At 37.8% G+C, this 72089-nt stretch overlaps 6 protein-coding genes across 9 annotated transcripts; 2 read left to right on the top strand and 4 right to left on the bottom strand.

Moving 5' to 3' along the window:
- Window positions 1–14330: 14330 nt before the first annotated feature.
- Window positions 14331–18910, bottom strand: vrtn (vertebrae development associated). Its single transcript, XM_084432413.1, has 2 exons — window positions 18629–18910; window positions 14331–17395 (listed from the first exon to the last, which is right to left on the bottom strand). Exon 2 carries the CDS (start codon window positions 17391–17393, stop codon window positions 15342–15344), a length of 2052 nt encoding a protein of 683 aa, XP_084288539.1. The 5' UTR covers window positions 17394–17395; window positions 18629–18910; the 3' UTR covers window positions 14331–15341.
- Window positions 18911–22954: 4044 nt separating this feature from the next.
- On the top strand, window positions 22955–26107 carry LOC311305574 (uncharacterized protein). Its single transcript, XM_084433369.1, has one exon. The coding sequence runs from the start codon at window positions 23318–23320 to the stop codon at window positions 24131–24133; it is 816 nt and encodes a 271-aa protein (XP_084289495.1). The 5' UTR covers window positions 22955–23317; the 3' UTR covers window positions 24134–26107.
- Window positions 26108–37221: 11114 nt separating this feature from the next.
- On the bottom strand, window positions 37222–42152 carry zbtb1 (zinc finger and BTB domain containing 1). The gene is made up of 2 exons (XM_084432731.1): window positions 41908–42152; window positions 37222–40615 (listed from the first exon to the last, which is right to left on the bottom strand). Exon 2 carries the CDS (start codon window positions 40609–40611, stop codon window positions 38578–38580), a length of 2034 nt encoding a protein of 677 aa, XP_084288857.1. The 5' UTR covers window positions 40612–40615; window positions 41908–42152; the 3' UTR covers window positions 37222–38577.
- Window positions 42153–42994: 842 nt separating this feature from the next.
- On the top strand, window positions 42995–46078 carry zbtb25 (zinc finger and BTB domain containing 25). Its single transcript, XM_084432266.1, has 3 exons — window positions 42995–43070; window positions 44364–44542; window positions 44820–46078. The coding sequence occupies exons 2-3, from the start codon at window positions 44370–44372 to the stop codon at window positions 45946–45948; spliced, it is 1302 nt and encodes a 433-aa protein (XP_084288392.1). The 5' UTR covers window positions 42995–43070; window positions 44364–44369; the 3' UTR covers window positions 45949–46078.
- A 2669-nt stretch (window positions 46079–48747) lies between these two features.
- Window positions 48748–51738, bottom strand: LOC311304908 (uncharacterized protein). 2 transcript variants are annotated; one of them, XM_084432265.1, is made up of 2 exons: window positions 51531–51738; window positions 48748–50931 (listed from the first exon to the last, which is right to left on the bottom strand). In XM_084432265.1, exon 2 carries the CDS (start codon window positions 50815–50817, stop codon window positions 49429–49431), a length of 1389 nt encoding a protein of 462 aa, XP_084288391.1. In that variant the 5' UTR covers window positions 50818–50931; window positions 51531–51738; the 3' UTR covers window positions 48748–49428. The 2 variants fall into 2 exon arrangements, with proteins under 2 accessions (XP_084288391.1, XP_084288390.1); XM_084432264.1 differs by having other exon boundaries at window positions 51515–51643.
- A 1047-nt stretch (window positions 51739–52785) lies between these two features.
- Window positions 52786–69838, bottom strand: mthfd1a (methylenetetrahydrofolate dehydrogenase (NADP+ dependent) 1a, methenyltetrahydrofolate cyclohydrolase, formyltetrahydrofolate synthetase). Of its 3 annotated transcripts, none has more exons than XM_084432261.1 (27): window positions 69651–69838; window positions 69439–69551; window positions 67607–67691; window positions 66671–66730; window positions 66538–66591; window positions 66103–66239; window positions 65183–65283; window positions 63905–64041; window positions 63169–63280; window positions 62943–63070; window positions 61056–61153; window positions 60774–60947; window positions 60424–60560; window positions 59818–59864; window positions 59624–59731; window positions 59460–59534; window positions 59274–59366; window positions 58960–59094; window positions 58814–58882; window positions 58554–58665; window positions 57737–57876; window positions 57542–57583; window positions 57243–57343; window positions 56861–57038; window positions 56229–56336; window positions 55333–55485; window positions 52786–54175 (listed from the first exon to the last, which is right to left on the bottom strand). In XM_084432261.1, exons 2-27 carry the CDS (start codon window positions 69537–69539, stop codon window positions 54104–54106), a joined length of 2757 nt encoding a protein of 918 aa, XP_084288387.1. In that variant the 5' UTR covers window positions 69540–69551; window positions 69651–69838; the 3' UTR covers window positions 52786–54103. The 3 variants fall into 3 exon arrangements, with proteins under 3 accessions (XP_084288387.1, XP_084288386.1, XP_084288388.1); XM_084432260.1 differs by having other exon boundaries at window positions 69439–69548; window positions 69651–69779; XM_084432262.1 differs by lacking the exons at window positions 52786–54175; window positions 55333–55485; window positions 56229–56336; window positions 56861–57038 and adding an exon at window positions 57041–57159 and having other exon boundaries at window positions 69439–69548; window positions 69651–69779.
- Between the last annotated feature and the right edge of the window lie 2251 nt (window positions 69839–72089).

The following is a 72089-nucleotide window of genomic DNA, read 5'->3' as shown; positions in this document are numbered from 1 at the left end:
CTTGTGGCCTGCGTATTCACAACCAGTACAAATAGCGATGCAGATTAACACTAGGTGATTTCTTAGGCAGATATTGACTTGGGACTATATTATGGGGAAGCACAGGCGAAGCACGGCTACTTAGGCGAAGCACTGCTACTTGGGCGCAGAGATATCACGCAACACATGAAATCCCACGACTTCCGTCAACATACCGCTGTGAATAGTAGCTGCCTGGCTATTTTCCCAACGGTACATGAATGGCGATGAACATGGCTGATTTTGTGTGAGCCAGAACCATACCTATATACAAGAGTTTACAGAAAATGAGTGGAAATAGAACGACAGGAGGAGGTTGCGATCGCTCAAGAGCCCGAGGACGTGAGAATGAGAGCCAACACGAACTGGTGGTGTGAATGTGGGGGAATATGCCGACTGAAATAGAGTGTCTGTGCTGTGGCGAGTGGGACAAGTTTCTGCCATCGATAACCAGGCTCAACGTGTCAGATCAAGATGAGCGTGCCCGCAGTTGTGTCACAGCTACCGCGGATTTCACGGCGTTGATTCATCCGGCAGTACTCGAATTTTTTTTCCGGTGTGATAAAGTGAACTGGAAAAAACGCCCCACGCCGAATAGACCAAATGGACAGCTGTCCACAGAGTAAGTGATTATTTTAAACATGGCACATGTATAGTAAACTGCTTGTAGCCTTATCCTCTCTAGTAGTTATACTAAAACTCCTGAGTCAAAAGAACCAGGCTAACTCGGTGAGAGAAATATAGCTAACTTAGCCCTCAGTCATTTCATTTTACAGGTAACGATAACAGCGGTTTTTATTTTAGTTTGGTTGTTCATGCTAAACAGGTTGAATTCAACATGAGGTTATACTAGAGGAGGCTAACGTTATTTGAACCGTAGTCTATATACAGCTTCTCAGCATCTATCTTATAACCGAATAAAGACACAGATTAACATAAGGAAGAGTAATAAAAGACAACTTACATGTGCACTTTGTTCTGCCTGTGCTTTGAAAATAGATGGGATGGGGACAGCCGTATGTTTCAGACGTAACTTAGTACCATCTTTCTGGGCCCATATTCAATTTTTTCAAAGTAACAATAGTCCTCCGGTGCAAAATGCTCTTTGCAAACACGATACTGTTTGATTTTGTAGAGAGGCGTTGAAGTACAGATCTCCAGAGCAGCTAGCCATTTATTTCTCAGTTCCACATTCGATGGAATTCTGTGAAACATTACATTCGTGTATGTCCTTTGCTTGTTCTCACAACCTTTTGCTACGCAGATAATTACCATGTTTGGTGTAACTGTAGCTGTAACTTCTCAAAAAAAAAAAAAACAATCCAAAAGCGAAGACACTCGGTGCAGGTCACGCGTGTTGTTCTTCTGTGTTTTGACTCGTTGCACACCGGTATGTTGACAGAAGTCGTGGGATTTCATGTGTTGCGTGATATCTCTGCGCCCAAATAGCAGTGCTTCGCCTAAGTAGCTGTGCTTCGCCTGTGCTTCCCCATAATATAGTCCCAAGTCAATATCTGCCTAAGAAATCACCTAGTGTTAATCTGCATCGCTATTTGTACTCGTTGTGAATACGCAGGCCACAAGAAGTAATTACGTGTTTTTTTTATTTATTTTTTATCACTTTTACGCAGGACATGCTAGCTGGCAACAAAGGATTCCATTCATTGTGCTAAGCTAAGCTAGCGCCGACCCTGTCAAACTTAAACAAAGCATGCACTGAGACAAAAATGCATTTACCCACCTATCTAAATGTATGAAAGAATGTGAATAAGCCCTATTTAAAAAAACGGTGGAGTGTTCCTTTAATGTATAAAGTGCTATATAAAGTAATGTGACGTGACTTGCTTTCTTAGGCATGTACAAAAGCCTTTGCTGGTTCCAGAAAGCATAATGCGTTTTTATACATACTTAAGGAAAGTCATTTCAACTGCTACAGTAATTTCTGACTTCTGTGCTGAACTCTTAATCACAATGCACACAATGCAAAAGAAAAAAAAAAAACCCAAGGCTGGAGCAACAGGTATACAAATTAAGTAGTCACTTTTTTTAAAGTTTCGAAAGTACTTACTAACTTTCCTCCCAGAGATGACTGGAAGCACACAAACAGTCTTCACGTATCAGTGTGTAGCAGTAAATCTTCAGCTCACTGCCTGGGGGAAACAGCACCTTACCTCAGTGACAGATGTGTTGAATAACTTTGGTAAAATGAAGCGTAAACAGCCAATGGGCTGGTGCCACATTAGAGACGAATTATCAAGGTGCCAAGCTGCAGGGAAGTTAGTCCCCGATGAGAAACTGTTGATCCAGTCATAAGGGGTCAGTCTACATGCTTGAAAATAAAATCTATAATCTTTAGTTATTGCCACACAACCAGGGCTATGCGAATTGGCTTCTGTTTATCACATGGACAGACACCCTGGAACAACAAAGAGTGAAGTGCTTTGCTCAAAGGCACAAGGTCATGATTCTATGGGGTTAGAATTGTTGCACTATTCCAAATAAATAGATTAAGATCCACAAATAAATTTAAAGAGTTTCACAAAAATGTATCAAATTCACTAATAAATAAAATGAGATTTGGAAATAAAATATATATTTACAAATGTGTTTTGTCACAAACACAACTCATGGCATTTATTTGTGAACCGCTTTCTGTGCATTTGTAAATCGCTGCACACATTTGTGAATATCTTTTCTTGTGCATTTGTAAATCGCTGCACACATTTGTGAATCTCTTTTCTTGTGCATTTGTAAATCGCTGCACACATTTGTGAATCTCTTTTCTTGTGCATTTGTAAATCGCTGCACACATTTGTGAATATCTTTTCTTGTGCATTTGTAAATCCCCTCACGCATCTGTGGATTTTGAAACCCTTCTAGCGTTGACGTACAGACAAATCCACAAATAAGTGGACTCCACCCACCGTTTACTCAAGCCAATCAGATAACGGCCACACTGAGCTGACCAATCGTAGCACATTCTCGCTACAACCAATCACGGTAAGGCTTTACACTTGGGGCGGGAACTGAATCTGATTCATTTTGCACTCTTGACAGGGGCTATAATCTATGGCCGTTCAATCAAATTCGATTTGATTGAGCTGTTCAAATCTTTTTTTTTTTTTCTATGACTGCCCGATGGCCAAGAGTTGACAGAACTGCATCGTCATGAAAGTTTATTATTTGCACGTGTTTTTAAGCCTTGCCAATTTAAACATTTATGCACAAGAAGATGCGAAAGAGAACCCAATTCCGTACTCACTGTGTTTTGTGTGCACACACATTTAAAGCATGTGCCCAAAAAATCAGCGAACAGCATGCAAAATACCGAATTGAGTTCTTATCTCTTACGTCTTGTGCTTGAAAACTAAAGATTTTAAATGTTACTGTTAAATGCAATCAAAGACCCCATGACCAGTTTTTTCCTGATGTACTGGATAAGGATTAAGGATAAAGGATAAGGATTATTACAACAACAACAAAAAAAATCTAAATTTTCAACACAATAAAATATTTAGAGCTTGGCATTATAAGATTATATTATGTACATTATTTAATTCAGGTATAGAAATCTTATCACAAAATTAGGCTACCTCATCTATTCAGTTTTTTTCTGGAAAGTGGGAACCCTGTAGCCTGGTAATACCAAACTCTGCTACTTCGCTTTGCTTCGTAGACAGAGTCTGGCATGGCATAACTGAAAAGCGTTTTCTTTCTCGCGGGGAGGCGCTTGTCTGAAGTTTAAAATCATTGGTTCCCGTAAGCCAATCACATAACGTTTGGTTATGGCGTGTGTTATGCGCATGCTCAGCCGCATCTAACTTCCACTGTAAACACATGTAGTATGATGCCAAAACAAAACCATCAAGCGAAATACCGGAGTGAACATGGCTGTGAACGACTTTTACAGATTATGTGAAGTAAATCTACGCATCCACGGTACAATCAGTGTCTACGTCACGGCTCTCAGCCCGCCCTCTGTTCGTTGATTGGCCGGCTGTTTTCAGGCCGGAGGAAAACGTAAAGCTATTACGCTGTCTCAGACTGAGTACAGAAGCGAAATGAAATTGAGCGGAAGTAAGAAGTCTGACGTAGTCAGGCTAGGAACCCTGGTGAATTAAAATGAGAAATATCTTGATTTTTCTTGATATTAGACTTATTTTAATGCTTGTTTTGTCTTATTTTAATAATTTTAAGTCATCACTGGAAGTGTGCTGAGACCCACTAATGGGCCTTTAGCCCAATGGAAAAATGGCACTGATATTGTGCATACCCATTTTATTTTATTTTTTACCATGGAATAACATGAGGACTAATTTTAGAAAAACATATTCTTAGCACAAGCAAACAGCTTCAATCAAGTACCAGATACTGAAGTACACATTTGACTCTGCGGTACTCTGCCGTCCCACTCACTCTCTATAAGAATAAAAGTGTGTTGAAGAGGGCATTTGTATACATGATCCATTAAATTATACATGGTGCCCCCCATCGAGCCAGGCAAAGTTAAGGTTTGTATATCACTGCCTGAGGGTCTCTAGGATACTGATGGAGGTGAGGAAAGGGGTTATTTTGGCACCTGGGGAACTGTGAGATAGACTGGACTCATTTGCAGCTACCCTTCAACGAACACTGTCGACTGCATTCCAAGTGGAGCTGTGCATCGGATGTGTCAATGTGAGCTCCCATATGGCGACAGGCCTCTCTCTGTCCTGCCTCACACATTCAGAAACTCTCCCAATCCACGCTAAAGGAGCAAGTGTCAAACAGTGAAGCATGACCAACTGTGAAATTGTAACAGCTCATATTGATCTGAGAGTTGAGACTGACCCAAAGTTGTGCAGGGCTCAGTGCTGACACCTAGTCTTTCATTCCGCTTTAATGGTGCCTTTGGGTTTCTTGTTGAACCTGCACTTTTAAGTTAAAATGTTCAGTGCTAACAAATACACCTGTACTATGCTTGTCGATATTTATTTCGACTTGAGTGTTCCCAAAGTGTAACCATCTCACTGTAAGAGGTTACCAACAAAAATATATCTTTTTGTCTCCTCTCCGTACCTTCGGCAGTGATAACAGATAGGGACAAAAATATGCATCATTAAATTGATAATTTAATAGAAAACAAAATGAAGTAGAACAGTAAAACTAAACTTTTAGAAGTAGTAAAATGTAGAACATACAATATTCTATTTCAAATAAATGATGTTCTTTTAGACTTTCTATTCATCAAAGAAAACTAATAATATTTTATGATATTACAGTTTTTTTACTGTATTGATCGAATAAATGCAGCCCTGGGAAGCATAAAATAGCCAAATAGCAATAATTGAATTTCATTCAAAAACATAAATGAAGTATGAAAATGTACTGAACCTTTGAACAATATAAAATATAATATATAAAGAACATTTTCTTCAAAAGTCAAAAATGATGACTAAACCATAAAAACTGAAGATTGCATTTGTATTGTTACACAGATGGGGCTTGGCTTACAGCAACAATCTATCAGACTGCCCATAGTAATAATGTACCTTGTCATTAGCATAAAAAAACCACCTATAGGACACACTATAATGAAAATATTCCACAGTATAGGCATTACAGATTCAGCAAAAGGCTTTGATGCTTTAAGAAGCTAAAGGCTCATTTAGATATCGCCGTGACCATTTTGCTGCACTCAGTATTTTTAAAGATACAGTTCTATATCCTCCCACATCCCCTGCTCCCTCAGGCTAGCAGCACATAGATAGAAGAGGTTGTAGAAGTTGATTAAAAAGCCATAACCCAGGGAGAGTAGTGTGACTGCACTGTGACCCCTAGAGCTCAAACATGGCAAATTGAAAGCTGATAAACTCTAGCAGAGCCCCTCCACAATAACCAGCAATGGAAAAAGAGGGTCAGCGGTTATGATGGTGCCTGAAGAGGAATTAACTCCAAGTCTGGGTGGGTGTATATCGAGGCATACGCATGAGATGCCACAGTTCACCTTCCTCACCAATGAAAATGGATTCTGCTAAACCCAGATCCCAGTGGACCATTGACTGCCAGTATTACAATCAGAGGGATGAGACCTGAAATATGAAAAATGGCAAAATACTATTTCCTGAAATGACTTACTAAGATAATGGGTGATAATTAACTTAAATTCAATTGAAATAGCCTCAGTTGAATCAGTCAGTACAAAAATGATGGATATAAATAGTATAAAGCGAAGGAATTAAAAGCTTTAGAGAATTGCTTAGGTACCCTTCAACTGTTAAGCAAAGTGAAAGTTCAAATAGAAAGTTACAAGATTTGAAGGAGACCATGTAATTCCCCAGACACAAAGTACAAGCTCGACGAGTGCCAACTAGTTTGGCAACAAACTGATTTAACATGCGGCTATACACTATGAAAGATGAAAGGTGGAAAGGGAAGTGACAAGGAAATAATTCACCAAAGACATGTATACCTTATGCACACTGTATAAACAGTCTGGTTCTGTCCTAGTTCACTACACTGCATACTACCCTGCATGCTAAAGGCACAATAATGAGAGTATCAAATGCATAATGTGAGGCTAACAAACAACTGAGACTTAATGTACTCCTTCGATAACTGATATGCATTAGTCTGGCGTTTGCTGGGTCACAATGTCCGTAAAGCTGCTTTTGAGATCATTAACGTCTGAACAGCTTAAGAAATAAGTTAACTGATGAGAGTGAATAATAGAGGCGAAAGGTGACTAATGGACTTCAGTCACAGCTAATTCACCTGCTGTGGCCTTAATAATTATTACCATAGCTACCAGCTAAAAAACCTAATTTAACAGTCGTTTGAAATCACCATTTGTGATTCCAAGTCATGTCCGGTGCGGAAATGCAGTAGCATGTCACACCTAAGCCCATGAAACATACTGCATGTTATATCATGAAGTATTTAAAGCTACAAGACTAACCAAATGTCACTTTAAAGGTGACATATTATGCCCCTTTTCACAAGATGTAATATAAATCTTAGGTGTCCCCAGAATGTGTCTGTGAAATTTCAGCTCAAAATACCTCCTAGATCATTTATTATAGCTTGTCAAAGTTGCCCCTTTTGGGGGGTGAGTAAAAACACGCTGTTTTTGTGTGTGTCCCTTTAAATGCAAATGAGTTGCGGCCATTCAGAAGACGGCCGATCCTTTACACGAGCTTCGGATATAGTATATATATACTTTAACAACTGTGTCATGTGTCAATAGTTTAATAAAAATGGATGTTAATCAGGAAGAGAAGCTTCTTGAATGTGTCATAATGCAATTTTAAAGGTTCCTAATGTTGTTTTGAAGGTCTCCTACAACAGGTTTACATGCATCAAAGGTAAAAAAAACACTTTAATTTTCTCATAATATACATTACACATCCGCACATATTTCAATGATTCTCTAACGATTTGTCCGAAGATTCAGTCTCAGATAGGCCAGACGGTCTACCGTTGTGATTGGTCTACCGCTTACAGTGCGTGTCGGAATCGAAATGCCCATTACCATAACTTCATTTCAGCTCCGGAGGCTTCCTAAAGATCAGCGATTGTAAAGGCAGTAACAACTTTGCAGACCGTTTACATTCAGACAACACTGCATGAAAGGTAATATTCGAAAAAGCAGAATAGGGACACTCTAAGAGAGTTTGTCATTTGAACACCTTTTTGTTTTATTATTTTATTAACTCCCTCCCTCCAGCCCCTCTTTAGATGGGAAAACATAAAAGATAGACATTCAGCATAGAAGAACAGGCTATCGATCTTTTTCAGTGGCGAAAAATTATGGTAATATATAATTCATTTAAAATGGGATTATCCCGGTTTATGTAACATTTGGTTCTCAGGTCGGCGAAGATATGCCAACATAGAGAATTTATCCAATTGAATGAATTTTTGCTCCAAAAATGTATCATAAATTCCAGTGTTGTGGCAAACAGTCAGTTAATTATAAATCAAAACCAGCAGATGCTGACAGGAGTAGTGTCGAAAAGCTCCCACTAGTGCGAGTCTGCCTCAGTTACCTTCAGTTGAAAATGTTGCTCAAACCACAGAACAACTCACTTAAAATTCACCCTGTACACTACAGACCCAAGAAAATGACTACTGCCATACTGACCAGCGGGGAAAGATCTTCTCTTGTTGAGACTAAAACTTGCAGTACAATTTATTAACACTATCTAAATTATGTTCATCTAAATTGATCTCTATTATAAAAAGGGCCAAGGCCAATTCCAAATACAACAACGAAGGTGAATGCTACATTTCTTTTGCATTTGACTCCATAGATGGGGGGGGGGGTGAATACAATTTCTAATGAAGAGAAGTTTTATAGTTAAAAAAAAAAAAAAATTACATTTAAGTTACTATTTTATTCACATTTAAAATGAGAAAATGTAAAATCTCCAATATAGGTTAGTTAGTATAAAATCTAACAATATACCATTAATATAATACAGAAAAAAAAAAAAAAACACACAAACACAGTAAAATAATGGCATAGCCTAAATAACAAAATGTTAGTACTGATTGGTTTGTAATGTTCAACCTGTTTTTACTTATGCTACCAAGACTAAAAACCTCACATGTAAGCCAGTCAGATCATAGATCATGAACCCTGCTCCTGAAGACCCACTAAGTTCACTTCCAACCTGCTTCAACACATCTGCCAGCAAGTTTCGAGTCATCTTTCTGAACACCTTGATTAGCTGGTTTGGGCCTGTTTGATTTTGGTGCTAAACCCAGGAGCAGATTGAAGACCTCTGAGTTAGATCATTTTATCTACTGACAAGCTAAAACATTTCACAAGCAGGCATGAAATTAATGAACATGGCATGATCACAAATACGTAAGATATAGCACTGGCTCAAGTCAATACAACAAGAGACAGTTCCATCAGCTGGCCCAAAACACTCTCACTAATGGTCTCCTGGCTATCCTCATTCACGCCCACTAAAATGTATTTAAAATAACTATCCATTTACAGTGCAGTTTTTCTTTATACCCTGTTATGGTTCTCTTGCTATTGCTTAAACAAAACCACAAAATTATCCTTTGTCCTTCTCTTTTACCTCTTCTACAGCAGACAAAGGGCGACATGGCTTGTGACTGAGGATGTTTGCCTCTTAATCACAGAGGAGAGAGGCCATTAGGGAGGCGCAGCGGTGAGCAGGGTTCCACAATGGAAGTCATTTGGTCATTATCAGGAATGAGGTTAAATGAGAGAGTTGGGTTTACTAATGAGGTGGTCTTATTACAGGAGAGACACGAGGCATTAGCATCCCATGGATGGAACTAGGTTTGCCAATCTCCCTCTTTCTTTCTCATTCTCAATCTAAAATGTATCCTGCCAAGACAGCCCATGCAGCCCCAAAGCAATCTCAGAGGTGTGCTGTCATATTTGCTGTCTGATGGAAAAATCTGTTTAACGCCACAAAACATTACATTTATGATATTTACAACCTTGCACAGAAGGCAAACAATTATTGCATGCATGGTAACAGAATGGTAAATTCAGCTCCAGTGCTGTCTGTTTAGGTTATTTCACCGTAAGTGCCTCTGAGTGGCATAAATGAAAGATGACAGCAAATTGACTATCAAACGAGTTAATTATACACTTTAGTGATGAAAAATGAAGTGCAGGGATCAAACAAATTTGTGCAAAAAGTTTGGCAATGCTTCTGAAAATCTCAGGGCATCTGTCAGGATTCTCACATATAGCCTATGCACGTCACGTGATGTGAGCAGTACAACAAATTACTCAGTGAGCAGGAGAAGAGCGCCATGTCTTATCTAGCAAAAGTGTGTACAATTAGTCAGAGCTGACTGATCACCTCACACAAATTAAACAATTGTTAACACATAGTTAACAAAATCCACGGTCATTCTGTTTGAATGCAGTGACATAATATGCTCAAATCATTCTTCAAGTCTTATATGATGATGCATGAAAAGGATTATCAATGGTTCATGACCCCGTCCACCCCCTTTCTCGTCTTTTACCACAGTTTTAATGGCCTTACTACCTTGCAATTCCTGTCAGTGCAGTTTTGACTCTACATTTATCTGAGGTCCCACCTGTAACTGATTTTTCAAAGGTAGGCTACAGTCATTATGGTTTTGTTTATGATTAGTTGAAGCCAGTGGTTTTGGACGAAATATATATATTTTTTTACTTTTATGTTTGTATATAGCCTCGAAAGCACTTTACTAATCCAATCATATACCACCTTATACAACCATACCACGACTGTATAATTTGTCAATTTAAAATGAAATACACACTGTGAACGTAGAACGTAAAAAATATAGGCTAAATGATTATGCTTACAAATTATAAATGGCAAGTGTTTACTTTGACGCCATTATAAAGAGTTATTTGAATATGTTTAGGTCAGACAAAACATTGCATCTTTCACGAAAAACAGACAATTAGGCTATGCTAGGTAGGCTAAACCGGAAAATATCGTTAAAATTGACATTTTATTAACATTTTGATCAATTTAAGTATCAAACGTCACTAAATTTCAAATAAAAATAAAATAGGTAGCCTACCTTACTTTCTTTTAAGTGAAGGCGTCTTTTTCTGAACTTCAGCCTTCAGCATCATCCGATCCGCGCTTATTTTTGCCCTGACGTACCTTGCAGGTAGCGGAATAAGCTGATGTCAAACTAAAAGTCCCACCAAATGCTAAAAAACAAACTAAAAATATGAACAAAACAAATTATGTACACTAAATCACATAATCAAAAAATAAAAGAGTAATTGGTTTCATGAGGTGTAGTTCGTATCGGAACGCTTATAGCGACCAAACAAACTTGTAATGCAATCTGGGAAAACCCGTCGATTGGTACGTTTTCAGTAGCCTAAGGTCCAAAAATAGACCTTTTTTTTTATTTATTTTTTTTAAATTGGGTTTTCATTAAATTATTATTCTATAACATCTTGTCTATCATCTCTGAATATATCTTGGCTAAATTCACTAGTTTAGTGCAGCGATTTATAGTGGCAAGCTTAAAACACTGTGTATTTCTCTTTAAGAACACGCACGGCGGAGGTGCAAAATATATAGGCTATATATAATAATTCGCCCATAGCTCTCTTTCTCTTAACACAAAGACAGTTCACCTATCAAAATAAACCACATGCCATCTAGAATAAAGGTAGCCGATATCAATGCACATTTCCCGCCAGTCCTGACTCCTGTGTAAACCGCATGCAAGTTTTTTTTTTAGTTTTTTTTTATCCAACGTTATCGTGAGATGCACAAGAGAGTCTGAAGGAGCTGCTCCTTAAAATATCTTCTTTTTTTTTATCTTGAATTTCAAAATGGTTTTCACAGGTTCGTAAGCTTTCGAATGATACCTACCTAATTATACAATATGTGACATGACAAAAGCAGGCAATAAAAAAAGACCACTAGCACGTGACTATTATGTTAATTAAACCTAAAAATTCCGTTCCTGAAAATCATAGCGATCCATAACTTTTGTTACCGACGAACGATAAAATAAATAAAAACAGATTTGGAAAGGGCTTGAAACCAGATTTAACATGGTTCCAAAACATGTAATAGGTAAAATTTCACCATGTGATGGGTTTTCCCAGATCGTATCACAATTAATAATTTAATGTAATAATTTAAGAATCTATATAAAAAAATAAAAAAATAAAAAACATTTAGCCATGTAAACCACTACACTGAATACTAACTCTGAATACAATTATAAAGACAAACATCTATTGATTTCGTATCTAAAAACTGTAGGCCTATGTGGCATTAAAAATGTGCATTTTGATTTAGAAGTAATAATATTCATTTATAACAAGTAATATGGGGAATTCCAGTAAGAGGTTGCAGAAAGGAGAACTCTGTAGCTCTAAAAAAAGAATAATAATGCTGCCCCTAAAAAAGCCCTCCACTGCCATCTAGTGCATCTGTACATACAGGCCTTCTCTTCTTCTGGATTTTATGCATGACGTGCAAAAACTGAAAAGAGGTTCACTGATACAATCATACAAGTAAAAATGAAACCAGAAAAAAGGAAGAAAAGGTTTTGCTCTAACTCTTATGAATTTTCTATCATTTTCAATCGTTTTGGGGATGCTTATGAAGATCTGTTGTTCTTTTGATATATCCATTAAAAAGGTGCAAATTCAAAACTGATTCACAGAGACGTGTTTATTTCTGCAGATTTCTGGCATCCATAAAGAAAAACTCTCCTTAATTCTGATGCTCATCCCTGAATGCTTGGCCTGTCAATTATTTCCATGCTACTGTGAGGTAAACACTTTTACAGTGTCGATATGAAAAAAATCTGGCAGAGGAGTGCTCCAGAAACACAAGACAAGACAGATATCACATATGTTGATGAATCACACACCACACCAGCAAGCTCTCTCACTCTCATTTGCCATTTTTTAAACCAATTACACATAAAGAAAAATGTCAAGCTGATAATTTAAACATGCAGGACTGCAGGTGCAACTTTTACTGGGCCAATTTAACCCTTTCATGCATGAATTATGATAACCTCAGTCAGGATTTTTTTCCTATGTGTTTTTATTGCTCTTAGGGCATGAAAAACAAGAATTGATTTTTATTTTATTTTTTTACAAATTTTTCAAAGAGATCTTCAGATGTCCACTTGAGTGGACAGCATGCGGTTAGTTTAAACTGAAGATATACTGTATTAAATATAAGACAATAATCAAACAGATAAAGTATGTGAATTTAACAAACTAATCAATGCAATTATATCAAATCATGTGAAAACTATAAAATATATACAAAAAATATAAATGCAAAATATTGCAAAGGCTTCATACAACTTCATACAAGTTGCACTTCACGTATCTTTGATATCAGAACATGAGGACGTGATTCCATCAGAATTTTCTACAGCCTGTCAAGGTACAACTGTGGAAACCACTCAGATGCTCCCTCCAGTGCACCAGAGTATGGATATTTACCCTTATTAGCTGATCATTCTGATTATGTTCAAGATGGACATGCACATTTCTATCATAGCCCTCCCCTGAGAAAACCTTGTGATACGTTTTTTCAATCTCATCTGAAATGACATTACAAGTAACATGCATAACCCATTCAGATTACTTTTTTTATGTTACAAGTAAAGTAATGTGTTACAAGTAACATGCATTACCTAATCAGATTACTTTTTGATCTAACAAATAATTAACTACAAGTAATGTGCATTACCTAATCGGATTACTTTTTGATGTAACGAGTAAAGAAACGCATTACAAGTAACATGCATTACGTAATCAGATTACTTTTTGATGTTATGAGTAAAGAAACGCATTACAATAACGCACATTACATAATCAGATTACTTTTTGATGTTATGAGGAAGGAAAAGCATTACAAGCAACATGCATTATGTAATCAGATTACTTTTTGATGTTATGAGTAAAGAAACGCATTAAAAGTAACATGCATTACATAATCAGATTACTTTTTGATGTTATGAGTAAAAAAACGCATTACAATAACGTGCATTATGAAATCAGATTACTTTTTGATCTAACAAGTAATGCATTACAAGTGTCATACATTATGTAATCATATGACTTTTTTCGATGTCAATGAAAATTACATTCTAATAATACAAATACATTTATTTACAGTAGAAAAAGTCAATGCATATTAAGTTTTTAAGTTTTAAGTTTCAAAAACAATATTCATATTATAATTCTGAATTGTAGCTGAAATATAGCAGTTGATGCATGACGTCCACTACAGTGGACATGTGATTAATCAGAGTTTTCTCTCAATCTAAAATCAAAACTTGGAAAATTTTACTGTGATATGACTCATTAGATATTGCTTGATGCTGCAATATTTTTTTTACCTACAAGAGTCTCCTAGGATAGAAGGAATCGGTGGATATTCTGGAGCAACTTGGAATGTCTGACTGACCCTTGGCCATCTTGGTTTGGAGGGGGAAAAAATCGAAACACAAAGGCTTGCCACTTGGTTGCAATTTATAGGATGATGCACCAGGGTCCAATGAAGAGGCTGATGTGCAACTTTGCCATAAAAACCCATGCAAATTCAAGAAAATGCTTTTTTAATAGCTGTCCACTGTAGTGACCACTAACAACAGTTTCTTCTCAAAGGCTGTTGGACTAAATTATCTGCCTAATCTGAAGTCAACATATTTATTTTCAGAATCAGCCCCAGAGCATCTTTGTTCTCAACTCTAACAGAGATCTTTATTAACAAATTAACTCAACATTAGGCGGTAAAGTTTATAATACTTCATGAACATTCACCTACAGAGAGAACAGTGGGCATAAACCATATTTTATTGCACAGAGCAACTGGTCTCATACATGAGATGCTCAACATGATTAAATGAACAAAATTAGCATTGTGCCCATCCTATTCAGCAAAATGATCCAAGGAGCACATTGTGAACTTGTGTAATTCTTTAGACAAGTTAACCCGAAAGTTATAGAACACCATAAACGTGAAGCTGAAAATAAAATAAAATAATCAGCTAGGTAGTTGAAGAACACAACTTCAGCAAACACTTCAATAGTATCAAGTCAGATTGTCAAATATTTACACCTTTAGCAGCAAGAGAAAAGAAAAAGACACGTGTGAACTGAATCATGGTCAAAAACAACGTGCAAAACCGCAACAATTCTATAACATTCAATTGTGAGAAATCCATTTTAAATTGGCCACAAAGGTTTCCCGAGCAGAGATCACATTCAATTGTCAGTATAAAAATATATATGTATAAAAGAAGAAATAAAGAACACTCCAATGTAAGAATTAAAATAATATACATTTTTGTTTAAGAAAATCCTCAACTGGAACTTTTTCAACTGGAAAATTATAGAATAAAACAAGTATAAAACAAAATAATAAAAATGAAAAAGACCCAAAAACAATTAAAAAGAAATAGACAAGAAAATAAAATGAACCTAATCAGACTTTAGAACTAATTTAAATTGTAAATATTTGGGGGTGGGGGTCAGAAGAGAGCCTGATAGTGTCTTTGAACTGCCTTTTGCCTGGGGGCCATCAGCACTTACTGTAGGTGGACACAAAGACTGTCTGATTTCACACACACGCAAATGTCCTTGAGCTAGAACCAAGTGGTCAAATAAAGGAAAAGGGCAAATAATTAAGATGCATGAACTGCAATTATGCGGGTGACAAAAACAAAAAAACAAACAGTCAGTCTCAAAGAAACATTGCATTGTGAACTAAAAAAAAAAAAATAGCAGTGTCAGTTTTGGATGTAATTACGGGACTTTACAGTGGTGAAGAAAACAACAGCATTCAGCCATGAATTAATGGCACCCCGTGATGCAGAGCCCTTTTCCACATGTAGTAGGTGGAACGAGGAGTAAGAGGAAAGTAGGACCGGAACTCTTTGAATGTGGGAAAGGACTTCTCTTCAAAGCGTTGTTGCAAAAACAGCTTTGCTTGGGCCTTGAAATTAGCCAGTGCCACGACATCCATTACAAACATATGTTCATTATTGGACTGGTCAGGCAAAGTGTATTCAGGCAGTGTGAATTCAGAGGGACGAACTGTCTGTCCGTTCAGGCAATCGATGGTCCCATCAAAAGTAAACATTCCTGGGGGTTTTATCTTTTCGAAGACCTCTGGTGAGACAGCCAAGCTCTGCCTCTGGGATTCCTCCGTCTCAGACATCATGACGGGCTTCTTGGTTTTCCCTTTCAAAGGATCTCTCCAGAGCCAGTAGAAAGAGGAGGAAACTGAAGGGAACTTGAGTTTGAATTTAATGAAGGACATCTTTGACCTCCGGATGTGCATTTTGGCTTCTTCCCTTAACATTTTCCTCTGGTGGTATGCCAGCCTCAGGTTCCTTTGTTTGCGTCTGGAGATCTTCACTCTTGGTGACAGTTTGTGTCTGTCAAACTTAGCAATGGACACTTGACTTCTGGGACTCTGGGTTTTATCAGCATCTGAGCTTTCCTCGCTGCTACCTGAGAGCTCTTTGAAAGGTGTGAACAGCATGGCTTCCCTCCTCCAGTTGTAGTATGTGGATCTGGAGATGCCTGGAAACCTTCTTTTGAAAATTCTGTAGGGGAAGGAGGCGTTCGCAATGATACAGTTCTGCAAGCTCTTCTTCGCCTCCTGCATCAAGGCCACATTTTGGGCCCGTTCTCCTTCCAGTTTCTCGCACTTGAACGCCAACATGCTAGCAAAGCTCCCTTGGTTGGGCTTCTTCTTGACTTCTGGTGAGGACCAGTAGTCCTGTTCAGTGCTGTCTCCAGGACTCAGCTCCCCTGTGGAGCCGCCCGAGATGCTGCAAGTAGACACAAGCTCTTGCTTCCACGCGTAATACGTGGATCTTGGAATTTCTGGGAAAAGCCCTTTAAAGTGGCTGAGGGGAATCAGCTTCCCTTGCTTGTAGGATGTCAGGAAAAAGTGTTTGGCCTCATACCTGGCCACCGATTTCTTGTGGTACTCGATGCTTTGCCTCTTCCAGCGGTAAAAGGTGCTCTTGGTGATATTGAACTTGTCTTTGAGGTTGGAGTACGACAGCTGGGCATCCTGATTCAGAAGCTCCAGGGTCTTTACCGAGGGCATTCGCTGCTCGCTGTTGGGACTCCCGATTTTGAGGTCGCTAGCATGAATCAAAGCTACAAAGTTGAGAGGTTTGAAAACAGAGCCTGCCTCCAGGTCGCCCGACCACATGATGTGAAGGGTCAAGGGCTCAGAGTCTTTCAACCATGTCCTTGGGCGAATGAGTCGATTAAAATAGGGCCGAATCTTTAAATTGAACATGGGATAAACCGAATAAATGTTGCACTGCAGGACAGACGCCAGCGCATACACGTGCCACATGTTTGCAAACGAGCCAGGGAAGCAGGAGGCCTTGACATCTGCGTCGAAGATGGCCTCCAGCACCTGAATCGGCAGATTGAGCATGTCCTGAGACTCCTCGGTGCAGAGGGAAAACCTTACAGCCTGCAGCATCACCTTAGAGTCGATCATACCACACAGGTAGTATCTCTTCCAGAGAAGCATCTCCACCACTGTCCTGACCTGCAGCTCCAGACTCAGGCACGTAGAGCCAACTAGAAGCATGCTAGCTGCCTCAAACAGCATGTTTCCTTCTCCTTTGCAGACCAGAGGGAGCAAACCCGCCGGGGCGTCTGCCGGATACAGTCTGTGAGCTAGTGCGTCGATGCCAAGCCATGAGGAGATCTCAGAGCACAGTGCTGAAGGAAGACAGAAAGAGGCCAGGGCCTGTTCCACCTCCACAGCAACTTTAGTGAGGGCATCAAGACCCATGCACTCTGTCGCCTCCTGCAGCTCCCCCAAGACTGAGAGCACCACCTCCATCCTCTGAATCATGCCTACACAGAAAACACATGAAGAAATAACAACAAGATTAACCTTAGCAGATCTATATTTTGAGGGGTTGCAAAATGTGCATATATTTTTTCATAGACAGATGTAAAATATCTATGAAGAGAGATCTCTACTTCAGCACTGTGATGAGAAAAACATCTAAAACATTTGTATGAAATGATATTCGTTTTTTGCATATTACAAATAGTAGTGATAATAACAGGAGGACCTATAAATCATAATATACGATTCAATTTGATCAAATTACTAGTCATTGCATTGTCATTTTAAAATATGACAATGCTGAGTAATATGTAAATGCGATGACTCGTTAACCCATTTCTGTGACCAAAGTGTACTTTTCGGTTTGAACTGTCTAAAATAATTACTAATAATTATCATTTCACACAGCATTGACAACTAATACTGTATTGATTTCATGTGCACATTTTACATCATTGTTTAGTTCCAGTTTGCCCCTCTTAAAATTGCTGAAGCTCTAGAAAAAGTAGAAGCCTATTGCATATAACACTTACATGTATCTGTCCCAATAATGAGTACTCATGTCAATAGTCACAGAACCCCGTTTTGATTAAGAAACTGATTGAATGGCATATTTATGTCTTATGTTAATTGAACAAGGTAAATATGCATTTATTCTCGGTTTCTCAATCCATTTTTCCACAGCTGTGTGGAAATTTAAATATTTAATTGTTAGTTTATTTGCAACTTTCCATTAAGTTTTTACTGTAGATTCCCACCCATACTTTCCCTGACTTATATGAAACCCTTGTTTTAAACAGAAATGTATATATGGAGGCCATCAAAAGAGTAGGCTAAAATAGATAGGTGAATATGTATTAAATGGAAACAAGAAACGGCAAGCCATTACACAGAGATCAGTAACAGATACACTTAACTAATAATACAGTGAAGCCTAAACGCAACAGAGACGAGCGTACGTTGACAAGGCGAAAAAACACAATTCAGACAAAAACTTAGCACTTTCGTTACTTTTTAGCATGCACGGTTATGCATTAACATTTTGTCAATTTCCTTTGAAAACGACAATTAAGTTGGCCTAACTCAATTAAGTAAATGAGAAAATAAGATAAAATAGGCCTACACTTGAGGAAAAAAAAGTGGATTAACTGAATAATTCCGAAAAATAACAAGCAATTTCATTCAGAGTAAACTATTCAAACGGACAAAATTATCGCGCAAATAGGCTACCTTACCTAGCTCTTTACTGTTTCCTCTCTTGAGGTTTAAATCCGTTCGTAAAGCAGTCAGGAATTGCAAAACTGCGACCGTCTCACAACTCCAAGTTTAATCCATTGTGTGAGGTGGACAACGTGCTCATCATAGGTGACAACGAGCGCAATCTGAACCCACGCAGTGGAAATTTCACATGATAAGGGAGGGACCTCCCTCCAGGAAATTGTCAATCACTGAGTTGCGTTGTACACACACACACACAAAAACACACACATATAATATAATGAGGCCTTCTCTCTGACACAATGGTTTTTATACTAATGTTTATTATAGGCTACCCTAAACTTCACAAAACGGTTAATAGTAGCAGATTTAAAGTGAAACACTCATCTGACTCATTTAGTGGCCTTACTTCGCTATGTCTGTGAGGATGTTTTCCAAATAATTTTGAACTTACTGATATAGACAAGTTTTGTGTATGGCTATCAGTACCACCAAAGACATGCAAAACATGTAAAAGTGCTGCATTTTAAATTAGATAATTTATTGTTACATTTTTTTAATTAATTTTTTAAGTATGGATAATTTATGGTAAAGCTGCATTGTTTGCAAATGTTGTCACGTTTTAACTGTATTCATTGTTACTTTAATCTGTTAAGTAATGTTACTTTAGAAAAGGCCTATACTAAAAAGGAACAGTCTCTCTACACAAAGTTTGAATGAAAAGTTTGTTGCAAAGTTCAGCCTTATATGTTTGCATTTTTATATTAGCAATAACACTTCAAAAATGAAAAGATTTTAAATGAACAGCAAAGTTTCAATAGGGTATATTGCTTCCTTAGTAATTAAAGTTAAGCTTCACTGCACTTTTGGAGTTAGCCAATTATCATTGAGGAATGCTGGAAATTTCCATTTCCATAGCTCAAAGTGAACTCCCTCAGACAATGGCTTTGAAGTGTTTTCTTTCCATGCCAAAAGCCTGGGGTCCAGTTTCAATCAGATAGATTTTTCTGTATACCCAGGGATGTGTTTAGTTTAGTGTTCCCTTTTAATGGATTAGAAAGACCTTGTTTTCCATTTGAACCCCCTGAACACATTCTCAGGATTCCATAAATTCAGCAGGTATGCAATTTTCTAAAACCATTTCCCTTTTAGTCATAGTGCTGCTCATGCTCCAGTTATCTCACTAAAAGACAAGTCAGACCAGCAGGACACACAAGGTCAAGCTCACAAATTTGTTGATTGGAGTTGTGCTAGAGCAGACAGTATGTGCAAATGGCAGAGAGAGAGAGATCTGGGAAGGTGTATATCTGCCTCATGTTTCTTCAGGGTATCACTTTTAACACTTCTGCCTGTCCACCTTTTGCACCCTTTCACAGAACCTTTTGTTTCTACTCCTTCAGCCACACCCCCCCCCCCTCCACATCAGCCTGACCTCATCTACCCCTACATCTCTCCCCCTGAATTTATCCTCTCCAGTCCAGTTTTTTGAGGGGAGAGAGCTTGGTGCCAATCTTAAACAATGCGGAAGATCCCTCTAGCGTGTATTTATTTATTCTTATGCCAATTATTGGTTCAGTTGTCTTAAACGGCCAGTCCGAAAGTTGCAAGTCAAACAAACTTGAACTCTAAGTCAAGCATCATGCTGTTATGGTATATATGGGTGAATCGTGCCTGTGAGGAGTTGTAATGTAAAAACTCACTGAAATGCTGAAATGTTGATGAGCCGTTGTGTGCTACAACACCTCAAGTGTTCTCTTTCCATCCTGTGCTTAAAATGCAAATGGAGCAACATTGGGTCGGCTCCGGTAGTCTGCCACATGCTGAGGTTGTATGTATGTGCTGGGGTATGGGCCGTGCTTGTGTATGTTGGGGGGTTGAGGGGGGTCGTCAAAGATCTGTGGGACACAGACAAGGAGAGTCTTGCAACCCTTTGTTCTTGAGCTTGGCCGTGTGGACTCAGGCACAGTCAAGAGCAGGCCCTTGACACCTATTGGGGCATCTCAACATGGGTTCTGCTTTCGTGAAAGCACATGCAGTCAGTCAGAGTTTGCTTCTAAACAGCGTTTCACCTCATTAACTGACAAATACAAACTAAAGGTGCGTAGAGATAAGGAAACACATTTTTAGATGCCATTGTTCCTCTTTTTTTTGACAATTCTGGTTAAGAACCAGTTCGCTCTGGCAATATTAAAATGTATTTATTGATTTATTGATTTGCATTTCAATGTGATTTTTTTTTTTTCAAGGAAATAAACTATTAAGATTTTTTTTTCTTTTATGAAAATGTATCTGCACTTTCGTTACTTAACTATACAGTTATTCCAAACCTGTATGAGTTTCTTTCTTCTGTTGAACACAAAAGAAGATATTTTGAAGAATAATGGTAACCAAACAGATGATGGACCCCATTGGAAGAAAAAATACTATGGGAATAAATGATGACATAATTTTCATTTTTGGGTGAATCACTTTAAGTGACTTAATATCAATTAAGTTATTTGATAAAATAAGAGAAAACACACTAAAGAAAATAAATGTACCCTTGAGCTAATAATGAATATAGTGCAAAGTATTCAAACAAACAAACAAGCTTAATTAAAATATCAATTGCCGTTACTGTTTTATTTGTTGTCATCAGATTTACTCTTACTATGTATAGGATGTTGGTCTAGTGTCTTTAACCCACACACAATGTCTTCACAGAGGTCATTATTTCCTGTAATGGTGGTTTGTTTTCACGCATATGAAGTACAAACAAAATAAAAACGTGTTTTAAGCCATAGAAATGAAGAACACCTTTTTGTGGAATTAAACCGTTTGTGAATGTTTTTAAGATTTTTTTGATTGTGGTATCACAACTTCACCCTTGACCAAGACAGAAAGGCACACTTGCTAAATAAGGAATGCAACTCACCGAGGTGAGTTCATGCTCGAGGAATTGTAACTGCTTTAGTCCTTATTTAGCAACTTGCTAGCAACTTACATTTAAAAAATAACAATAAAAAAGTTCCCATAGGAAAACTAGGAAGCAACCCAAATTTTTGCTCTTTTGGGTTAGCCTGCAATTTGACATCATGCCTGAATGGCTCTAATGGGAAGTATGACACACTGCTGTTGTGAAAAGTTTAATGGTTGTGGTTACAAGGGTGTAGCTTCTAGCAAACTGAAAAATGGCTTATGTGACATATTTCTCCGTCTTCAGATTTTATCCCACACATAGTGGCTTGCAACTAAGCATTTACATTTACTCAGCCGAGTCCATGTTACGGAGGTTAAAGTCCTGAATACTTGTATAACACTAACTCAAAAAAATAGTCTGTTATTGTCCTGCATTGCTAAAAGTCAAGCCGTCTAGTGGCAACACTTGTCCTCAGTGTTTTCTCTGTCTGGTTACTGGAGAAAAAAAGGAAATCTGCTGTGTGAAAAACATGTTGAGAGGTGTCAAACGGACAGTAAGTAAAAATGACAAGCTTGCTTTGGGAGTACACAGAATGAGACACATCAAATCTATCTTCTCTCCAAACATCTTCAAATATCTCTCTTCAGACACTCAGATATATTGTATCATCACAATAACCAACAGCAATTATAGTGTACCTTGTTTGACCAATATACAAAATATTGACTTGTATTATGCTTAAAAAAAATAAAAAATAAATCAGTAATAGTGCAGTGTAGCTGTTTGCCCAGCTGGTGGCATCAGTTCATTGATGAATAACCATGAATAATGTGCCAAAACAAAGGCACTCAGTACAACAAAAGCAATATTTGACAAAAGTCATAAACCATTATATCTGAAATGGCCAAAAAGTGTATGTCCTTTAGACAGATCCGGTAAAACCTTTACTGTTTTAGAAACGGTAAAACTAGTTTAAAAAAAAAAACCCTCCAAATTAAACTATTCAATACATAATATATTTAATAGCCTATATTTTTAAATATAGCCAGTATGAAAACAACTGTCCTGCGCCAGGGTTTCTAAAACAGGATAGAAAACTATTAATCGAATCAAGACCGGTGACAAAGAACTGAAATTTGTAAAAAATTTTAAATTTAAAAATTGTTTAATGGTTTATAAAGTTGCTAGAAATGTGTCCTGCAAAAAAAAACAGAATTGCCCTACCTATTTTATATTTATTTATAAGCGAATTGATAAATGCAATACTGTTCAAATGTATTTGTGGCCGAATAGGATACAGTTTCCCTTTAAATGTAACTATGTCCTATGTTATTTGTCAGCTACCCAAACACAGTCAGGGGGATTCTGACAGGATGACGTTTAGCTGTGGGCAGCGACTTGTTAGTGCGCACTAGTAAGACCCACCTCCGTTCATTCTAGCCGTAGCACAAGGTCCCTTCACTGCACAAACACAGAGGCTGTCTGGATGTCAGTTCTCATGTCATTTAGCAGATTAATCTCATCTCTGCTCTGGTTTAGACAGAGTTAGATTGGTTTAGTTTACCGGTCATATCTCTACATGGAATAACGACCACACGCTACTGTCATGCTGGAAACATCTCGCTATTGGATCGATATTGGATCGGATTTGCAAGATTGGAGGAATGATGAATGAATAAAAAACAGCGACGTGGATAATCGACAAGCGCTGTGTTTTAACCGTCAGCAGTTCTCTTGAATTAGTCGTCAATAACAAGCGTTCAAGACGGACGGCGTACTGGAGCACAGAGGGAGAATCCGCACGAACATGAGGGAACGGGACTTTATGCCCAACATGGAACGGGGCAAACCGGCTACATACACGGGAGATAAAAAAGCTAAAATGGCTGCTAAAACCAATAAAAAGTGGGTGAGACTGGCTACTGTATTCGCATATGTTTTGTCAGTGTCTTTAGCTGCTATAATACTGGCAATTTATTACAGTTTGATATGGAAACCGACGTCTGCCTCTGTGTCTGGACGGTCAGATGTGTTGGTGACGGCCGCAATGATGCCCATAAACACAAGTAATATCACAACAAGTGATGTACCAACAATTAACAAGATGAATAATACACCACCGGTGAGCTTGAGATCAACACAGACTCCCACCTACGCCCACTCCACTTCTCCACAGGGACAACTGCACTCGGTTGACGACAAAGGTCACGAAGGCCTTCTGAATATCCCCACAACAAAAACAGAGAAAACTGACCAAATAGGAACATTTGACCCAGTACTCATTCACGAAAAACCATTTAGTTTCAGTACAGCAGAAGTTAGCGATGAGTCGAAAACTAGTATTCTAGTAGCAGGTGAATCAATTGAACCTCCTTCGGCGCATGGAGCCACATCTTCGACTAAACAAAACGTCTATGGCAGTTCTAGGTTCGGCACCCCTGAGAATCAGCCAAATATTTGGGATTCAGCCTCTCCCACAACTGACCAAGCATCTTGGACATACAGTGCAAGACCTGACGTCTCGTCTTTGACAGAACATGGTCTAGAATTAATGGAGGGTTCGTCACCGTTGCAGGAGGAGTTGGTTACCAAGGACACAGAGAATGCAGCTATTGGAGTGTGACACCAGATTATTTTTGTGGCATCACTGGCATGTAATTATATGACATTATCGGCGATGACTGTGCAGTGAGAGAAATAACAACTACAGTTTCTATTCATTTTGTTTCTTTTTCAAGGACAGAAACTGTGTTGACCTACCTGTTCTATACCCGGAAAGCTCTTATAAAGGTTGTCACAATTATAGAGTGCAACAGTCAGGTTCCAGAAGTAAAAATCGTATTTATTTTCTCCAAAGGGGAATTCATTTTGAATTGAAACTAATAAACATATAAAGACAGACTGTGAGCTACGAGGTTGTTAATTAATGGTATGTGTTTTTCACACATATATATTTTTAAATAATCGTGTTTAACAGCAGAATTCCTGTTGAAAAAACAACATTACTTCGGCAGATTCTGCAGTGTTTCATGAGATTGTATGGTTCTAAAAGCCATTACAGTAAGTACAGTACGTTTTTTTTCTGATTTTCACATCATAGAGATTCAAATCAAAGTTTGTAATGTGATTATCTCATACCTGGTTTGGTTCATGGCTTACAACTCTTTAATGTAATATATTTTTAAACCCTATGTGAAAAATACATCCAGAACCATCCAGGCCGTTGAAAAAGTTGCCGGGCACTGCTGCACTCTATAATTCATTTGCAGGTAATCACAGATATTCAGAACAACAGAAGGATTATATTGCTTTTATACAACAGTTATATAAACATGGAAATGAATATCCAGTAACTTACATGTTAGACAAAAATGTACCAGTTAGTTTGTATATTTCTTTCCAATGAAAATAGTTCCAAGAGAAGTCAAAGCATCAAATCTTTAGATGTGCAACAGACGTAGGCCAGTAAGAGTTGTGTGTGTAAACCTCACTCCTCTTGCCACAAGAGGCATGCCAGTGACTGCAGTTTTTAGCGTCCTTGTTAGTGCACCCGCCTCCCACGCCGGAGACCCCGGTTTGAATCCCGCTCAGAGCGGGTTGAGTAGGACCGGTTACATTTGGTGTCGTGACCCGGATGGAAGTGAGGTTTAGGGGGATGAGTGTAATGGACGTAGGTCAGTAAGAGTTGTGCATGTAAACCTCATTTCCCCTGACCTCAAGAGATTGCAGTCTTTAGTGTCCTTGTTAGTACGCCTCCCAAACCTGAGACTCCGATTCGAATTCCACCTGCAGCGGATCGAGTAGGACCGGTAACACATGTCATGCAGCAGCACAGAATAAACGCCGGTCTGGAGCAGCATATGTGAGTGAAGTGGAGCGAAGCAAAGCTACAGAGATTTCCTAGCCCCGCTTTCACTTCAAATTTTCTAAACAAAGACAAGTTAAGTTAAATTATTTGAGAACAAGAACTAACTGTTGTATAGTGGATTATAAATCATAATAACAGCCTTTACATACAAAGAGCGACATGATTATGGTTCCTTTGGAACAACATGATGATGTCCTTTGGAACAACAGGAAAATTAGCCATTCACATCACCAACATTGGACACACATCCTTCAGTAGCATCTATTTCATTGTGTAGTAATTGTGAGCAACACTGTTTAAAGCAAGTTAAAACACTTTGCCAATAGAGTTCAGGAATGCAATATCTATCTGAATGCAAAATACCTGGCTAGTAGGAAGAATACACTGTGCAAACTCACCCATGTTGAAAGGGGTGTTTTATAAATCAGCGTGGGTTGAACAAGATATATAAGATGCAAAATATGATGTATGAATAAACAAATATTTTCCTTCAGTCCAATGTTATTCAACTTGATTATAATGTGTCCACCTTATGAATTAAGTGATTAATTATCTTATAAACAAAATGGTCCTGCTTAAACACCAGATAACATTTATATATCAGTTACACTGTTTAAATTTAAAGCAGTTTTTTTATAAAAAAATTTACGAGGCCCTTGTTTTAAACTGGCACATATTTGGGAATTAAGCTCTTCCTGTAATTTTATTATTTTTTATTTAATAACATGATTAAATAAAAAATGTGCAGTCATCCTTATTGAATAAAAGACATTAAATTTAAATCTAGTTGTAGTACTAGTATTAAATGACTTTTTGGTCCATATTTTATACCAATATTTTTATATTTATATTTTATATAAACAATAAGACCAACTTGTCAGGTTTTATTTCTCTTAATTAGACTCTTAGCGTAAAATTATTTTATAATTATTTAGTTTATACGTATTTAATAATTTTGGCTAGATTTAACCCAGATAACTCTGACTTTGAAATATGTCAGACTCATCAAAAAAGTCAGATTTATGTTTCGAACCATTCAGTTTAAAGCACTTGAAGACAGCAGCAGGACACTCACAGTGACAGTAACCAGATGTCTGCACAAGTGCCCAATGCTCAAAACTTAAAGGGATAGTTCACCCAAAAATGAAAATTCTATCATCGTTTACTCACCCTCAAGTTGTTCCAAACCTGTATGAGTTTCTTTGTTCTGCTGAACACAAAGGAAGATATTTGGAAGAATGTTTGTAACCAAACAGATCTCGGTCCCCATTGACTGCCATAGTATATTTTTTTCCTACTATGGAAGTCAATGGGGACCGAGATCTGTTGATTACAAACATTCTTCCAAATATCTTCCTTTGTGTTCAGCAGAACAAAGAAACTCATACAGGTTTGGAACAACTTGAGGGTGAGTAAATGATGACAGAATTTTCATTTTTGGGTGAACTATCCCTTTAAGCTTATTGCCATCTCTGAAACATCAATCTCTCTGAGAATGCATGAAATGTAAACCAAACCCCACAGAGGAGTCTCAGATAATTATATATGCTTAGTCTGTACAAATACAAATAAATTCATAGTAAGATGTCATATTGTATATGGGGAATTCAGTTAGTTTGTTACTGGAAATGAATGGATTAAGGGATAGTGCATTAGGGACATGATGCATTTAATCAGTGCAGTTCTGTCAAAAGGGAATGGTTTGCCTAATTAACACAGACTTTAACATCATACTCTTTCAACTATTTGGCATCAAACCAAGGTAGTCCAATAAACAAAAATCTATACAGTTCTAGAAACAAATTCTTGAACTCCTGTTAGACAAGCCATTTGTTGCTGCTGGTTTTAAAGTGACCTGAAGTATCTCTCGCCTCCAGCCATCAGTTCTCCATGGGGACTTCTTCATCACATTAAGCCTCCAGTCGACCAAACTGCCTCTGAGCAGATTCCCATTAGCTTTAGATGAGCAAAGAGTGTTTACGCCATAGCAATATCAACTTAAAATGGGACCTCACTATTTATTTTCACCTTTTGGCCCATTTAAAACGCAAGGAACTGCATATTCCCTGCATTTATAAAGATCCTGTGGGTAACACTTAATAAATGTAAACATACACTGAAACCATTAATGGAACACTTAAGAGAAAATGATGTGGAAGAAATCTACCACTATTTATAAAAGCTAAATAGCAAATGGTCTTTTAAAATACTTAACAACTGAACAAAGATCATCTAACTACCTGGCAGTGGTTAAAACTGACGCAGAAGTATAAATTGGGCTTCAGGCAGATCCATAGACCACAATGCAACATGATTGTGATGTCACAGCAGATGGTGCTTAATTTACGCAGACCCCACACAATCTAGTGTAATATATTAGAGTTATTTTGACATTTAACCACATAATACTTGTAGCTACCGTAAGCTGACTGTTAAAGGCCTAGTCTATTACAGGCCTATTTTTATCATTTTCGTTTGTGTAATTTTTTACATTTTGTCCAACAGCCCAAGCATACATACATGCCTATAGAATGGTGTGTAAAACAAATTCATATATATATAAACTGTAAATAATAAATCAGCTTCATTGCGGATTTCAAGTCATCAAGGGTTTGGGGCGTTCCATTTAAAAACATTGCAAGGGATCCGCCTGTAGTGGGCAGTCGTGCAATGTAAGCAATGACACACATCCAAGTAAGCGAGATGAAGGGAAGTTAGCAAGGGAAGGGCATAAAAAATTGGACTTAAACAAGGCCACTGATGAGCCAAAATATTCTGACCAGTCTAAGGTGAAGTGAATATCGTTGATAATCTCCTAACAAGGCCACATAAGATCTGGGTATTTTAGATGCTAATCAAACAATCAGTTCTTGTAATCAAAATGTTGACTGCAGGAGAAATGGGCAGAAAGTGTAACCACTAGGGGCAATAAACATGATGCTGTACTCTAGAATTACAATCTACACTGAAACTTCAGTCTTAATAGGCAATCAGATTGTTTTTGCAAAGAAACATAACATGCCACACAGATATAATGTACAGAAGATACATATTGTTGACTATTCATTTGTTTGGGGTCTGTAATTTTTTTTTTTTTTTTAAAGAAGTATGCATTAAATTGATCAAACGTGACATTAAAGACATTTATAATGCTACAAAAAAATTCTATTTCAAATAAATGCTGTTCTTTTAAACTTTCTGGAGGATCACATGATACTGAAGCACTGAATGGGTGCTGAAAACTTAGCTTTGTCATTACAGGAATAAATTACATTTTAAAATATATTAAAATAGAAACTTATTTGAAATGGAAATAATATGCATATTACCGGTTTACTGGATTTACAATCAAATAAACGAAGCCTTGTGAGCATACAAGACTTATTTCAAAAACATTACAAAATAATACCGACTCCAAACTTTTGAACTGTCATGAAATTGATTGTCCAAATACTCCTATAAGGCATGTATAGTGTATCAGGGTGACTTTGGATGGGGTGACATTGTGTATGAAATCTCTGTGGCATCAATCATGTTGATCAATGTCACTGTGAACAGTGTAATTTCACCTGCAGCAACATTCTGTCCATCCTCTTCAAAGATTAAAGTCTTTTTAATCTCAAAGATTAAAATGATTTGTTCTTGGAGTCATAATTCTATTATGGTATATGTTCCAAGAGTTTGTACTGTGAAAGTATTAGTTCACCTTGATTGTCCTCTTTTACCTTTTGTGGATTAACTGAAGTTCCTGAGGATTCGCTGTCTCTGATTTCTATCTGACATTTCACAGGGGTCCTCACAGGACAAACCACACAAACACCGTGGGATTTAGAAACACTAGGGGAGCAAGACAGGTGCCCTCAAACAAAAGCATTTGTATATCACCCATAGGGCTAGAATAACTGACATATGTCACCTCAACATAATTAATATTCATTATTATTATTTGAATAACAGAAAAGGAAATGAGGGTGAAAGGTAGCAGAGAACCCATTTTTTCAACCCAGCGGTTGGCTTCATCTCTACATGTATATCTTTCAAAAAACAAATACATCCACCTTACCATTCAAAGGTTTTGTAACACTTGGAAATTAGTGTCCCAATCTGACCTTAAATCATACAGAGATTGAGAAATATAGAGACAGAACTGTGCACGTCACATAACCAGGATTTGCAGGATCCAACCTGCATTTGGTGATCAAAAGTAATTGTGTTAACAATTTTTAGTCAAGGTTATTCACAAAGGGGAGGAATTGATTTGGTGACGCACACATTTAATCTTATCAAATACCATCAAGAGCCAACCTTGATTAATATCTACACTCGTCAAGCAGGCCAAAATACAGTTTTAACACTTTTTCCTCTGCCAAAAACTGATACAGTGGATGATTGTGAAGATGTCATTAAATAAATACACAGCCAACATGTGCTGTCCTTTTCCCTACATCATTCCCACATTTTTTTCATCATGTATATTGTTTCCCCGGCAGCTGAGGTTCTTGGCAAATAATGTCAGCCACATTTTTAACCAGCATGCAGATTTAAGGGACTTAGACAGATGGGTCAGTTGTCATTTTGAAATATTTCAAGAATTGTTCATGTCCTTTTAAGGCATGAGGCTCTAAAAGCTATATCTCACATATACAGAAGCACAGAAGCTATCTGTAAACATTCACACCCAAAAAGTGAGTAAAAAAAAAAAAAAGACAATTTAACACTACATACAGTAGGCTATATTTTTATTTTATGTTATCTAAAGGCCATTAAGTACATGACTCAGCTACATGAGTCCAGTCACTCTAAGTATTTTCAACTGCCTCTTGTGTGAAAGGACAGACGGTGGGAGTAACAGATAAGGAGAAAGTGGAAAAAGCCAAATAAAAAGTGAACCTATTTTGGGGTTTTCTAGCATCACATGCAATTGGTGTAAATAAATAAATAAAAAGTTGTGTTTTCTTTAGGCATTTGACATGATGACCTGGGTGCCTGTCTTAAATATATCCACACATGACACATTAGAGCGTGGGTGGACTGGAATAAGGAATCAGCAAGATTCAGTCCAGATCAAACGAACAAACCATAGTCGATGAACTCATCAAAGTTCAATCTTAAGTCACTCTGGACAGAGGCATCTGTTGAATGCCTAACAAAATGGCTAACTAGAAGTGCGCTGTGGTTTATCTGAGCCTATAATACTCAGGAAAGATTAATTCGGTAAAGAGGAGTGACAGCCAATGTCTGTGCTAAATGACAAGTAATGAAGCAACTACAAAAGGACCAGGTGGCTGTGAAGTGCTGTAAAGTGCACCTTCAAGAAGACCATGCCTGTAAACATATGACTGGAGTGGGTGGATGATGTGTTATGGAAACTCTCCATTACTGAAGTCGGCGTGACCAGCTCCCATGAGGACCAGACACCCACAGTCGTGACAAACAGACCTGCCTTAAAAGGACATCATGAAAACCAGACTAAATCAGAGGGGGACGAAATGAGACGGGCTCTCTGGGTCCGTGATCCAAGGCAGATCTCTGCTGTTTTGGAACATATAATTATGGATAATGGAGAAGAAATTCAATTAGCTGGGTGTAACGGAAACAGACTGCGGCGTCAAAGATAAGGCCATTTTTTGAGAAAAATCATGATGTGGTTTAAGTCATTTCTGGTTTTAAGCAATTCTAAAGAAAGTTTTCTGAAGAAAGTCTTCATGTTATAAGGGTTGAAATATACTTTAAGCAAGTACGTGAATAAAAACCAGTAATCATTTGTGTATGATATATTTTCTTAGTTAAGTTGCAATAAACATACTGTTCCTACTAACTATCTCAGCAAGGTTCTCTTCAACCTGTTGCTCTGCCATGTTTACCTGATACTAGAGAAACTCAGAGGCAGCATCCGAAATCACATACTTCCCTATAAAATAGTAGACGAAAACTTGACAAAAGAAGTATGTTCGAATTCACAGGGCCTCAACAATTGCCAAAAATAGAACTAGTTTTTTTTTTTTGTTATTAAAAAACAAACAAGTAAGCCCAGCCCAGGTGAGAAAAAATAATACAAAAGTAATGTAACACAGAATAGTATAGTATACTAATGTAGAATAGTATAGTATACTAATGTAACACATTACTTTTCATAAAAAGTAACGCATTTAGTTACTTTTTAGGGGAGTAATGCAATATTGTAATGCATTAGCCCAGGGGTTCTTAACCTTTTTGATGTCGGGGCCCAAATTTTACAGTACAAAGTGGCCCAGGGCCCATTCAGATATTAGCACTGTATTGGTTTATTGATCTCACCCTTGGTTTGATTTGTATTCAATAACTAAATGAAATCCACTTGCAGTTTAACAGTTTATTATTCATGTGTATGTAAACCTTCACATACAATTATTCATGGAACAAATCAATCTGCATCAAGAACAAATTTAAAGGCTCAAGTCAGGCACAAAAATCAGTTAGATTTGACAAATTATACTTACAAAAAAAATAGAAAATGTTTATAAATAAAATAAAAACAATAAAATGTGTTGCTAAAATAAATAAATTCAAAATAATATTTTTCAAATTAAATAAATAAGTTGTAAATGAAAATTGAAATAAAGTGCAAATGAAAAAATATATATATAGCTTTATAATCGTGAATGCTTAGGCCCCGATCACACCTGACGCGTTTTTTGCAATGAGAGGCGCCTTTTTTCAATTGGTTTCCTATGGCAGCGAGCGTTCTGCGCGCTGTTTATGCGCCTCGCGTTTTTGCAGTTGAAAAAAAAAGCAACTCCGAGCGGAAAAAAACGTCTGACGTCATCGCGTTTTTATTTCCACTGTCCAATCGCATGAATGGAGAGGCGGGCCTTCCGTTTTAGTGATGAAAGCTACAGTTGCTTAAATGCCCGGAGAGTGCGATGATGGAGGATAAACTTGTGGTGCTCTCGCGGGTTACCAGGAGCTTAACGACTTCACGAACCGTAACTACCACAATGTTAACAGAAAGTAAATAAAGTTAATAAAAGGCTGATTTGACGTTTACTTGACTGACAGGACAGCTGTTACAGTGGTCGCCTAGCAACATAAAAAACGCAGCGCATTGCTCGTTCTGTGGTAACGGTGAGAGTCCACTACAGCGGTAAAACTCCGCTCAGTGCCGCTGGCAACGCTATAACGCGTCCTCTTTGGGGTGTGTCTGTTACGAGTGTGTTTAATCTAAGTTTTTTTACAACACACACACACACACACACACACACACACACACACACACACACACACACACACACACACACACACACAGTATAATCATTAGAGATTCACGGGATTACATTAGAAATAGATCAGCTTTGTTTCCAAATGCACCAAGCAAAGATATCCTTTCAATTGTATACACTTTTATAAAACCAGCCAATATAACACATCCAAAATGAAATATTTAACATATATAACAACTGCAAAGCCTAATTCGTAAACAAAACGATTTACGTACTAAATTCAGCAATAACACCGGCACAATTTGCATATGTTTAAACTCTCAAGACAGACGTAACATCCCGAACCTCACAGCAATTGGCTGCCGACCGCGTTTTTCACTTGATATTTGCATAAAGTCAAGACCTGCCCAACCTTTTTGACGCTCTCGGTCGCTCTCAACGCTTTCTCCGGTCCGCTGGCAATCCCAAAATGCACTGCGCGAGCGTGAAGCTCAACTTCCATAGGAATGAATTGAAAACGCTCAAGCCTGTTTTATGCTTCTGCGTCGAACTGCCGCCGTAGCTACGTCGTAGGCTGTGTGTAGCGCGCGTACCCTACGGCGTACCCTGACGTGCACCTCTCCAAAAATGTAACAACGTGTCAATTCTACGCGGACACAAGCGCTGTGATTGGTCTGCCAGAACCCCTCCCTCGGGGTTTCACACGCTCCCTAGGTACGCGTCAACGCGGACAACGACACAGAAGTATAAATTAAAACCAACACGTTGCCTACGGCGTATAAGCTCCGGCGTAGGTCCGACGCAGAAGTATAATGAGGCCTTCACTCCGCTCCGCTCGCACCGTGCCAGTGGACACGCACCGACGGCGTCACCTTTGTGCGTAGCCTACGACGTACACTACGGCGTACCCTCGACGCAGAAGTATAAATTGGCCTTAAGTGCTGTGCACCTCGCGTTTTCGAACCTGAAAAACGCGTTAGGTGTGATCGGCCCCTGACTGAGACATTAATTTACTGCCACTAGTGGTGGGATGGTGTACTGTAACTGTCTCATGGATAACAGTGGTCATTCTGGTGTCTTCAATTGATAACTTGTTTGGTCCCGCGGCCCTCGCGGCCCACAGGTGAAAAACGTAAAAAAAATTGCGGCCCTCCAGGTGGCGCTCGCGGCCCAAGCGTGGGCCGCGGCCCTATGGTTAAGAATAGGTGCATTAGCCTACTTTTAAAAGTAACTTTCCCCAACACAGCTGGTAGGTCACATGATAATGACGAATGTAGTCTGTCCAAATTATATTCATACTACATTCATACTATATAGAACGTAGGCTACTCTTTTAGCGGTCGTGAAATAATGGTTAATTAATTCATTAAATAACTTTAAGTATTGTGGTATACGCCATGTTTCTCACTGACACGCCCACAACTCGTAAAGATCGGTTCTTAAATAGAAAATCCCGAGCTTCCCACTCATATTTACGACATTGTGGTGGCGTTCATGTGCATTACTCGTAAATACGATGCGAGATGACTTGAACGCACCATATTTACTTATGTACCAAAATATGTACCTACTCATAGGCTACTCTCTTGAGTACTACTCAAGAGAGTAGCCTATGCGATTTCGGACGCAGCCGACTCTGATTTGCAGCAATTCTATGACAGTATAAAAAAATGTCAAATATTGAAAAACTTTTTTTTTTTTTTTTTTTTTTTTTGATGGAGGGCTTGTGGCCTTGACTGTAGGCCTATAGCCTACTGTTGAAAGGCTAGAAATGGAGGCTTTAGGCTAGAAGCTTTAACTCACTCACAATATATAATGTAATCTGAGAACACATAGCCAAGACTTATAATATATTACTTATTTAGTAGACTGAATTTTGTCAGCCAAGCAGACACAATAAGCTTCTTAAATGCACTCATTGGGCATGAGTACATAACCTGTTCATAATGTGGTAAAAAAGTTACAAACGCATTGATAAGAATAAACAGTGCCACCAAGTGGATAATAAAAGAGTAACATGAAAACACATAAACAAAAGCAGACAACGTGTGCTTTGTGCTTCCACTAAACAAACATACTGAGGAAATACAAGCTAAGCTACATGATGACAGGGACAAAAGACATTAGGTTCACTTGCCAAAAATGTCTCTTAATTAAGAATTTCAAGGTAAGCCTATAATACAAAGAGTAGCCAAAGTAGCACATTACATTAATTTACATTAAATACGAAAGGCAATATACTTTGAATCCTTTACATTTGTTTGGTCTGAAATATAGAAGAATTCCACATCTCTAATCAAGGGTCTTTTTATTAAACACATTCTGCCATCTTAGGTATTTCCCCAAAGAGAACCAAAAGTTCCTTTCCATGCTAAACTAATTTGGTTGGACAAATACAGAGTTTGTATGCGTCACAGTGAGCACCGCAAGGCATCTAGAGATGGTTTCCAAAACCACAAGCTCATTGGCTGTAAAGGCAGTCAAGCTGTTGGGGGAACATGTAGGCATTAAAAGGCTTTTAACCAGACATAAACTCATTTGAAAGCCTGAGATAGGGCCTGTTTTTATGCAGATAATTATAGCAAAATACAGGCTATGTATGCGAGGGATGGTTTTGTGCTGATATCTAGAATTTGGGATAGAAATAACATTTAGGGATACAATCCAAAAGGAGATGTCTAAGATGATTTTAAAAGATAATTTAAAAGCCTTTTAATGCCTACATGTTGTAACAGCTAGACTGCCTTTGCAGCCAATGAGCTTGTGGTTTTGGAAACCATCTCTAGACTGCCAAAAAAGATTGTAATTCAGCTGTATAAAATCCCTAAGATCATCTCCCCTAAACCTAACCTGTAGATTGTGGTAGGCTGTATAAAAAGCACCTCTAGAACTTCAGGCCGAATATTATGACAGAAATGTCACCATCTAGAGGTTAGTGATGGCACTACCCTGGAAACAAATAAACACTGTAAATGCTCGTTCAGTTTGACCCGTGTGTTTGATTAGTTCACTATGTTCTTACTTTACATACCTACACAGATCACTCCTTGTTCCAACTTTGCACCTTAATTTCAAAATAAGAGTCGTGGCTTTCTACTTTTCTTTTGGACACACTTTTAGATGACAGATTGGTATCAATGCTAATGCACGTGAGCTAATGGTGCATTCCAGTCATCTCGTGAGTTGTTGGCGTGTCACTGAGAAACATGGCACATGCAACATGTAACGATAAAGTTGGCAATGGCTTCATAAATTCATTGAAAACATAAAAAACAAAGTAGCTAGCCTACACCTGATGCACATTTATTTGTTCTTCATTTTCTAGAACAAGAGTTCAAGAACCTTACTGTATATTTGTGTAATTAATTAAGAGAATGTACTCTTACTCATCTTACTCCGACGAAAGTGCCTTGACCTGCCGTCGTAAACACGACTTCCTTCCCACCTCGTAAGTACGAACTTCCCAGGAGGACTTGAACGCACCATAATACACGACTTATAATAATATATTCCATTGTCACTGCAGACTATGTAGCGAAAAGAAATCAGCAAAGCAAGCCATTGACATACACAATCCAGAAAAGTGATATGTAATCTAAAATGGATGTTGTTAAATTTGACAAATGAAGCTTGCAGTTGTAAACAGAGTTACATAAATCTCACAGCAAATAATCCACCAAATTATAACTCGAACCCTTTTAAAACAATTTTGTGGATTTATCTTTGCAAGTTATTGTGTTTGATATGGTTGGTTAAATAAAGGGATAAAATATCACAGATGGGTTTGGAGTGATCATTTGCATGGCAAATATTACACTGCCATTGTCCAACAGTCATACGGCTATAATAATTCAGCAGTCAGCCTGTATCTGACTACAGAAAATACTTAATATGAGAAATGAATCATTGTCAAATAAAACAGTAAATACATCCTATACAAATGTTTTGCATTCCTGTTTGCTAGAATTTCATGTCAATTACATCAAACAAAGCACCAATTTTTAAAGTTTTATTTAAATCCATCCTTTTTAAATCCAAGAAAGTATGAAACACTGCAGGAATTTTTTTAAATATGAACAAAAAACAGTATTTGCATATATTCCTTTTAATATTTCTACCACATTTTCTCACTATAGGCTTAGATCGCAACACAACTCAAATACACAGCTGAAAAGCCTGTGTAAATGTTTGAGCTGTTTGTCTGTACATGTATATGACTTGCTTGCTTTGGTCCTTATACTCTATTTGTTTGATAACCCTTTCACAAATGTGACTGCTGATGAAGAATAGATGTGATCTGCATAAACCCCACTGTAACACAGTCTTGATATACTTTTACAAAATCAATACATCACGTCATTAATTTACCTTAGCCTGAATAGGCCAGTTGACTTGAATGTGGCAACTTATTTCAAACAGAAGCATGGAGCACCAACTGTCCAAAGTTTATCCAGACTGCCTGCTCTTAATCCAATCATTTACTGCACCTAGATTAATCTGTATAATCTCATGGCCACGTTGATGGTTCTCATTGATCGCAGCTCCAAAAATCTGCACTGTGGCCTGTATGAACGCCATGTAATTCAACTTTTAAAAACACAAAAACAAACCAACCTGGTTATTTCATAAAAGAAAAGATAACGATTGCAGAAGTGCTTGTTTATTAATACAAACATGTAATAATTTACCCTACACCCTTGTGCAAGCATTATATTGCATTTTCACATACTTCACATCAAGCCACAATAACTCTACAAGGTGTGAAATATTTGAAATGTTAAGACCTCTTATAAACCGATTTAAGCTTTATCTGGACCCTAAACAAAACCACATAGCTCAATTGCTCTGAGCAATAGTCACACAGTCCTTATTAGAAACAGATACTGTAGTTTGCGTAAAAACTGAGAGACTTTATAAATCTGTTTATATGAATATTACATGAATATCTTTGGGATACTGAAATAACTACACACAATAAATGTTGATTTAATCCATTAAACTCTGTGAATGCACAATAAATTAGGGTTGAATTTACAACAGTTTGCATAGATTCCTGGGTTTTGTATGAGTGACGATTAAGCATGGACAGCTAGCTGAAAGGCATCAACAAGAGTGTTTCTTCTTTGTTTTTTTTACAGTATTTTTAGTGTTCTGGTGCAAGGAAGGAAAAGTTATTAGCAATCTATTCTCCTTATTAAATCTGTGCTTTAAAGGGATAGTTAGCCAAAAATTTCAATTCTGTGATCATTTACTCACCCTTGTGTTGTTCAAAACCTGTGTGACTTTTTTTCTTTTGCAGAACACAGAAGATATTCTTAACAATGTTTTCATCCACACAATGAAAGTCAATGGGGTCCAAAACAAGATTAGACCCTGTTGACAAAAGCCGTCTGTAAAAGCAGACATTTTTCAAGCTAAACTATCTTTTTAAGGGAAATTGTATATGAAGCATTATGACAGGTAATGGCACCAGAGCTATTTGAAATAATGATGAAATGGTAGCAGTATGTGCTTGAATCTATGCATTCACAAAAAAAATAAAGAGCACCACCAATAACATAAAAAACAAATGACCCCTTTGACAAAAGTTATCTTAAATACTAAAGTTAAAATGTTGGTAAACTTTAAACTTTAACAAGCCAATGTGCACCATCATTAAAGCTTTATGAACAGATATTATTAATTGGATGTAAAACTAATAGCCATGGGTTTCCTAAGTACAAACCTATATAGCATTTTCAACAACACCAGTGATAGTGTGATTTAGTCGATATCTAGACTTAACTAGTGTCTGGATATCCATCCTTAAGTATAAGAAAATGAAAACAAAAGCTTGAGGCACTATATCCCACCAAAAACATTGAGCAAGACATCCAGAATTTGCATACACATAGAAAGTGCAGTTGTAAAGGTTACAATTGGTGTCTAAGTGCATAGATTTGTTCTCACATTTACAGTATGGCTTATTTCAAAGATTCAATGGTTGCAGAGAGAGGTCTCTCATTGTCTCTTGGTGTGCTTGGAGTTGTAGTGGCTCCGCATGTCTTTCCGGAGGCGGAACTTCTCTCCGCAAACGCCACAGATGTACAGATGCACATCCATGTGCTTCTCCAGATGCTCGGCGCTGGGGAAAATCTGGAAACACACCTGGCAGATAGTCTCTCCGGCAGATAGGTGAGAGATCATGTGTCGCACATGATCATGTTTAAGGAACGTACCTTGATCGCACACAGGGCAGACGTACCGCGCCATTCCCTTGTGCATGTCAGTGTGCAACCGAAGCTGTCGTTCGCGCAGAAACTGTTTCCCGCAGGTCTGACAGGTGAACTGTTTTTCCTTGGTGTGCACGGTGTAGTGCTCTCGTAGGTGACACCTTTGGTAAAAGCCTTTGCCACAAATTGCACAGAAATGCTTGCGCCGATGGTCTGGCTCGCTGCTGTCTTCCAACAGAACGGGCCGGAAGGGCTCCTGTTCCGGACAAGACAACGTATGCTCCACTGCAAGACTTTCACTTTCAAATATCAACCCACAGAGCGGACACCGAAAGCCCAGGTCGGCTCCCTCCAGCAAGCTTTCATCCATAGCCTCGGCATCTTCAAGTAGAAGCGAATCCTCACCTGGGGAGTCCGTCTCGGCTCCTTGGGGTTCACCACAGCGCTCTGCGTGCTCCTGCAGCTGCCTGCCTTTAATGAGCACTTGGCCGCACCTTCCACAGGCGCAGATATGTCCCATGTGGCTGGAGATGTAATGAGCAGACTGATTCTCCTCCGTCAACAGGGTTCCGCACAACTCACATGGAATGGACGCACCATCTTGCTTTTCCTCTTTGATCCGCTGCACCTTTGGATCCGTCTCTAACCCTGTGCTTTGGCCCTCCAAAGCATCCATGGCGGATACTCCAGCCTCTTCCTCGCTGTCAAACTTGATCTGGTCTGCAAGATTGTCTTTGTATGCCCTGGTGCGAAATTTGCAGCTCCCTACGTTATGGTTCCCTACCTTCACGACTTTTATAGTTTCCAAATCGCTCTCGGAGTCATTGTCTCGTTCCACTTTAATGGTTATATTCCTGGAGAAGGCAGCTTCGCTGTCCATGCCAGTGGCGACAGACCTGATCACGGTCTCTGCATCCAGCTTGTGGTCTGTCCAGTCCTCTTCGCCCTTGCAAACTGCTCGATGTTCATCTGTACCCTCTGAGTTCGAACTCTCGGCTTTGCCAGCATCACCGTTACCATCTTTGCCGACTTTGGGCGTCTGGAAAGCTTTGCGATTGGTGCATGTGAGGATGTGTTCGATAAGCAGCTTTTCACAGCTGAATACAAAGCCGCAATCGTCGCATGTGTATGTTCGTCCAAACCGAGGACGTTCTTTCATGGCAGAGCTTCGGCCTGAAGTTCTCTTCCTCAAGTCACACGGCTGGTCTACAACAGTCTCTGAGTGTGGCTGAGGGTGTGGAATTACCACATCTTCAGAAGGCCTGACAGTTGAGATGTTAATGGTTTGACGAGCAGTTGTGGTTAAGGCTTTTGCTGTGCGTTCATTCTCAGATGGGCTTGGTCGCTGCTGCTCAAACATTCGAACGCCAAACATCATCTTTCCTCCAACCACACTGGATGAGGACGAGGAACTGGACGACGAAGAGGACGACGCAGATGACGAGGGAGTCAAATTGGACGTTCGGATGTCTCGGAGGTCCTCGAGAGAGTCTGGGATGTAGTACATTTGTAGGTAGGTCATAGATGATTTCAGCTCCTCAAACTCATAGTGATCCACAACGATTCGGCCAAGGTACATGAGCTGCAGGATGAGATCGAAGCACTCTGCGCTGATATGCATGTTGCTGAGATCAAACCGCGCAGTCCCCTGCTGATCCCGGATGAACATCATTCTGAAGTAAGAGCTGCAGGCTGCCAGCACAGCCTTGTGGGCCCTGAAATAAATGTCCCCTATGGCAATGCAGCAGTCACAGAGGAAGCCCCATTCCCTTTGGTTGTTGAGCTGCTGCAGGACATGCTCACTGTGGCTTGGCCTTGCCATTACCCTGTGAACAATCATAAAGAAACACATAGTAATTAGTAAGCCCCAGTTTGAGGAATCTTCTTTTTCACAGGTGCCCTTTGGCCATTGACCATCATGATAATTTATTGATTTGCAAACTAATTGTGGATGTTCAAAACATACCTTTGAAAAGGAATGAAACATGGAGTTCAGGTGTCTCTAGATACGTTTTTTAAAAGTTGAACTATTTTTAACTTGAAATGTCATGCTGTCAAAAAATTATAACACTCATGACAAGACACCCAAAACCATACAAAGACAAGTGAATGAGTATTCCTGCTTAAACAGGAAGAAAAATAGAAAACAACTTCTATGAGAGGGTTTTATTATGCACATTTTCAGCTGAAGAACAGCACACTAATTTAAGCACCGACACTAAAAAAGCTTTTTAATGGTTTTGAAATTGATTCGATCAAAAACAGAGTAAAACATTTTAAATTGTGAATAATTATTGCAATTTAAGATAACTGTTTTGATTTTAATATATTCTAAAATGTCATTTATTCCTGTGATGGCAAAGCTGAATTATCAGCATCATTACTCTTTAGTGTCACATGATCCTTTAGAAATTATTCTAATATGCTGATTTGGTACTGACCCCTAACTTTTGAACAGTAGAGAGAAAAATATAGATAAAATAGTCAAACTCACTAATCAACTAGATACATAGTCAGTATTTAACACCTAGTCGACATTAGTGACTCACACCTAGATGTAAAACTAAAGTAATGGCCATTTGGCTACATTAAACAAATATTTGCACTATATTGTAACCAAATGGGCAACTCACCAGGTAAAAATTACCTAAAAGGAGCAAACTTGGTCAATAAACTCAATTGACCTGGCTATAATAATTAATGGAATCTAGAGTATAATTAATTAGCTTCAAATTTAGCTCGTTTCCGTCGTTCAGCTCCATCATAAAGCCAACAGAGAGGTTTACATCCCGCCCCCGCGTTCTCATTGGCCCATTTTAGAGACAGAATCATGCGGGCGTTGTGGCTGTCAATCATACACCGCACTTAAAAGTAAAATCAAACTACTTGGACAACACACAAAAGATCTGACCATACGATTGCCCATACTGTCAACATTAAGTTTTAAAAGGATCTGTTACTCAAGAGACAGCAGAACAGAATATATCTGACCGTTGTCGTAGGGAGATCTCTCACGCAAGCATGCAGTGCCACCCCCGCGCAGCTTCCCGCACATACGCTATGAGCTTCACATTACTGCAGCTCGTGTTTACACGCAAAACACACGGAAAATACTCACCGACGGTAATGGGCGCTAACTTGTAGCGAACGACAGAATTCAAGTTAAAACACAGAGCGAAGAAGTTCCACCTCTTTTGCCTTCGTCCAAGCGAAAACTTGGGACGAGAATAGCTAATCTCGAGGGCGAAGCCCCTTCTGTGCAGCGCGGATGAAAGAACTTCCGCACAGCCGCTCTGCGAGCTCTATCACACCGCACTGAGATCCGGCCCCGCTCACGCAAATCCAGCCCGCCCCAGCACGCGCAGCACAGTGAAAATGCAACCAAACCATGTATGAAAATATGCTCTTCACGACGAATGCGGTAACACTCGTGTTGAAAACGAAATAGAAATAATGATGTAATATATCTAACATTTTGCATTTTTTTCAGCAAGAACTAGCCTACTTATTTACATAAACAATAAAAATCGCTACCACCATGCCAAGCATTTTGGGGAACTGAATGTCTTCAAAATAAGTTTTTATTTGATTATAATTGAAATGAGAAATATAACTATTTTTTTATTAACTATTAATTTAACATCTCATAGCTTTTTAGGTTACTTATTTATAAACATGTTGTTTAAATTTTTACATTTGATATAAAAAAAGAAATAGCCTATATATATATAGGCTAATAAAAATATTTGTATTCATTTAGTCAATTGACTGCTATAGCTATTGTGTTGTTAAATCTGTATGCTACGTTTTTACACAGATGAGTTTAAAGATGTAGGCTATGATTTTTCAAGTACGCTATTTAAGTTGTTAGAAGTGTCCCTATGTATGTGTGTTAAACTAAAACAATGTCATGAGCGCTGTCAGACTTTTTGCTAACCTGGATTTGCTCTCTCGTCCATGCAGGGTTTCAAATGTTTATTCTTTACGCATTTTCGTTTAGCGAGTTTACCACACTAGACTAGCATTGTGTATAGTTATACCTGGCCTGAGTGATCTTTCGACATAAAATAACAAAAATGTAACGAACGAGCATTTAAATACAAGCATATAGCGTCTGCTTTATGTTTTCACTATGCGTGCGTCTGGATCAGTTAATGTACAGTACGGTCACGTGACGGATAACAAGCTAAGCCGTCAATCGCATGAAGAACCGCGAGACCATAAGATAATTTTCCTGCTGCAACAAACACGAAATTATTATCCGTTTCTCTCATATAGTTGGTAAGATTGCATTTTTTGACCGCGTGAATGCATTTTGTCTGTGCTTTGGTTAATGCATGTTTTGTTGGCCAAGGTGCATGAAAACGGACACCTTTTCTTCGACAACACTTGATCGGTGTAGACTAGACGTGTAAAAAAACATGATTCCATCGCGGGCAAATCTGCTGGGAGTCAGACCATGCATGTTACAGAAGCATGAACTAAATAGCTCCTACACGATATTTTGTGTAATATCCATTCGTTGACATTTTCCTACGCGACGTTTGCTGCTTGTAAACGTCCTTTTGTGCAATGAAACAGGCTATAAGAATCACTGTCAGGTATTGTCTGGTCAGGTCTGCATGCAAAGATTTTAAAATGTTGCACTAGTCTGTAACCGTTAAATACAACCCAGTCGTTGCTGCTTATCCGTAGGTATTACGTAGGCTATAATTGATACAATGATTCAAGATGTCATTCTTCGATTAAGTTATAGCGTATAGCCTATTAAGAAGAACGTGCCGCTTCAGAAGAAAATTCTTCCTATAAAATCCCCAAATAGTAGCCTACCTATAAATAATGTAAGAATGTAATTTACACATGCGTTTCAATGTAAAAAAACAAACAAAAAAGCCAATCCTCTCCAGATGTAAACATCTGCTATGTCTCAAAATTTGTTAAAATAATATGGCCATTTTTGATCGATAGAGGTCGCCAGTTACTCAGTAAACTCAGGCTCTTCTAAGAAGAGACTCTTCATTGGTTGGTTCTGGCACTGGTCTATCATGTATAACTATGCATCTGCGGGACAAGGAAAAAATTGTATGTCCGAGAGGATAAAAAATAAATAAAAAAAAGTTTAAAAGTATGTGCTGAGTCCTTTCACATGTAATCTTTGTATTTCTGTTGGAGTCATGCATTTTGAAAATATTTTTCATGCATTTAAAAAGATATTCGTTAATATAAAAAAAGTTTTCTTAAGGTTCCTGTATTTGACATGAAAAAATTCAAAATAAGTGGATTTAAAAAAAAACCCTTAAATCATAATGACTTTTTTATATTTGTAAAGACATGAGACAGAAAAGAGATGTAAAATATGTTTATCATATAAGAGGATGGTTTTTAAATAACTCAGTAAATACAAAAGATACAACATTTATGTTGCTAGAAATGTTGACTAAATGCACTATACTGTATTAATATAGGTAAAAGCCATTATTACTGATCCCATCATAACAGTAGGCTATTCAAGTTATGCATAGGGATTTATTTGGTTGAAATCTGTCTTCTACATATGTATGTTCTATGTAACAGGTTGAGATGGACGTGTCTGGTCATAGTCTGTTCCTCCTGCAGCAGCTGAACGTCCAAAGGGAGTTTGGCTTTCTGTGTGATTGCACTGTTGCCATTGGCAATGTATACTTCAAGGCTCATCGTGCAGTCCTCGCTGCCTTCTCAAACTACTTCAAAATGATCTTTATCCACCAGTCCAGGTTAACTAAAGCTCTAAAACTACCACTTTTTGAAACTACCACCTGTTGACTTTATCTTGAACTGTACCAACATAACAGTACTGAATTGAAGGGTCACCCATCATGCTTAATAGTCTGATAATCAAATAAGAATGTGGAGGAAGTCAAGATAACTTGACTGATAAACAATAAAAGTTGTTGCATGTTAATAATATTAAATATAGACCAAATGACAATTATTAAACACAATGAATACATTGCTTATTGTGTTTTTAATTGACTGTCTTGCTTTTTGCAGTGAGTGCATCAAGATCCAGCCCACAGATATTCAACCAGATGTCTTCAGCTACCTGTTACACATCATGTACACAGGCATGGGTCCAAAACAACCTGTAGACCAGGGCAGACTTCAGGAAGGCATTAAGTTCCTCCATGCATACCAGCTCTGCCGTAAAACAGGCGAGGGTGGCCCCGATGCATCCTCTGACCCCATCCGTATGTCCAATCTGTATGGCATCCAAATCTCTTCGCAGCTAGCCAGTAAAGAGAACTCAGGCCTGAAGGCTGGTGGTTCACGGGACCCTGAGGACAGCTGCTCCAGCACTAGGGCTGATCGCACGCATGGCCGTTTAGCTCTCGCTGTAGGGCTGGAGGGCATCGCATCTGAGCGACAGCCTCAGAGCTTCCGTGCCGCGTCCTCGGTGGCCTCGGGGGATGAATCTGACATTTCGGCACGGATCAAACAGGAACGGGTAGAGGAGGAAGAACAACAGGACGGCGACAAGGAGCTTTGCTCTCTCTCCCCAGCCCAGGTGAGCCCCTGTCAAGCCAGTCTATTCAAAGATGGCCCTCTAGCGCTTTTGTGCCCCCGGTGTGGTGAACGATGTCTGTCACCCGAAGGCCTACAAGAGCACCTTTTTACCCATACAGCCTGTGCCCTCGAGACTAGCGGTCTGATGGAAGGCCCTTCAGAGGACAAAACTGGGGAGCACACGTCCCTGGAGGAGAGGCGGCTTCATAAGGAGCGCATAGACTCTGGCAGTCTGGAGGAGGCCCTACGGCAGAGCCAGGCCCTGGCAGATGAGCTGGCTGTGGAACTCAGGCGAGGCAGCGGGACCGGACGGAGCGGCAGCCCATTGGCAGCCTTCACGCGAAAGCGCAAGATGGCCTGTGCCGTCTGCAATCTTCGTTTCTCGCAGAAGAGCCAGCTGCAGGAGCACATGTTCTCCCACGTGGGCAAGCCACTGCGATATCATCGCTACAGCCGCTTCTGCGGGCAGCTGCTCCATGGCTGCGAGGGCCAGCCTGATATTACCGCAGCCACGGGAGAGGACGCAGCCAAAGACACTCAGGATAATGGCAGCTCCTGCTACTCACTGGACTCTGAGGTCTCTCAGGAGAGCGTGGACGCAGTGACTGTGGAATGACGTCGTGTTTGACATATATTCATGTGAACACACAATGTAAGGTAAAGGAACGTTCTGGGTTCAGGACGTTAAGCTCAATCGACAGCATTTGTGTTATAATTTTGATGACCACAAAAATACATTTCCACCTGTCTCTCCTTTACTCAAAAACAAAAGAGCAAAAATCTGGGTTAGAGTGAGACACTCTGGAAGTGAATGGGGTAAATCGCTAAAATGTTTAAATAAGCACTGTTTCAATAGTACAGCCACAAAACAAAATCACTTACTATCCTTTTCTGTGTAAAGTTATACTATATCCAGGCCATTTGTTTTAAAGTCGACAACAACAGGCGCACATGTTGACGAGCGCTTGTGTGGGGTTAAGAAATACCTGCAACCCAAATAATTTTTTTTTTTACCGGTCATAACTTCTGGAAAGAATTAGCGCAGACACTGGAGGGATAACAATTTCTAGTATCCTTAGAAAGGCTGTGTTCAGCTGTATATATACTCTAGTGAAACAATACCAAAATACATTTATTTCACACTTACAAACCATTAACATATTTACTGACATGTCCCTTGATACTTGCTGATATAAATATTATAATTAAACTTTATTTGGAGTACTTCTTTATTGCACAATGCACATTTCTTAATACTAAGCCTAAAAAATGTGTTTTAATATCACTGTTAGTAAGGATAGTATGATCTCTGTATAAACAGTCTTTATACTTGCAATGGTTCCACTTTAGCACAATCAAATATACTTAAGAATATCTAAAGTTGGACCTGTTTCCAGATAACTTAAGTGTATTAAGTAAAAAATTAGTTGTTCCAATCTAGCAGACCATGAGTATATCAATGTAGTAGACCAACAGTACAATTGCAGGGTATTTATATTAAGTACATAAATATGTAAATGTATTTGTAGTATACTTAGCAAAAATACAGTTTGGTATATTTACTTTTCACTAGGCTATACTTTGTGCTTAATGCTGTAAACCCTAAAACTTTCAAACAACTTTCAAGTTTTCAAGTGCCTTACAATAATTTAGATTTTTGCTTTTTTAAACATGGACAAGTCGAAATTATGTCTTGTGCAAAAGGCCATAAATGCTGTCGATTGAGTTTAACTTGTATTGAACACAGAATATTCTCAGACTCAGCACTTCTGTCCTGTCCCAAAAGTCTCTGTCAGTGTTAAAACATAAAATAATTTTGTTTAAAACTTAAGTGTTGATGATTGTAGTGTTGATATATAATGATGTTGCTGACTCTTGGATGACTGAACACTGTTGGATCAATTATATAGTCAAAGAAAGTATTAAATCGACAAGCACACGCGCAGGAAACTCAAATCGCATTATAAAGTGGCACATTTGACAAATGACCGCAATCGTAATATTTTTTTTTAGAGGCCAGTTTAAGCTAATATAATATGTTATTATTTCTTGTTTATTTTTGGGTTGTGGCCTAATGAGTGAAACTGACTGTGCTAAGAGTCTAAATGATTTCTTCCCTAAATCGAATTTCCTACAAAACGGGTTCAGTGCCTTAGAATATATTTTGCCAAACATCTCTGTAAAGAAAAGCACTTAAACTATTGCTCAGCCTGTTGAACCAAATCCAGTTGTTTTTCATTTTCAAGTTAACAGTGAACAGTGCCTATTTGTGCAAAGTTGTCCAAGACTTCTACACAATCAGAATAATCTGTCAAATGAATGTGAGCAACTGGTGGTTTTCTAAAAGCTTTTTGATGCTGATTATATTGTGTATGAAACAGAGTATAATCCAAGTTTGCTAACAATCTTACTACATAAACTGGGGCAGTGCATAACTAAGATGGGACAATGCCACTGAAAATGTCTAACATAACAATTCTGGACAAAAACAGCAATGGCACATAAGTTTCCAGTCATGTTTCAAACACTGAGACGTGACAAAACGTTTTATTTAGAATGATTGATCAACTTTAAGACATCACTGATGGTAGACATGGTTTCTTTGTGCTGTATTTGAACTGTCAAATCACCACTTTTTGCAGTTATATTAATTGAATACTCAAATTGAGGCTGGTGTACTGTGATGAGTATTTTAAATCAGCAAAACTTGCGTTTGTGTTATTTGTGTGACTTGTGCAGTGCATTTAAACATTCATCATCAGCACTCGGTGCCATTGTGTGATAATGTGTTTGGTTATTTATTTATTTATTTTTTTAAATAAATGGCACATTGAATAAACTGTGATTTATAATGCATCTGCTTTGTTTGTATACTTGTCATTGGTTTTAATGGTTCACCTCTAAAATGAAGATTCTATCATCACTTACTCACCCTCAAACCCTATTATAATAAACCTCCTGCATGACTTTATTCCATTACTTTTAACACAAAAGCCGCATTTACGATGAAATTGCCCGGAACAATTCATCCCAGGAACTTTTTCCCCCAGGCCTGTTGCTGTCTGCGTGTCAGTACCGTTAAGATTAGGCAAATTAGTCCGGTGACGTAGGACTGCAGGTGACTTTCCAGTTCCTGCTGGATTCAGCGCCCAAGTCCCACCCCCGAAAGTTCCTGAAATTTGAAAAAGTAGGCTACTACCTTTCGTGCAGGGACTTTCTGAGGGGGACATTTCATTTAGACCCTGGTCCCTGCGGTCGAAACACACCGAGTACCACCCCAAAGTCCCTATAGTTCCCATGGGGAAAGTTCCTGCGGTGTAAATGCGGCTGAAACATTTTGGACCCCATTGACTTTCATTGCATGGACAAAACAGTTGAAACATTGTTCAAAATGTTTTCTTTTTTGTTTCGCTGATGAAAGAAAGTCATACATGTGTGCAACAACATGAGGGTGAGTAAATGATGACATCATTTAAATTTCCAGGTGAACTATCTTGAAACTGACCATCTTGTAGTAGCATCTTAGTGCCACAAGAGAGTAGCATGTAGTCACAAAAGCAAACATCTTCCCTGCTGCCAACTCTGTCATCCTTGCCTTAAAGCATTACTCCCAAGCTTGTCATGTATACAGTCACTTATAACATCTAACAACTTCAGTGTAGGCTTCAGTCAGGGCTTCATTTAAATATGAACCGAGCAACCGATACACACACACCTGGGTTCTTAGACCAATTATTATCATAAAAACGTTGCCTTTTGGCTCAGTGCCTTCTTGGAATCATGTGTGAGATATTCATTGCTATAGAAACTAGACTGCGGTAACATCGGAAATAATATTGCAGTATAAAAAATATGAACAATAAAAGGTAACATTAAATACAAAGTGTAAATAATCATAAAAAGAGGTTAATCATGCAAACAAAATTACAGCATTTAAATCACACAGTGAATACAAACTTTTATCAATCACATTTCCAATGTGTTTATACATGCGTCATCTTACATTTAATGAAATCCCTCTCCTCTTTTATGCAGCTTATTTATACCATCTCAGAGAAATATTCACTCGCTAAATAAAGAACGTGAATATGTGTGGTTACACATGGTCCAAACTTATCTGATTGTGCTGCTGCTCGACTGTGAGCTGTTCCACAGCGCCACGGATGGCTGCTCGCACCATTGAAATTGCCGTCTGAATCAGTAAGGTCTCATTACATCGGCCATGGTCGTGTTCAGTAGACGCATTTAGGTCAGAAGGATGTAGAGTGTTTGTTATTTTTAAATGTTGCCAGGACCCATTCATTGTAAGACCATCAAACTGTGGTGCCTCTTCCTCTGATAAGTATGCATGCTCTATAGTAATCACTGGCCTGCATTTTGTATCATTCTCTATAATCTCCTTATTTAAGACTGGCAGATCACTACCTGATGTTGTGGCCTGAAACTCAGAGTCGAAACTACAGCCACTGCAACATGACGGAGGAACCGCAGAATCCAAAATGCCACTAGTTTGTAACACCTGATCTTCTTCGTTCATACTCGCATCTTGGTCAGGACACATTTCCTGCTCTTTATCCATATTTATGTTAATGCTCACATCTGCACTGAATGTAAATGTCTCTGGAATGCTTTCTGCTTGTATTTCTTGTTCTTCCTTTTGGTTCTCTTCTTTCTTAATACCGGGAATGTCCATAACAGCTGCAGGGGATTGATTCAGTTGATCAGCTAGGCCTACTTCTTTTTGTGTTGGATTGTGAGCACTACACTCAAACTGATCAATAGGAGGTGCTTTCTTCCTTCTTGGAAAGATGCGATAGATCTTTTTAAATGTCAAATCTTTTGGTGCCGTTATCTCCTGAAAAACCATGCCACCGCCTTGCTCTTTACCTCCCCTTCCTAGACTGACATTGGATGTGGCTGATCTCTTAGAAATGGGCCACACTGTGAAGAAAACTCTCTTTTTACTTTTTCCATTAGGAACTTCCTTATTGTTTGCGTTACTCAATTTATTCTCACACACAGAGTTGCACATGTTGTGTTGAGAATTGTTTTTGTCTGATTCCTTCCTCTTGCCACACCTGAGGAGTGCGGAAAATGTCCTCTTAATGGATGTTTTTGAAGTGCTTCTGGTCATGTCCATTTTACTTTCCATATTTTCATCTTTGCTTTCACTCTCCTCCAGTGTTACAAGAATTCCTGAGGTATCTCCTGGAGCATCTGGCTGGGGTACCCTCTCCTCTGAGGCTTTTTGAGGGCTGCGGTGGGTAAGTGAGGATTCATGGTCTTTGCCATCACTGTTCTCTTGATCATTATTCTCCACTGTGCCATCACAACATTTTGCTTGTCTTTGCCTCCTCTGTGATTTACCTTCCAATCTCTCCTTTGACTTTGACTTCCCCAGCAAAAGCCTGGGTGGACCCGTGAGTTTTCTCTTTAAGCCCCCCTTCTCCTGACAGTCTGGTAATTCAGTCTCTTGTGTGGACATGGTTAATCAAACAGTACTACAGTCAATAATAGTTCTCACTGGCAATACTGGATCAATTACATGAACGGGTGTTTTCTCCACTTAAATATTTGTCTGCTTAAAGATGTGGAAATGCTGCAAACCAACACAAAAACATTGTATTACTGAAGTTAAATGCTGTATTTAACTTGTTGGTTGAATCATAATCAGTGACTCATTTGTCTTTTTATATATCACGCATTTAAAATGTGTATCTTTAAGTATATATCTTTTTTTTTTTTTTTCAGAGACGACACGGTGCAATGTTTACAGCACAAACAACAAACTCGCATACTGGGTGTGACACCAGTGCTAAGTCTCTTTATATGAAAACATCTTAAATAATTCAGGCTAGGCGTTTTGCTAACCGGTTCTAACAGTAAAAGTTAACTATAAAAATATCATTAATGGCAAATAACAACTTTATTTATTCATGTCGCATATAATTTAAAGAGATAAAGATATCTCAGTATAATGTCACAACTCGACGACTAACGTTACTCCGATTTAAAAAAACTATTTTTGTTTGTGACAAATGTAAACGGTCATTACTTTTGCATCTTAATCTTTATGATGACAGATATAACTCATGCGAAGAAAAACATGTGCTAACTTAACGTTAGATTTAAAAAGTGGTACAACAACGTACTCATTATTAATGTTAAATTAAAACACCTACCTCAGGCTAACGTTACCTGCAAAGTGAAGAGCACGACTTAAACTTGTCACTGTTGTGGCGTTTATAAATCCACTCGCAGAGTCTGCTGATCTGCCGCGCGCAGAGACTTGCGCTGACACTCAGCACAGCAGGTTACACGCCTATCGGTTTCCATAACGACCAGCTGATTGACGCTTTATGTGCGCGTGCCCCTCATCCATCCAATCAACACGGCGGAGGCTCGGCTAATGTGAAGATTGATATCCATCATTCCGACCACATACACAATTTCCTGAAACAATTACTATTTTGCCATTTTTGTCCAACGTCGAAAATACACTAAACTGTTCATTTATTCAACTACTTTTGGCCCTTGAAACACTTTTCACACTCTCATTAGTTTCATTTATCTACTAACAATGTCAATGATAGTTGACATTATTGTAACACTTTTTGAATATCTGATAAAATGACAGCTTCATTGGAAACGATAAATTAAATATTTTATTCAGGTGATAAGTTGTTTGTCACACATTCAATGTCTTAATTTAATCTGATCAATTTTGTCTCCTTGGTAACCAAGTACCAAGATTTGATTACTTATTTTATGGGCAAATGTGTTGGTCTTGATTAGATGAGATGATTGTAAAACTGAGGGACAATTTTAATCTCTCTCTCTCTCTCTCTGATTTATACATGCTTTTTTTTTTGGTATAAATTTAATTTGGTAGGTTAATAATGACATTGGCTCACCTTGGACTATACTGTTAAATATAGGCAATATTCACTTTATCAGTTCAGTGACCCTCAAATGATCGCAAACAAAAATCTTTAATCTGGCATTTAAACGAAACGTCCATGATGAGCAGATGGCACACAGAAATTAATTCTCATTTGGAAGCTCGCTTGATGTTTGCAAAAGACATATGTGCAAATATGACCCGTTATCTCATTTTCCCAGGGTCTTCTTTATAATTATGTCTGTAGCAGACATTTCCTTTTTTTTTTTATATATATCATTCAGGCATGTTTTAAACTTTGTTCAGAAGAGGGATTGCCTCTTTTATTCAGGATATATGACACAAATCTTGATATCTCATTCATGAAATATTATTTCAGACTCAAAGCCACCAATGCTAATACACAGTGACTTGAGGTCCCAGAGGTCTGAGGAAAATACGCCCTTGGAAGCCTGTGTATGCATGTCGGTTTTCCATGAAACCTATAACATTTTAAAACATGAACACAAGAAGGCAACAATTTGTTAAAATAAGCCCATAAAACTTTGGGTTTAGCTTTAGATTAGCTCATTTATTCAACAGTTTCAACAAAACAATTAATGGAACCGTTTTTTTTTGGCTGTTAATGGGCAGATACATGGAATGTATATAAATATGTACTGTGTACACACACACACACACCAGCATACACACACAGTGCTGGGTAGTAACTGATTACATATAATCTGGATTAAGTAATCAGATCCCTTTGTATTTTAATATTGATATTGTCCAATACTATCCTAATTCAATTAAATGTGTTAAACCAGTTAGGTCAAAAATAATCAAAAAGTAGTCAGATTATATTACCTAAAAATGTGTAATGTAATGGATTACCTTACTAACTACAATTTTTGTCATGTAATTTGGAATCAGTAACAAACAATTTGTTAGTAATCTACCAGCACACTACCGTTCAAATGTTTGGGGTCAGTACGATTTTTTTGGACAGAAATTAATACTTATTTTCAGAAAGGATGACTTAAATTAATCAAAAGTGATAGTAAAGCCATTGATAATGTTACAAAAGCTTTCTATTTCAAATAAATGCAGCCTTGGTGAGAATAAGAAAGATATAAAAAAATATATTTTAAAGTAGCATACTGACCTCAAACTTTTGAACGGTATACAGTATGGTTTCATCTAATAAAAACTGAATGCTTTGCTAGCCACACAGCACCAGATAACTGGAGACATATGTGATCCTTGACTGCTGGACAGCAGCAATGGCTGCTGGGTAACATGTATAACTGGACTAACAAGCTGGACAAATATACTATATATATATAGTTTACAATCAGGCTGTCAGCTTAGTATATATAGCAACTGGAAACTTCATTAGAGGCCAAGCTAAGACTTTATTTAAGTCATATAAGATAACAATGTGTAGACATGGAAGCTATCTCGTAAAATCAATGCGTCAACTATTAAATCAAATGGGACTTTCAATAATACTGGCAAACTGCAGTGTAAACGTGCTAAGAACAATACTGACAGACAATTGGTTCTGTGCTGCTAAAGCTCAATCATGGCTAAAAATATCTTGTGGTTCAAGGAGCCAAGCGTATTAACTGAAATCTGGAGTGAATTAAAATACTGTACACAGCAACATCATTTGTCAGTTTACAAATAATATAGTGAAAAAGATATTCTCGAATTTGATGCAATGATTTGACTGTCTTTGTAGGTTTTAAAAATTATTTAGCCATGTTAAAAAGAAAAGTGTCTCTTTCTTTCAAGTTATTAAAAGTTTGATTGACCATTAATTAAACCAATTTAACAAAACCAATTACTTGCTAAGGCTTTCCCACCTTAGCAAGTAACCACTGAGCTACTTGCTGTCATGGTAAAGGTTGTTGCCATGGAAACAGGGCCACATGGGATCATCCATTTCTGTATTTGTCTGTTGGAGAGTTTGAAGAAATTAGTCATTCTGGAAGGAGACTATCTTAATAACACACCCCATTATGTTTTGTTTTCCAAACAAAAAAACACACACACACATATATATATATATATATATATATATATATATATATATATATATATATATATATATATATATATATATATATATATATATATATATGAGCTAGCTCAAACAATGAACAGAACAAATAAAAACTGTCCGACAAGCTAAAGAAAACCATCCTGAGCCAAGTTAACCAAAAATGGATATGGATATGGCAGCTACCCTGAAGAGCAGTTCAACAAATTGACTTGCATTTGTAATCTGTAATGAACATAAACGTTGGATAAGGTCACTTGGACCACCAGTGGATTTTGTTGAACAGCTCATGTTCAGCACAGCGTGCAGCCTAGCAACGTGTCTGGATAAAAATATCCACAACAAGTGTGACCAAATATTCTCTCTTTCTTTTCTGCAATGTAGACTCACCCGATGAGCGACTGACTAAAGGGGACAGAAATGAGTGAATGACATTATCTGACTAGAGGTTAATAACCACCCTAATGTTCATGTAATCTCATCATTTAATCTTCCATTAGTATGTTCAGCCAGTTATCATAAACACGGTTGACGACAACAATCACTTTACTGTTGTGTTTTTTTCCTTCTTCAGGCATGGGAAGATTTGTGGGAACTCATTTGATGTAGCGTTTTAATGTACACCACCAAGGTGTGAGAAATATAACCTTTACATACATTACCATTCAAAAGTTGGGGATTGTAACGTGATCCTTCGGAAATCATTCTAATATGCTGATTTGGTGCTCAAGAAACATTTCTTATTATCAATGTTGAAAACATTTGTACTACTTAATTACTACTATTTAAATTTTAGGTTTCTGATATATTTTTTAAAGGAATCTTTGATGAATAGAAAGTTCAAAAATATATATTTTTTGTAACATTATAATGTATACATGTCTTTACTGTCACTTTTGAGCAATGTAATGTGTCCTTGCGGAATAAAATTATTAATTTCTTTAAAAATAAAAAATAAAAAAACTTGCTGACCCCAACCTTTTGAACGGTAGTGTGTGTATATATATATAATATTGCTGCAGTGCAGATAGTTCAAGTACTATAAAGCTCACCGAGTTAGTCAGACAAGAGAGGAAACCTGCTCCAGCATTGGCCTTGATATCGATTATGGGCAGCATGAAGTTGGTGGGTTCTTCCTTCATCATGGGGTCATTACTCAAGGACAGGTGTGTTTTGGCTATGCAAACAGGCAAATTCCCAAAGCCCTTTAAGAGAGATTAAAGAGATAAGTCGAATAAGTGAGAATGTTAAACTCCCTCAGGCAGACAGGGATACATACATTAAATACTGTAGTGCAAGAGCTTCTGGAAGCAGAATGAGTATGTGTTAAAGAACACATTGAAATTTCCCAGAAGTCCAATAATTCCCCAAAATAACAAGAACCCCCCCTTCTTTTTATACACACAAAATACAACACACACAAATTCACAACAGTCCAACCTATCTCTTCAACAATCTGGTACACAACATTTTCCACTTAAAGTATCCACAATATGTCATACCATTATGTTTTTAAACCTCTCATTACCTTTTCAACAGCTGCTTCCACTAATATAACCAACCCACATTAATTAGCCAACAGTATTAGTATTTGTGTCATAGTATACATTGCATTTGATGGAGAACTTCTCATTAATCCAGTTCGTTCTATAACTAAGCAAATATCTTAGAAATGTATGTGAATCACTGCATGTATATGTAATTAAACACCCTTTTTTGCTCAAGGCAATGAAATTGGGGAAAACACGCAAGGTCTCGAGACAAGTTGAACTGATTTTAACATGAGCGCCGCGTTTTTAGAACGCTATGTCATGTGTGAGACGCTGCAAAAGATGCAAGGCGCGAAGCGCAACGGTTATACACGTCCGTCTAGCTTTACGTAGAAAAACAATGAAAAAAGTAGCGCATTGGAATGGAAAAACACGCTCTGTGTGAACGATAAAGTCACCTGTTTTGTATAAAGTGCAAGCTTTTCCTTTGCTTTTGGAGAGAGCTCGATATCTTTCACTCTGTACATCTTCTGTGCCACAGTCCTTAACTTATCATCAGCTGGAATCTGGAGAAAAAACAACAACATTTAGATGTGTTTAATAATGCATTAGTTTGAGTAATGGATTTTGGCTTCATTCCATCAGTGGAATCTTTCTGTATTTAATACACACAGGCATCTTTCTAGCCTTAATTGCTGTAATGTGTGATGAACAGTTTTTAGACTTGGTTATATTTAGACCATGTCAATTAAAAAGATTTCATGCATGATAAAGTAATTGGCTGGTAATGAAACAGCTCTATATATAAAGTGTTAATTGATCTCAGAATATGTGTGGGAAAGAACTTCACAAGGACCTTGGGTGGTGAAAAAAAAAAAAAAAATCCTGAGTACTGTATACTTGTATAAGGCATTTAATGATGCCGCTAACAGATATCATTTCAGTGGTAAAATTAGTGGATGTTCCCTTGTGGGATTTAAACCTTGGTTACCTTATTTGTACTTTATGTTCTTCTTTGGATAAAAGCGCCTGCTAAATGCATAAATGTAAATGTATCAGAGCAAATTTTACCCACTCTGCCACTTCTTACCTGCGAGTCGTACAGGAACCTAAACCGTCCAGGTAGTTTTGCTGCTCTCTGAACAGCTTCGGCCAGAGCCAACGCTCCAGCGCCACCCTTAGACCAGTTAGTGCACTTCACTGCATCAAAGGCACCAGCCTGCCTCGCCTGGCCACACACCAGCTCCAGCTCAGCGTCAGTATCAGAGCTGCGCCAAATACAATCAGAGGCCATATTCACACACATTCACTCAGAGTGGGAGGGCTGTGTGTGGTTCAGATTGGCTCGTGAGCATACGATTAGTGTACAATGGATAAAAACCTAAGAGACTATTTGAGTATAATTAGTGATATTAGCAATAAAATGGTACATATTTAGACAACACTTTTTTGTTGGCTGCTTGATGTCGTACCTGAATTTGTTGACAGCTACGATCACTGGCAAACCAAAAGCTTGTGCGCATTCCACCTGTCTCCTCAAGTGACAACAGCCTCTCTCCAGCTGCTTGAGGTTCTACATTGGAGAAAACACCTCAAGTCATGTGGTATATAAACTCATCTAATCATAGGCATGCATGTAATTACCTGACTGGTAATTTGACTTCCACCTGACTGACGACTGATGAATATTAAATGGTTGTCACTAAATTATAGGTTATAAACATTTAAAATATTAAGAGATTAAAAATATGCAGCTGAAAGATTGCACTACCTCCTGTGAATACTCTTTTGGAAGGGGCAAACCTGCTTGGACCTATAAACAAGAAAGAATAGAAGCATAAAGACAATGTGAGCTATTGCCTCTGTCACCAGCACAAGATTGATCATTTAATCAACAGTTGATGTGTTATTGGTTCAATTGAACCCATAATGGAAATCTATCTATAGATTTGTGGATATGACTCACAGAGGGGGCGCCGCCATGCATCTTCAAGGTACGAACAGTGGCCACCATCACTACCACATCTGGCTGCAGGCCAGAGTAGCGGCATTTAATGTTGAAGAACTTCTCCAAGCCAATGTTAGCCCCATGACCAGACTCGGTAACTGAAAAGACAGGAAAGTAGCTTCAGATTAGCCAGAGTTTGAATATTGTGACAGTTTTATTTGTGTTTGCCATTTATTTTCCAGAAACCTAGACCATGCGAATTATTGTACATTAACGTTGAAAGACTTCTCTTTTCCTCACTATAGGCTGCATTTATAGGATGATAAATTCAGTAAAAACAGTGATATTGTGAAATATTATTACAATTTAAATAACTGTTTTCTAATTTTAAAAATATATTAAATTATTCCAGTCTTCAGTGTCACATGATCCTTCAGAATTCAGTCTTATATGAGGACTTGGTGCTCAAGAAACATTTATTATTGTTATCAATGTTGAAAACAGTTGTGCTCCTTAGGATTTTTGTGGATTTGTGATTTCTTTTTTTTCAGGATTCTTTGTTGAATAGAAAATTGAACAGCATTTAAATAGAAATCATTTGAACATTATAAATGTCTTTTTTTGATACATTTAATGTGTCCTTATTGGGGAAAAAAAGTATTCATTTCTTTAAACAACGTATACTAACCCAAACTTTTGATTGGTAGTGTATTTGTGCAGTATTTTTTCTAACATGAGTGCACAGCATTTAAAAAGTAAGAATGATAATAAAAAAAAAAGAACTTTTTAATGAATAATTTTTATAAAAAATAAATAAAGTGTATTTCTTCTTCACCTACAAATCCTTTGGATCCGACCATTTTTAAAGCCATTTTGTCTGCCAGAATGGAAGGACTGCCTTGGGCAATGTCAACTAATGGGCTGGTGTGAAGAAACACCGGTGTACCCTAGAGAGAAAGATGTGCTAAGACAGAATCTGACAGAGCTGAAATAAATAAGAATGATTCTGTGTGCACTGATTCTAAAATATTTATTCTGAAAAATGACAATGACATTTTTAGTGGTCATGCAACATTTTTCACTATTAAATCTTACCTCTACAGTTTGCATCAAGACAGGTTTAAGGGCATCTTTCAATAGCATGGCCAATGGACCACTGACATTCTGTGATGACAAAGTTGTGTGCATTAGATCACACGCATAATACAGACACACACACAAACACATGAACACATACTGACTAAATCCTCTGTGGTGACAGGATCTCCAGATTTGTTTGTAGCTACTACTATCTTGGCCAGTCTCTGCTGCATCTCCTCTTCACTGCTGCTGAGTGACAGTATAGCCATGATCTCGTTTTCCAAAGAGTCAGAATCCTGAACAGCACAGATACTTAAAGTAAACAAATCACCCTCTAAAATCTTTTTATGTGTACAAAAATACACTGTGTATATATATACACACACACACAACATAATACAATGTGAATTACATTATCAAGAAAGGCACTAGGTCAAATGTGGTGACAAAATGACATTGTGATACTGATACATACTGCTGTAGTTTCTGGGTCAATGTCCAATCGGACAAAACGTCTTATCTCGGTCCCTGTGAAGGTCAAGGGGTCAGATTTCTCAATGCCCAGTTTCTACAGGTCATAAAGGACAAAGTGACCATGTCATCATACTGCAATGGTTTTGAAATGAATATTTGACTCTAGACTGTGTTTTCTATGACTTACCTTCAGCCGGCTAAGCTGGGCTGGGGAGACAGATCTTTGACCCTCTTTGAGAGGAACCAATAAGTCAAACAAAGCCTGTAAGATACAAGCATATGAGATCATACCAAATACAAGCCATTCAAACACATGAGTATAACCACACACATATCAAACACAAACCTGACCTTCTCAGAAAGCTTGGTCTCATAGTGAGCATGTGCTTTAATAGTGTCCATCACAACTCTACTGGCAGCAGAAATGAGCTCATTCTGGCCTGAAGGCTGAAGGCTGACCTGGGATCAATGTGTTAGAAGATATTCATGTTCTATTTGATGAAATATGCTATCGAATCTGTGCTTCAAGAGGAACTCAAACATACCTCCTCCAATGGGATAATCTGAGAGTATCCACCTCCAACAGCAACCCCTGTAAACAAGAAGCAACCAACAAATCTTTTGAGCCACTTAAGCTATAAAAGCCTGTTTTTTTTTTTAGTTTCAGTCTAAATTAAAATGGGTAATTGTGAGTTCCGTAAATTAAAATAAGAAGTAAGCCACACTGTGAGACATTAAGAAATTATGAAAAATATAACCTTACAAATGTTTGTAATCAATTTGCAATTGTGAGATATTAAGGGATATTGGTGACTTTATTGGTGACTTTTTTATTTTGTCAATTTCGACTTGAGTCATAGTTGCCTTTATATGTCAGAATTTTTGTCAGAATTCTAACGTTTTATCTCAATTTCATTTATGACATAAGTCAAAATTATTAGATAAGTCATAATTATGTAATTATCATAATTATAAATGTATTTAATCATTTAAACTTTTTGTTATTCACTTTATTCACATCATTCACATCTTCATTTTTTATCTCATAATTATGATTTACCAAAGCATGATTTTTGTTCTTATGTTGCGGAAATGAGCTTCTACAGTGGTCATCTTGGAAACTTGAGAGAAAACAAATGTTTGTCCCTCACCCCTAGCACCAAAACAGGATCCTGGGGAAGGCTCTTGCACACAAGCAAAAGCGTTGATGTTCAGGAGGGCCCCGAAAGCCTGAGCCAGTCCGAGAGCAGTGGTGCGCTTTCCCTCGCCCAATGGAGTAGAAGTAATTCTGGTCACAGTAACACAGAATGGATTGACTTTGAAAGCAATGCATTTAGTTTGTTTGGCGAATTGCTCAGACACAGAGCTTAAGCTGGATGTGAATGCATTGTGTGACCCAGGCTTAATGGAGTGTTGCAAGATCCCATTTGGTGCTTGTGGAAAGTTACTACCCTATAAAATTATGCTAATGTACATAATTATATTTCAAGATGCATCTTACCCAGTGACAACCACATATTTCCCATCAGGCTGTTTCTTCATGCGTTTCAGAACATCCAGTCGTATCTTAGCCCTACTTCTGCTATGTGGCTCCACTTCCTCAGAAAACAGGCCCACCTCTCTTGCAAGCTGACCGACTGGTTTGCTTTGGCATGAACGTGAGATTACAGCATCACTAGGAAATGCAATAGGCATCACATGGGTCAGCAAGAGTCATGATGCACTTCACAGAATATGCTTAAATTAAACAATCTTTATAATAGCAGGCAAGCCATGACAGTACCTCGGCTGAGGGTCTTGGGGTTTCTTCTTTGTGAACTTTATGTTCCACTTCCCTGGAGTGTATGTCTGCAGAAACCGCTTTGCACTTTCAACTGTATTCTGATCCAAATCCAAATGAGAATAACAAAAATTTGCAAAAGCAAATAAAATCAGTTTTTGGCCGATATTACATTTAAAAAAAAAATATTTCCATTTGTCAATATTTAACTCAGCAAGCTCACTTCCCCATATTTTAAATGTAGATGACATTTTGTCATCAAATGTTTACTTAAATCTCCACTTTAAAAATGTAATCTTTAGCAAATCTCAAAATGTACATCCATTTTCATACTTTTGTTACGCAACTGCTCAGAGACAAGACGTTGAGATCCAAAATGCAGCTTTATTAGGGTTAATCCCGACACATGTAATCCAAGAAACGGGCAATGGTCGAAACACAGGTAAGCAGTCCAAGCGAACAAACAAACAAACCAGGAAACACAGGCAGAGGTCAGAAGCAGGAGAATAATCCGAGGAACAGGCACGGGAAACGGGAAACGGGAAACGGGAAACGGGAAACGGGAAACGGGAAACGGGAAACCATGAAGAAACGCTCAGGAGTGCAGTGTAACAACATACAAAACTTCGCAGAAAGTGAATGAGTGAACAGGGTACAAATAGGCTAGGGAGACTAACAGGGTGACGAGACACAGGTGAATGCAATCAGTGAAAATGAGTCCAGGCAGTGAATTATGGGAAATGTAGGGGAATTTATGGGGAATTATGGGCTGATCGTGACAACTTTACACTACTGTTCAAAAGTTTGGGGTCATTAAGATTTAATGTTTTTGGAAGAAGCCTCTCAAGCAGTCATTACTCCTGTCTTCAGTGTCACATGACCCACAGAAATCATTCTAAAATGCTGATTTGGCGCTCAAAATCATTTCTGATTATCATCGATGTTTAAAACAAACACAATTTTTATTTTCATGATTCTTTGATGAATAGAAAGTTCAAAATAACAGCATTATTTGAAATAGAAATCTTTTGCAACATCATAAATGTCTATACTGACACTTTTGATCTATTTAATGCTGCTAACATTTTGAGCAGTAGTGTATTTTATAATGTTGTGAATTTTGTCAAATTTTGTCAAATTTATTTAGAAGAATTTCAATATCAGCCATAAAATAAAAAATAATTATAAACTTATTTCTACTGGCCAGAATTTTAATAATGACCCCATCTCTAATACAGTATCTACGGAGCACCTAAAGGGACATGGTGAAAATATTATTTGCGTTCTCTCGCAAATTGTCAGCTTTCCCTGAGAAACTTTGCATTCGCTCGCAAAGAACAAAAAAAGTTTTGCGAGTGAATGCAAAAGTTTTTGCGAGTGAATGCAAAAGTTTTTGCGAGGGAATGTAAAGGTTTTGCAAGCTAACGCAAAGTTTCTGGGGGAACGCAATACATTTCTGAGAGAACGCCAAAGCAGTGACTTATTATTTTTCTTTCCATCTCAGATTTTTTTCCACCACCATGTCCCCTTAGGGTCTCCGGAAACATCAACTATCACCGATATAAACTTTTAATTTGTGACAAACAATATTGTTCAGTACTTTACAGAAAGCTTGTTCAAGGAAAGCAGGTCCAACTTTCCACTAATTTTAACAAGTGAGCACGAAATAAACAAGACTCAAAGTGACAGTCTTTTTCAGTTACATTACTCAGCTGATTGCAGTAAATACTCTCTCCAAAAATCTCTCTAGTCTTTGCATTTGTTTGGGAAAATGCAGAGTAGACCTACATCTTACTGCATTTATTTGTCTGTACTAGTAATTGTTGTTGGCACAATTGCTGTTCACTTTACAAACAAGTCAAACAGATACATTTGCTCCTGAAATGATACCTTCATCAGCATAGCTACAGTCATAGGTCCGACTCCACCAGGCACTGGGGTGATGTATCCAGCTCGCTCTTTAGCTGAGGAGTAGTGTACATCCCCCACCACTCGTTTCCCACTGGCTTTACTGCGGTCTGTGTGTGAGTTAAATGTAAACACGTGAGCTAAAACCAGTAGCTATTTAATATTCTGTAACTGCTTTAGACAAGTAGATACAGTCAAGCAGAGAGACCTGGTATATGATTGATACCGCAGTCTATGACCACCGCCCCCTCCTTCACCCACTCTCCTTTCACCATCTCAGCTCTGCCAGCACCCACAACCAAGATATCTGCTCTGCCCACCTAAAGAAAACAAGACACTGAAAGTTACTTCAGCATTCACTCCAGCTCTCCATTCATTACACCAAACTGCACAACAAGTAAAGGTCTGTACTCAACAACGATAAAGCAAACGATAAATACATCTCACTATTTTGTAAAACCGAGAACCGAGTCATGAGCTCTTCTTTGTTGTAGAATCTAGATGAAGAAAGTTTCAGATTACGCATGTAACCATGGTTCCCTGAGGAGGGGAAGAAGACACTGCATCCTCTAGAGGACACTTCAGGGAATGCCTCCGGCATGACTGGTCTCTGAAGCATGTGTTTAAACGGGACAATGTCATTGGCCGGCGACAGTCCGTGATGTCACAACTGGTGTGACAGTGAGTATATAAGGGCACCTGTTATAGACATCATCAACCTCTTTGTCTTAAGGAGACGTAGACAGGCAGGCCCGACGCATGGCAGAGAGACGCAGTGTCTCATTCCCCTTCTCAGGGAACCATGGTTACATGCGTAAACTGAGACGTTCCCTTTCGAATTGGAACTCGACCTGTAGAGGACGCAGTGCAGGTTCCCATTCGAAAAGGAATTGCTCATATTCAAAACTGTAATGGGAAAAGTTATAGAAGCAAATGAAACCAACATGTTCAGCAATGTCGAGGGTCTTTGAATGACAGGTGGTCACTGTGGCGTGGTTCCATAAGAGCAGATCGTGCATTGGAGCTCCAACGATCTTACTGCGGCCGATCACGACAGCATTCTTTCCCATCACACTCACACCTGCACACATGAATCACACTTGCAGATAGGCAGCATTTTCTGAAAAGCTCTTATCTTAATTGTCCTGCCTTGTTTGAGTCAAATTATAAAGCAGCAACACATGTATCCTTTGTGGAGAAGGCAGAATGCATTGCAATATGTTCAGCTTTAAAAAAAGACAAGATGGTCGACAAGGTTATAGAAATATTTGTTGCACATAAAAGTGTACACTACCGGGCAAACGTTTGAGGTCAGTACGTTATTTTTTTTTTCAGCAATTAAGTGATAGTAAAGACATTTATTATGCTACAAAATTTCTATTTCAAATAAATGCTGTTAATTTTCACATGTTTTACATGTTCACTTTCTATTTACCAAAAAATCCTGAAAAAATGTATCATGGTTTCTACAAAAATATAAAACTGCACAACTGTTTTCAACATGGATCCTAAATAAGAAATGTTTCTTAAGCAGCAAAGCAGCATATTAAGAGTGATTTCTGAAGGATCATGTGACACTGAAGACTGGGATAATGGCTGCTGAAAATTCCTTGCCATCACAGGAATAAATTACATTTCAAAATATATTAAAAAAAGAAAACTATTTTAATTTGCAATAACATTTCAGGACATTACTGTTTTTACTGTACATTTGATCAAGTAAATGCAGCCTCGTTGAGGATTAGACTCTTCTTTTAAAAATATTACAACATTTTACCGACCCTAAACTTTTGAACGGTGGTGTATATTTTATTAAAGACTGCAAAACTAATCGACCTGTATAATTAAAATGGAATATTTTACTAAATATTTTTGGTGTATTTTTAAGCTTATCATTGGAGATGCTGTCCATGTAGACAGTAGATAATAAGGAAGCTCACTGGGTTTTGGATCAGAGCTCCTTTCTGACTCATCTAGATGTGATGCAAAAAAAGATTGTTCTGGATCCTTCGTTCCTTTCCTTAGGGTGACAGCTCATTTCACCACCCAGTCATCAGACGGCATTGCTCTCTGTGTGCGTATATATAGATCTCACACCTATCCAATGACACTGCACACTGATTGTGCTGTAGAATGAAGGCCCCTTAGACAATCATGCTATGATTCTTCTGACTGATGAGAGCTAGAGCTCATGGGTAAAGGTTCACAAGATTTCCACCCACCGGTCTGACTGATTAGCTCCATGCAGCCATTAGGAGTGCAAGGGATGAAACAGTCGCCCAGGTCTCCACGAGACAGCTTCCCCGCATTTATACTGGTCAAGCTGGGGGGGGGGAAGACAAATCAAATCAAATACAGTTACAATGTTCTGTGGAGGGTTTGTTTTTTAAATATACCATGCATTAAGGAAGTTTTCCTGAAAATGTATATCGAGCAGGCAATGCATAAAAAATACACTATTTTACAGTGTGAAAAAAGCTACATTTATGATACCATTGTTGTGAGCTTGTATTATTGATTTGAATTATAAAATCTTGACAAACGGCTTTGAAGATTTCTGTCTTACTACATCCCCTTTTCTCCCTCACCAAGGTATTAAAATGATTACCGGCAGTTTTCAGCCCAAAAAGCTCAATATAGCTCAGTTCTCCTGTCAGTAATCACAGTAAACACTGTGAGGAACACATTTTAAATCACATACGGTAACACAACTGATCTATGCTTGAGGCTGAGGATGTGTAAAGATCCTGCAGGTGGATATTGCTTATATGTGCAGATTTTAGACTCAGCTGCCCCTCAAACTTTACTCAGAGATAACTCATCTGAAATCAGTAAAAAAAAGGCCAATATTCACAGACATCTACAAAGAGGACATTCGCTCTCTGACTTTGGGTGGAAAAATACAGATAAGAGAGCAAAGTGATTAGACCTGGAAACTAGAACTAGCAGTGGCTTAATAAATCAACTCTGCAGTCTGCCCTACCTGTCTATTCCAGTTAGTTTAATAATAATAAAATCCACTATTTCCCTCATACTCTACTCTACATACTGTACTCCTCAAACAAACATTTCAAGCATGTCAGTTTGACAGCTGCACCGTATCTTTCTTAAAAAAAAAAAAAAAAAAAAAGACTTCACCTACCCATCAACATCTTTCTCTGGGGCCACAGCATTGGTCACTTTCTCTGTGTTTATTGGGTTGATGGAGTCAAGAGGTAGTTGTACGATGAGACCATGAACCGCAGGGTTCTCATTCACTGCAACTATGCTTTGTAGGACCTTCAGAAAATCAATGAGATCAGCCTTCAAACTGCTTCTCACAAAACAAAGTTTCATTTGCTGTGTGCCACATTTTATAAACAGTTTAGAATGCTGTTGATCTATGACCAAAACAAGATGAGATTGAACTGCATGGCTCAAAGTTGATATGAGATATGAACAGAAGATTTCCCACAGCTCTAATTTTCTTTATAATGAATTGTGAGCAATGGCGCATGTATATATGAAAGGAGAAAGCATAGAAAATGAGATGAGGTGAATCACACATTTGTTATTGTTTGAGGCCTGTTTCTCTTACTTCATCTTCTGTGGCTGTTTCGGGAAGCCTAATGTGGTTTGCATTGATTCCAATCTATGTAAGGGAGAGAGACAGTGTCAGCCAGAGGTTTATGTTAAAAATGATTTCTGTTTATTAAATCAGCTCACTGAACCTCAGCCGCTGCCTTGAGCTTCATGCTAATGTAGAGGTTTGAGTCATCTCTGTCCCCGACCTAGAACAAACCATAGGCTACATGAGAGTGCGCAGAGGATAGTAATATATATATATATATATATTTTTTTTTTTTGCATGTTTATGTCCTGAAAAACAGAATCAGCAAATTCACTGATCTGAGTATGTCTAATATGTCTAACACATCTATGATCTCACACAATACTGGTAAAAATGTTGCTGAATTATGCTGTATTATCTGAATATTTTAATATTTCTGAGAAAAATCTTTTTATTTTTGCTTCATTTTCTTTACTAGTTTATAATACGAATATATAAATATAATGAAAAAATATTCAAATATATTCAAGTATAACTATTTTGCATGTTATTTGTCATTTATTACATTGAATATTTGTGAATTTACTGTATATGAATATTAAAACAAAAATATTTATAATATACACATCTTGATACTGAAATTTAAATGCATTTTATTTATTTATTGTTTTAAATATAGCTATTTGCATGTAATGGTCAAATGCATTTATCAAAACAGACCGTAAATATTTAAAAGAACAACAAAACAACACATAGCAAGCAGTGAAGTTATTATGAATCAAGACATGAGTCACACACCATATCAATGTTATCTTATCCCAAAGACTTTAAACTAACACACCTTCTTTCACATTGCACACTTTTGTATTTATCAACGCATGGCCATGAAGCCATAGAGAGATTATCTATTTGAACAAAACACCCACAACCGTGAGAGAGAAGAAAATGGCACATTACCAAATGACCATCTGGAGTAGAGTGAGAGAAAAAGAAGAAAGATGAGTCAGAATATCAAGAGAGATGAAATTATAAAGCTAGCTATCACCACAAGGTGTATTATATGGACCAAAATAATGAGCAAGAGGTTCAGAATGACCTGCAGCACAACCAGGCCGGGCCTGAAGCCTGGGAACTGAGTCTTCATCTCTGCTACCTCCTTCTTCAGTCGCTCCTTCACCTGTCTGGACATACAGAGAAGAATGGCATTTGATCTACTTCCAGGGTCTTAAAAAGGTTTTTTTTTTTTCATATATTGTTCGATCAAATTATTGTAATTAAATAATACAATGAAAATGTCATTTATTCCTGTGATGGAGATTTTCAGCATCATTACTTAATACATAAATACATTGTTTTTGTATTTATATGTGGACTTGGGGTTGGTAAGAAGTCTCTTATGCTTACCAAGGCTCCATTTATTTAATAAAAAAAAACAAAAAAAAAACAGTAATACTCTGGAATAGTATTACAATTTAAAATGACTGTTTTCTATATCTTAATATATTTTAAAGTGCAATTTAAAAACTGGATTTTCAGCATCATTACTCCAGTCTTCAGTGTCTCATGATCCTTCAGAAATCAGTCTAATATGCTGGTTTGATGCTCAAGAAACATTTCTTATTATTATCAATGTTGTGATGCTTAATAATGTTTTAGAAACTGTGATAGGCCTACATTTATTTCAGGATTCTTTGGTGAATTTAAATTTCAAAAGAACAACATTTACTTGAAATATAATTTTTGTGTAATAATGTTTTATCACATTTCAAAAATGTAATGCATCCATGCATTAAATCTAGCAAATAAATCTTACTGACCCAAGATTTTCGAACGATTGTGTATATCTATAAATAACAATAAATGAATATTTTAATTATTATATTACTTACTATTAATACCTGCATGTAGTAATTCAATTATTATATTATGAGTGTATGGCCAGGCTTAAAATGCAATATGTGTATACATCTATAAATAACAATAAATAAATATATGAATTATTATATTACTTAATATTAATATCGTTATGTAATAATTCAATTTTTATATTATGAGCGTATGGCCTGGCTTAAAATGCAATAATTGTGTATATCTAAATAACAATAAATAAATACATGAATTGTTATATTACTTAATATTATTATATCTATAGATATATTAATATTAAGTAATATAATAATGAATGTATTTATTTATTGTTATACACAATTATTGCATTTTAAGCCAGGCCATATGCTCATAATATAAAAATTGAATTATTACATAACGATATTAATATTAAGTAATATAACGTAATAATTAAATTATTATATTATGAGCATATACTTCAAGTTCATTTTATGAAGTATACTTAAGTAATGTTCAAGTATATTTTTAAGTATACTTTATGTAGTAAGTATACTAATATCAATGTGTACTTGTAGTAAACTTGTAATTGTACTATTTCAATACTGCTTGGAACTAAATTGGCCCACTTTTAGTACATAAAAGTATACGTTTAAGTGTACTATAAGTGTAAAGAGTAGTAAACTACTTAGGCCTAGTTGTAGTTTAGTGTACACTGAAGTGTACTCTCAGTAAACTACTAGTTTAGTAGTTTATACTCCAAGTATACTTGCAAGTTTTCTTTAAGTGAACATAACATTATACTTATAGTTTACTATTTATATATTATTTTTGCACTTGCAGTATACTACTATGTTCAAATGTAGATATTACTTTTTATACTTGAAAAATACCTTTAACTGTACTTTAATTTTAAAAACATTTGATTAGCTTCATGCATACTTTTTTAATCAACACTTTAATGTTGGGGGGTTTTTGAGCCTGAAAATTATAAAAAAATAAAAATAAAAGGGGTCTTTGGCCTGAAAATGATTAAAGACCCCTGGTTTACCTGAAGGGCCCCTTAAACACACTCAAACTTACTGCGAGGTCTTGTTTCCGGACACAATGGTTGCCATGGTGCATTGGCTATCCCGGTACCTCAAAGCTCCTCGCCGGAGCACAGAGGCAGTGAGGGCAAACATATCCAGCTGCTACTGAGCAAAACACAGAGGCAAGGTTAGTAGGAAAACACTATAGAGAGAGAAAACACACCTAAAAATCAAGCTGCTTCGGTATTCTACAGATATCAACACCTGTCCTGTGTGAAAACGGAGCCTGCACACCCACTTCTGCTTGCTTCTCCTCTCCTCTGCTGTCACGGGACACTGTGCAGTGCGCAGCTCCCAAACCAGAGTGTTATCACTGGGTCCAGCTGCGGCATTCCACACTATTCCAGTATGAGTGGGGAAGTAAGCTGATAAAGGAGCCCTGTCAAGGCTGCAAAGCTTAGACAAGCTCAAACAAACAAACAAACAATCACATGGTGTGCGGAAAAAGCTTGCACAGGGCCAAAGAGGTTAAAATACAACTGCTGGGCTGTAAAGGAAGTGGGATGTTTCATAGAAAGAGCCAGGCAGCCAATCAGGGATCCTTTGAGCTGGGAGAGGAGCATTCTTGGGACTCTGAGCTCTGTTGCCCTCCTCTACTTTCTTGCCTGCGAAAGAACTGCAGCATGTGATCTCCAAATCAGAGTCCTCCCTCCTCACGTCTCTGTAAGCTTCAAAACAGCTGTCAATCATACGGTTTCTGGGAGGAGTCAAGTGCAGAGAAGTCTAACACTTGGTTTTTGTGTTCACAGTTTGTGCTGCCTGCAAACTCGTAGAAGTATTTGTTTGTTTTAAGGCATTTCTGCCACGATGCTGACAATGATATAGATGAGGCTTGTCTTAAACTTTCACTTAGTAAGTTTGAAGTGCTACAGATTTCAAGGGTAGGCTAGTCTTTAAAAAAATGCATTTATGGCACAACCAAAGAAAAAATAAATTGATTTGAAACATATGCATATGATATCACATATGTCACATACGTTGTTCGATTAAAGAAAATGTTGACAACAGAAAACTTGAGAACATCGTGACACGTTTCTTGGTTAACTTTAGCGCCCACTGGTGAGAAACTGTTGCATAACAACTTTGAGACGCTCGCTCTGTAGACTCAATCATTTATTTTTTTTATTTTAGATTTTAGACTCAACCATTTACAATTAGTCTAAGCATATGGTATTCATTATTTGGGTGTTTATTAAAGGCATTTTTTTGGCAGATTATTCTCTTTTTGTTAGGGGGTATGTATATATACGTATGTATATTTAACATAAATGTGGAAAAATAAAGGTTAAAAAAAAGAAATCCCCTGAAAATTATGATTTTAAACTGCTACTCAAAGAATCATGAATGTATCACCATGTAATCATTTAAGCAGCACAACTGTTTATAACACTGGTAATAAGAAAGGTGTATTGATCACCAAATCAGCATAGAATGATTTCTGAAGGATTATGTGACACTGAAGACACATTAATGAAAATTCAGCAAAAATATCTATTTTTTATAAAATAACAGATATTTTAAACTGTAATGTCTTAATGTGTTTTTAAATAGTTTGAAAATAAATAGACAAGTTTGTAAATAAATTTTAAAAAATCTACCAAAACATTAGTTGGGAGCAAAGATAAAATTATGCCTTTTAATAAAAATAATAAAAAGTTCATTTCTGCCCCTGCCACCACTAAAGCTAAAATGTATATGACCACTAGGGGGCAATATTGTGTTAGCTTTCAATGTAGCCTAAGTGACCTCACAAACGAGTCAGGTGGTTATCAGCTCTAGAGTCAGTGCAAGTTGCTTTCAGTTTACACAGCTCAAACATTTTAGTCTAGGACTATGCTTAAGCCTTGTCTGTGAAACTGGGCAATAGTGATGAAATAAAAATAAAATTTTCAGTTTTAGTAAAACAGTCAGCAATGAAACACTGACGAACAAAACACTGCAGTCTACACAGAAAAACAGTCTGATGAATGTTAAACTTTTAAACCACAACTGTGCTTTTCTCATGTACACAGTCCAATCTCTGGTGAATCCCCACAAATGAACAGTCTGGCTATTCACCATGCAGATCCACCAGGCTCTCTCCAGAACACCATTAGTGTCCTATAAGCATTAAAATCATTAGGATTATTTCCTGCTTAAGGGACATTAGAGTGTAATTGCTCTGGTCTGACTGAGCTTGTTAGCTAAATAATATAAGCCCGACTTCCTTCTGGTGCCGGGGAGAAAATGTTTGAAGAGTGATTTTACATTTACACACATTGCCAGAAGTAGGTCCATTACATCATGCCACATGAGTCACTGAGAGGCCACTGACCCAGAACTCCTGGCTGATGATCAAACCAGAGGTGGATACTGGGCATTCAAATATTATTAATATACAGTTAAATACAAACACACAGTTAATCCAAAGCTAGAGGTGTAGAAGCAGTCCATTTGCATTGGCTAACTGGTATCAGAACTCATTGAAATGGTTTGTATTGATATTGTACTCGTATTTGTCTTCAACACCTGCTGAACAGCCTGATCAAATCCTTAAAGACTCACACAAGTTCACTGGCATTGGTAGGTTATCAGTTTATAAAAGGAGGACAAAATATGTCTTGCGGCTATAAGCTACATACAGTAAATACAGCTTCCTTTAAA

The sequence above is a fragment of the Rutilus rutilus genome (assembly GCF_951802725.1).
Source record: "Rutilus rutilus genome assembly, chromosome: 15".
NCBI lineage: Eukaryota > Metazoa > Chordata > Actinopteri > Cypriniformes > Leuciscidae > Rutilus > Rutilus rutilus.
The sequence above is the reverse complement of the archived record's forward strand: the minus strand, read 5'-3'. Positions and strand labels throughout refer to the sequence as shown.

What these genes read in the sequence shown, in the direction of transcription:
- vrtn (XM_084432413.1), bottom strand. Translation starts at nt 17,393, where the DNA reads ATGATTCAGAGGATGGAGGTGGTGCTCTCAGTCTTGGGGGAGCTGCAG.
- LOC311305574 (XM_084433369.1), top strand. Translation starts at nt 23,318, where the DNA reads ATGAGGGAACGGGACTTTATGCCCAACATGGAACGGGGCAAACCGGCT.
- zbtb1 (XM_084432731.1), bottom strand. Translation starts at nt 40,611, where the DNA reads ATGGCAAGGCCAAGCCACAGTGAGCATGTCCTGCAGCAGCTCAACAAC.
- zbtb25 (XM_084432266.1), top strand. Translation starts at nt 44,370, where the DNA reads ATGGACGTGTCTGGTCATAGTCTGTTCCTCCTGCAGCAGCTGAACGTC. An exon ending in ATCTTTATCCACCAGTCCAG is followed by an intron (nt 44,543 to 44,819) that starts GTTAACTAAAGC and finishes TGCTTTTTGCAG; the next exon opens with TGAGTGCATCAAGATCCAGC.
- LOC311304908 (XM_084432265.1), bottom strand. Translation starts at nt 50,817, where the DNA reads ATGTCCACACAAGAGACTGAATTACCAGACTGTCAGGAGAAGGGGGGC.
- mthfd1a (XM_084432261.1), bottom strand. Translation starts at nt 69,539, where the DNA reads ATGTTTGCCCTCACTGCCTCTGTGCTCCGGCGAGGAGCTTTGAGGTAC. An exon ending in CCCTCGACATTGCTGAACAT is followed by an intron (nt 63,281 to 63,904) that starts GTTGGTTTCATT and finishes TGTTTTCTTTAG; the next exon opens with GTGGGCAGAGCAGATATCTT. An exon ending in CGGTATCAATCATATACCAG is followed by an intron (nt 63,071 to 63,168) that starts GTCTCTCTGCTT and finishes ACTCACACACAG; the next exon opens with ACCGCAGTAAAGCCAGTGGG.